The sequence below is a fragment of the Zonotrichia leucophrys genome, unplaced genomic scaffold, assembly GCF_028769735.1.
Source record: "Zonotrichia leucophrys gambelii isolate GWCS_2022_RI unplaced genomic scaffold, RI_Zleu_2.0 Scaffold_70_233381, whole genome shotgun sequence".
NCBI classification, from domain to species: domain Eukaryota; kingdom Metazoa; phylum Chordata; class Aves; order Passeriformes; family Passerellidae; genus Zonotrichia; species Zonotrichia leucophrys.
The window spans coordinates 10892-70012 of record NW_026992275.1 but is presented as its reverse complement, the minus strand read 5'-3'; the positions used below and the strand labels follow the sequence as shown (position 1 = coordinate 70012).

The following is a 59121-nucleotide window of genomic DNA, read 5'->3' as shown; positions in this document are numbered from 1 at the left end:
ATAAGCTATTTCAATCTTAAGGTAATCAAAACTTCCAAGAGGACAGAAATAGAAGAAGAAGACACAGAAAGAGAGAAAAATGTGTTTTAGAGAAGCACACACAGAGCTACTAATTCCTGGATTCCAGCACTGTTCAGATGGAAATTCCAAGAGGAAGTAGGGTCAAGATGTGTGCTTGCCTTGTGGTCAGCCTTCAATACCCCTTGGTTTCCCTGGGCCCTTCCCCCAGGTGGGACTTGGGCTGATTTGGTCTCTCAGGAGCTGGGCTGGGGCTGCAGAGGTGGCTGTGGAGCATTGCCTGTGCTGTGCCAGGGACTGGCAGACACTGCTGGGCTGGGATAGAGGCTCTGGGGGGATTAGGCTTCCAGGCAGGGCAGGGCTCTGGTTCCAGGGCAGGGAAAGGCTGGTCCTGCCCCTTCCTCCCCCCCACACAAAATGTTTTGAGCCAACAATCTCCTCCAGTTTGTAATAGTAAAGCAATGTTAGAGATGAAATCCCAATTCTGGCTATGTGCATCTGGCCGAGAAGGACAGTTCTTTTCCATAGGAAGGAAAGCACAGAGCCTCAGTGTTTGAAGAGCCTCACTAGGCTTAGGCCAGCCAGACTTGTCAGGAATGGAAGATTTTTTATCGGAGCAGTCTTTGGACATAAGTAATTTTGGAGGTGTGAGCCCAGTCTTGGCCATGAGTGCCTGGAGAAGCAGGACAGTTCTTTCCCATAGGAAGGAAAGCACACAGCATTCCCCGATGTTTTGGGGACATATGAGAGGTGACCCTTTTGAAACCATTGCCAGCCAGACTTGTCCCGGCAATATTCCTGTGGGAACAATCCCTGGATATAAGGAAATTTGAAGGTGAAATCCCAATGCTGGCCATGGCTACCTGGAAGACAAGGACAGTTCTTTTCCATAGCAAGGAAAGCACAGAGCCCCAGTGTTTCAGTAACAGTTGGGAAGAGACCTTCAACATGCCAAGGTCAGCTGGACCAGTCAGGCAGTCCATGGGAGGCCAAACTACCCAGATCTCTTTTGTGTCACTTTGGTTTTTTGGGGCCCCACAGGGTCACAATGGCCCCTTCATTACAAGAAGACCTGCAGTATCAAAATGGACCCTTGGTTCAATGGGATCCCAGATTTTCACAATGGTCCCTAGGTTCCATGAGGCCTTGTAGTGTCACAGTGGTCTCTGTGGTTCCCCAGGCCCCACAGTCTCATGTGACTCCTCTGTTCCATGAGCCCTGCAATGTCGAAATGGACCTTTGGACCTTGGGGGTTCGCGGTGTCACAATGGTCTCCTTTGGCTCCACAGTGTCACAATGGATGACTGGGCCCCCCTCTGTGTCACCCTGCACCTTTGGTTCCATGCAGCCCTGCAGTGTCAGAAAGGCCTCTTGGTTTCACCAGGCCCCACAGTATCACAATGGTCCTCTTGGTACTGTGGGGACCCCCAGGGTCACAATGGTCTCACAGGTTCCATGAAGCCTCACAGTGTCACAATGCTTTGCTTATTCCATGAGGCCTCATAGTTTCACTATGTCCATGATTCCACGAGTCATGAGTCTCCTCAGTGTCACAAGGGCCTCTTGGTTCCATGAGACTGTGAAGTGTCCTAATGATCTCTCCACAGTTCCATGAGGCCCTGCAATGTAACAAAGGAACTTTGGCTCCATTGAGTCGCATAGTGTAACAATGGCCCCATAGTTCCATGACATCTCAAAGTGTCATAATGGCATCCAGAGTTCCAGAAGGCCCCACAGTGTCACAATGGTCCCTTGGTGTCACAGGGCCCCACAGTGTCACAATGGTCCCTTGGTCTCACAGGGACCACAGTGTCACAATGCTCCCTTGGTTCCATGGGCCCTGTGCTTCTGCATTCCCCCCTCCCCTTCTCAGGCCGCCCTGCCAGCTGAGAAATGCTCCTTGGGCCTCGGCCTTGGCCAACAGCCCCTGGGCTCAGCTCCTCTGCAGCTCATCACAAACAATGTCTGCTCCAGGCACTGCTGCTGCCCAGACAGCTCCTGGCTTCTGCAGGAGCAGCCCTGGGAATTGTTTTTGCTTCCTCAGTGGCACAACATCCCTGTTCTCACACTGCCAAAGAAAGCTGTTGGTGCCAAGTGTGGCCAGGATGAATGGCTCTGACCATTGCTGGGACTGAAGCCCCTCTCGTGGGGCCCTGCAAACAGCGCTCCAAAAGGAGCCCGTGGAGCTCTCCTGGGCCAGTGACTCCCTCTGAGTGGGGCCTCTCCCAGCCGGGAACTCTCCCGTTTGTTGCACTCAGGGATCCTGAACAACGACGGAGCCTGGGCCAATCGCCCCACTCCTCCAGGCTCAACCCTTTACCCTTTGCTGGGGAGATGCCAAAGCATCCACAGGGAGCATTTCCGGCCCTCAGGGGAATTGCTCACAGGTGCCTTGCACTGACTCTTTGTGTCTGTGTGCACACAGGATTGCCTGTGCTGGGGAAATGTGGCAGAAATGCTGCTCTCTGAGGGGTTTGAGTGCCTTGGACAGCTGAGCCAGTCACACCTGTAAGTGAAGTTATGTCCTGAGGAATATTCTAAGGTTAATGTCTTTAAGAGTTGTTCTTTTGCTAAGTTGTTATGTTTAACATAAGTTATAAGCAGAGTTAGATACTGTTAAATGTTATGCCTCTGTTCAATTGCAAAGTCATGGGCTATAAGTTAGGTTAAATACTGTTAAGTGCTGTTCTTCCACTAAATTGTGAAATTAAAGGTATCAGTTAAGGTTAAGGTGTAAGTTCAGTCCTGTTAAGTTCGAGCTCTCTTAAGCTTTTAGGCCATATTCCTTTTATCCTTGTCCTCATTGTGCTTTTGTCACACACACACACACACACAGGGACAGTTCTCAGTTCATTTCTGGTTTGATTGCCTGGATTCTGTTTGGTTTTGTTGTTGCTTTGTTTCCTTGGTGTGCCTGAAGTGTCCAGTCAGGAGACGAGTGACTCTTGCCAAGGAACTTTGTGCTGCTGTCCCTTAATATTAAATCTGGTTTTTGCTGCTCCCTTGCTGAGGATTTTTTTAGCGCTCTCAAGACCTTGTTGGTAACAGGGTGAAGGAGCCCTGGCCCAGGCTCTGGTCCTGGGGGACACGGGGACGCTGCTGGGGGTCCCTGTCCCCCTGTGCCACCCCCAGGGCCCCGGCCCCCCATCTCCGTGTCAGGCTCTGGGGTTGATCTCATGGAACATCCTCTGGGGGAGGCTGCGGTGCCAGGGGCAGGGGGACCCGGGGGGACAGGGGACCCCGCTGTGCACAAGCAGCGTTGGACTGCTCTGGGGGGAACTGTGAGGGGCAGAGTGACATCCCCAGTGACCTCACACAGCCCCCTGTGATGTCATACAGCCCCTGTTATGTCACACGGCCCCTGTGATGTCACATAGCCACCTGTGATGTCACACAGCCACCTGTGATGTCACACAGCCCATTATGATGCCACACAGCTCTTTTGCAATGTCACATAGACACCAATGATGTCACAGCCCACTCTGGGATGTCACATATCACGCTTGTGATGCCACAGAACCAAATCTGGGATGTCACCCTGGAATTTCATGCAGCTGCTCTGTGATGTCACAGAAAACACTGTAATGTCAAAAAGGCACCCTGTGATGTCACTGTCTGTTCTGTGTTGTCACAGCCTGCTCTGTGATGTTACACAGCCACCCAGTGATGTCACAACCCACTCTCTGATGTCACAGAGACACCCTCTATGATGGCAGGATCTGCTCTATGGCCTCACACCCTACTCTTTATTGTCACAGGCAGCTGTGTGATTTCACAACAGTCTCAGTGATGTCACAAAACCCTCTCTGTGATGTCATACTGCCACTCTGTAATGCCACAGCACACACTCTGACCTCACAGCCTGCTCTATGATGTCATACAGCCATGCCATGATGTCACAACCTGCTCTGGTTGTCACACAATCCCCTCTGTGATGCTGTAGCTGCTCAGTGACCTCACACAACAAACTCTGTGATGTCATAGCCCAATGTGTGACCTCACACAGCCCACTCTGCACTGTCACACAGCCCCTTGCTGACATCACAACTGCTCTGTGCCTCTATGACACAGCCACAGAGGAGCTGCTGTGACACAGCCCCCTCTGGGCCATCCCACAGCCCCTTTCCAGTGCTGAGCCCCTGTGAGCTCTGTCTGTGCCCTGCTGGTGTCCCTGGGGGGTCCTGGCAGTGCCCCAGCCCTGCTGGGATGTGCACAGGAGCTGCTTCGGCCAGAGCTGTCTCTCTGCAGCGCTGCCCTTGCCAGGAGCTGCCTCTGGGCCAGGAGCCCGGCCCAGCTCAGCAGCACAGACACAGCACAAGAACTTTAATGAGCCTCTGGGGCTTTGGTGCTCTTCGCATCAGACTCAGTCCCTCACAGTGTGCTCAAAAACCTTAATACCATTTAACTGAACATATTTGTCATGATGTAACCTCACTTACAGGCCTGACTGACTCAGCTATCCAAGGCACTCCAAGCCCTCAGAGAGCAGCATTTCTGCCACATTTCCCCAGCACAGGCAATCCTGTGTGCACACAGACACAAAGAGTCAGTGCAAGACACCTGTAAGCAGTTTCCCTGAGGGCAGGAAATGCTCCCTGTGGATCCTTTGGCATCTCCCCAGCAAAGGGCAAAAGGTTGAGCCTGGAGGAGTGGGGGGATCGGCCCAGGCTCTGTGGTTGTTCAGGATCCCTGAGTGCAGCAAACGGGAGAGTTCCCGGCTGGGAGAGGCCCCACTCAGAGGGAGTCACTGGCCCAGGAGAGCTCCACGGGCTCCTTTTGGAGCGCTGTTTGCAGGGCCCCACGAGAGGGGCTTCAGTCCCAGCAATGGTTCATCCTGGCCGCACTTGGCACCAACAGCTTTCTTTGGCAGTGTGAGAACAGGGATGTTGTGCCACTGAGGGAGCAAAAACAATTCCCAGGGCTGCTGCTAAAGGAACCAGGAGCTGTCTGGGCAGCAGCAGTGCCTGGAGCAGACAGTGTTTGTGATGAGCTGCAGAGGAGCTGAGCCCAGGGGCTGCTGGCCAAGGCTGAGGCCCAAGGAGCATTTCTCAGCTGGCAGGGCAGCCTGAGAAGGGGAGGGGGGATTGCACCAGCAGAGGGCCATGGAACTAAAGGACCATTGTGACACTGTGGGGCCCTGTGAGACCAAGGGACCAGTGTGACACTGTGGGGCCTCATGGAATCATGGAGAGCACTGTGAAATTGCTGGGCCTCATGGAACCAAGGGGACTGTACTGACGCTGTGTGGCTCACAATGTAGGGATCATTGTGACACTGAGAGGCCCCATCAAACCAAGAGTCCATTGTGAAACCATGGGGCCTCATGGAACCATGGAGACCATTATGACACTTTGTGGTGTCATGGAACCAAGCGGCCATTGTGACACTGTGGGACTCCATGGAACCAAAGGTTCATTGTGACATTGTAAGGCCTCGTGGAACCATGCAAAGACAATTAAGGCACTTTACAGCCTCATGGAACCAAGGAGCCACTGTGACACTGAAGGTCACCATGGAATCACAGAGACCATTGTGACACTCAGGGCACTCATGGAGACCATTGTGACACTATGCGGCCCCATGGAATAAGCAAAGCGTTGTGATACTGTGAGGCCTCAAGGAACCAGTGAGATCATTGTGACCCTGGGAGGACCATTGTCATATTGTGGGGCCTCGTGAAACCAAGAGGCCTTTGTGACACTGCAGAGCCTCATGTCATCAGTGGTCTATTGTGACACTGGGCAACCAAAGGAGACCATTGTGACACTGCAGGGCTGCATGGAACCAAAGCTCCAGGGCGACACAGAGTGGTCTCCTGTCATCAATGGTCCATTGTGGCACTGTGGAGCCAAAGGAGACCATTGTGACACAGCAAACCCCCAGGGTCCAAAGGTCCATTGTGACATTGCGGACCTCATGGAACAGAGGAGTCCCATGACATTGTGGGGCCTGGGGAGCCACAGAGACCATTGTGATACTGCAAGGGCTCATGGAATCCTTGGGACCATTGTGACACTGTAGGGCCATCTGACACCTGGGGGCACTGTGACACTGTGGGACTCCATGGATCCAACGCAGCAGTGTGACACTATGGAGCCCCATAAAACCAAGGGAACACAGAACAGGTCTGACTGGTTTGGCCTCCCATGGACTGCCTGACTGGGCCAGGTGACCTTTGCACGTTGAGGTTCACTTCTCATGTGCTGCTGAAACACTGGGGCTCTGTGCTTTCCTTCCCAATGGAAAAGCACTGTCCTTCTACTCCAGGCACCCATGACCAGAACTGGGATTTCACCTCCAAAGTTCCTTATATCCAGGGATTCTTCCCATCGGAATATTGCCAGGACAAGTCTGGCTGGCAGTAGTTTCACAAGGGTCACCTCTCATCTGTCCCCAAAACACTGGGGGAGGCTCCATGCTCTCCTTCTCATGGGAAAGAACTGTCCTGCTTCTCCAGGTGCCCATGGCCCGAGATTGCGTTTTCACCTCCAAAATTCCCTAAATCCAAAATCTGCTAGTACCTACATGTCTAGCTGACCTTGGCCTAGTGAGGCTCTCACCTGCCTTCCAAACCTTGAGGCTCTGTGCTTTCCTTCCTATGGAAAAGAACTGTCCTTCTCAGCCAGGTGCCAATGTCCACAATTGGGATTTCACCTCCAGCATTGCCTGTTGTGACAGACCAGAGGAGATTGTTGGCTCTAAACATTTTGTGTGTGGGAGAGGAAGGGGCAGGTCCAGCCTTGCCCTGCCCTGTGAGCCCAGCCTTGCCCTGCCCTGTGACCCCAATCCCCCCAGGGGCCTCCAGTGAGTTTACGGTTTCTACCTGACCCGCGGCACACTGAGCCCCCAGCATCGCCGTCTCACCCTGGGCACTGGGGCCCTCTTGGGTGTACTCAGTGCTGCTGCTGTACTCGGGGCACCCTAAACCCTGGTAGGGACCCGTGTCCCCCCACTGCAGGGATTGTGTGCGACTCACACCACCCAATTCTCCACGCACCCGGAGCTCCGTTCGGGGTTTGCATGCCAACTCACCAATTCATCTGCCACCTTTAGTCGAGTTTGGTGCACAGGAAAAACACCAAGCAGATATTCGTAAGAGGTCAAAATGGTACAAAATTCTACTGGCAAAGTGCAAAAAATCAAGAACTTTGGAAGAGGATTTAATGCAACATCAAATTACACATAAAACACTTATCATATGTTGCCTTCTGATACAAGGCAGGCGGCCTGGTTTCAGGAAACAGCACGGCGACCCCCTTCCCCGGGGTCGCTCGGGCCTAAGAAACACGCGGACACCAATATGGTGGAGGATCAAAGGCCTTTATTCTCTCTTCCCGTGGGGTTTTATAGTCTAGGGGACTTCTACGTCAGGTGGGGGTCTGTCTTTACCATCTATGGTTAGTAGGGATGGAAAGTTACCTGGGCAAGTGGAAAATTACCGGAATCCGGTTCAGGGGGCTACATTCCTATGTTAATTTTCTTATCTAAGGGGGCAGGGGCCCTGTCTTCCCGTAACATCACGAGATCTTCCGAACGCCAGGCCCTATCTGCTACATCTCCCCCCCCTTTTTCACAAATGAATGAGGTAGTCATATACTGAAATGAGGTATAAGGTTGTAGTTCGATAAGGAAAATGGGGTTTGGTACATCTGAGTAAGTTTTTCGCCAGTCAAGGTTAGGACTTGTGGCTGGCAGTGTTCCCTGGTTGGATTCGCCGCCCGATGAACAGGATGTTGGCCCGTTCCAGGCGGGCCTGAACAAATGAGACCAGCTTGTTCAGCAGGCAAGGTCCGAAGGTAACCGCTAGAAGTAGCAATGCCAGTGGACCTATTAGGGTAGAAATCAGAGTGGTTAGCCATGGTGATTGATTGAACCAGGACTCGAACCAGCCCTGTTGGGCTTCCCTGTCCTTCTGCCTCTGAGCCAGTCTGTTTCGGAGTTCTGCCATGGAGTCTCTCACGACTCCTGTGTGGTCTGCATAGAAGCAGCACTCCTCTCTCAAGGCGGCACACAGGCCTCCTTGCTGCATGAACAGGAGGTCCAGACCTCGCCTGTTCTGCAAGACCACTTCCGAGAGAGAGGAGACTGACTTCTCCAGGAAGGAGATGGATTTCTCGATCCTTTGCAGGTCCTCATCGATGGTCATTTGCAGCTGGGACAGTCCTTGGTGCTATGTCGCTAGGGCTGAGACACCCGTTGCCGTTCCTGCCGCTCCTAAACCGAGCAACATCGCAATAGTTACACCTGTTAGTATTTCTCTTTTGTGGAGCCGGCTGGGTTCCTCAAAAAGGTGGTATACTTCTTCGTCTGAGTGGTACAGGACCCTAGGAACAATCAGAACTTGGACACAAAAGTCGTTAGAGTCATCAAATTTGGCGAGAGACACACAGGGACTCACTCCAGATCGCTGGCAAACCCACATCCCAGGTGCGGATGGGACTACCCACTTATTGTTTTTCCTGTTGGGCTTGACAACTTTGGTGCAGACGTTGCCTTTCTGCCTAGCTAGTGTTGCATTGCCAAAGCATCTGCCCTGGCCTGTGACCTGACTCAGGGTGATTCCTTTGCGAGGGGTTTCCCATCTGCACTGGTGAGGGGCATCGGCTGTGGAGTAACTGAAGGGAGTGTTTAAAGCGATTCCTTCATAAAAGGGAGGTTTGACATCGTAGCAAAGCCAGCAGGATTCGGTTAGGTTAGGGTTGGATTCATTCAGGGATATAAAGGTAGCTTCTAACATACGAAGGATTTGGTCTGAGTCCGAGCTGGCTGCGCGGTCTGTCTGAAAGACTTCTGCATGGCCGGTTGGGACTTTGCTGACTCTAGTGGGTAGGGTTTTAGGGTAGGTTGCCTTTTTTCTCTTTCGGCACGCTTTTAATCACTTTGTTTGGTCCGACTGCTCTGCCATTGCACCGTAAGCGGGGATGCAAAATTGACCGCTCCCTGTGAGGGCACAGGGCACGAGGGTCTCCTGCCCCCCTGGGGGTCGCCGTAGCTGGGCCGCTGCATCGGGGTGTCTTCCCGCAGCTCCTACAGATCCCTCTCGGGCGTGCCCGGAGCGAGGATGCTGCCAGGGAAAGCTGTGCCGGCTGGGGACAGCTCGCTGAGTTGCTGCCTTTCCCCAGAAGCCTGGGCTAACGCGGTCGTCCCGCCACCCCTGTTTAAATAGAATCCGCCCTGCCCCATCAAAAAGCATGCGGCTTATTTGCGTAATATCAAAAGTGAACAGATCATTATTGTTATAAAGGTCGTCCACAAACGTGGGTACTACAGCTGAATTGACTCCTCTTTCTGAAATCGCTTTGACTTCCCTTAGGTTAACTGGGGTGTATGCCCCCCGTTGGTTTCCGTGCGCTCCGGCAACCCCCACCGGGAAAGCGTACATGGGGGCTGCCGGTTCTCGGTCCCTACAAGCTGTCTTTGTTTTTCCCCAATCGGTGAGTTTGTGTTGCGACCGTTTCCCGATATTGTTTAAAGCTTTATTCGGTTTCGCTCAAAACCGTATTAATTCTGCTCTCTCGGTTTCCGAGTCCCAGCCGGGCTCGGTCAGCTCTCCCGAGCTGTCTGAGCAGCTGTTACTTGACTCTGAGGCGGAAGCTGAATGCGCTCCGTGCCGTTTTGTGCGGCTCCGACCCCGCTCCTCCCTTTGGGGGTGGTGCCGTTCCCTCCCCCTGGGCTCCCCCCGCCTGCTGCTGGGGGAGGTCCTTGCCCTATAAGGACCTAATTTGAATAGAGCGCTCTGATTGGTCCCACGCTCCACCGCGGGGGCCGCCCCTTCTCCCCCCTCGCCCGTGCATGCGTTGTCAAGCAGACTGACTGCATCTCCGCCCCCCGCCTCTTCCCTTCCGCCCTTGCCATGCAGTTCGGCGGTACCTTCAAACGCAAACGGCGGCGGCGAGTCCCCGCCGGTCCCGGCGGGGTTCGACAATCTGGCCGCACTCCGCGCCCCCTCTGCCTGTCCCCGGCAAAAGAACTGCGCGTGCCGCTCTGCCTGCCACACTGGGCTGGCGGCCGGCGGGGAAGGGACGCATAGAGAAACCGCGGATTTTTCGGAAGGTTCCGCAGGGGGGCTGGGACCCGGTGGGCTCCGCGAGAGGGTCGGGGGGTCCCATGGAGGCTCCGGGGGGTCCCCTGGGGGGTCTGGGCTCGGGCTCGGGAAGGGGTGGAACGCTTCCGGCCCCGGCATATTCCCGCATTCAATCCGATCACTCTCAGACACTGTGTGCGTCGCGGCCCCAGCCCCCCGCTTTACTGCGAGAAATAAACGTATATGCGCGACTTTCCACGTCTCCTGTTCTTCTAATGCCTTGTGTAGGGCCTCTTCTCCTTTCCCCCACGCTTTGAGGCTTTTACCACTGTCTGAGGACTTAGTATCCTCTGCTAAGGCGGCAGTGCGCTTCTCCCGCACTTCCGAATATAATATATTTACCGGACGTTCGATCGTCCCGAGCTCTAGGAGCCTTGCAATAGCAAGATTAGAATTCCTGAGCTCACACTTAATTTTACATTCTAACCCAAACTGTGCATGCATATCTGATACGACCTTTGCATAGGATTCCATGTTCCTTGCTGGTCCAGGGACGTCTCCCTCGCTGCAGTCAGAACCCGCCGCTGCAGCCGCTGCTTCCTGTCCAGGCGAATTCCCATTCCCCGGGCGCTGATCGGCTTCCCGGGTTTTCGGCACCAGAATGTTGCCTTCTGATACAAGGCAGGCGGCCTGGTTTCAGGAAACAGCACGGCGACCCCCTTCCCCGGGGTCGCTCAGGCCTAAGAAACACGCGGACACCAATATGGTGGAGGATCAAAGGCCTTTATTCTCTCTTCCCGTGGGGTTTTATAGTCTAGGGGACTTCTACGTCAGGTGGGGGTCTGTCTTTACCATCTATGGTTAGTAGGGATGGAAAGTTACCTGGGCAAGTGGAAAATTACCGGAATCCGGTTCAGGGGGCTACATTCCTATATTAATTTTCTTATCTAAGGGGGCAGGGGCCCTGTCTTCCCGTAACATCACGAGATCTTCCGAACGCCAGGCCCTATCTGCTACAATCATAGCAGTAACTTCATTAACTTAGCCCATTTATCCTGGAAACATTAAAACACGTAAGCTGTTAGGGTATCCAAAAATGTTCCATATAAAGAGCATTAGAAGGAGAAGAAGGAGAGAGAGACAGAAAGACAGAAGCTCTATAGAAAGACACACATATGACTAACAGCTCCTAGGGTTCCAGTGTGGGTGAGACACAAACCCCAGGAGAAGGCAGAGTCCATACCAGGGGCTCACCTTGTGCTCTGTGTTTTTAAGCCCCCGGGCCCTTGTGAGCCTCCCCCATGGGGGATTTCTGATCGCACAGGCAATCTGGGCTGGGTTAGTGCTGTCCCCACTGTGTGACTGAGTGACAGCTCATCCCACGGTGTCTCAGGACACTGATCTCATCCAGCCTCTGACAGTGACCATGGTGACACAGGGGAACCTCATGGAACCTTGGGTCAGTTGTGACAATGTAGGTCCAAGGACACCACGATGACATTAGGGAACCTCATGGAACCTTGGGCCAGTTGTGACAATGTGGGTCCAAGGACACCATGGGAGATGTCATAGACAGGTAGAATAATGATAAAAGAAAGGCCTTTTGAAATGAAGCCTTGTTCGGCCATATCAATAGCTGGCCTATCATCTCTTCTGAGTGCAACTAAGCAGTTACAAGTTCCCATGTGAAGCTATTTTGAGAATGAGACTTTGTGACCATTCTGTTCTGAAGGTGAAAAACAAATGCACCTGCAATAGCAAGTAATTTGTCCCATGAGAATCAGTGAAGAGGTAAACAATACAATAGAGAGATTTGATGCACAAGTAAAATCTATTTTATTAACCAATAATCGACTAACTGATAAGAAATCTATGAACGAACTAAAGATGCACACAAGGTCTGTTAAACTGTGTAAAATGAGTTGTATGAATAAAGAATAAAGAGTTCTTCCCCATCTTAGCTTAGTCCTTTGGGATTTCAGTTCCCCCCTTCTTGATGGCTTTGGGTTCCCCCTTCTTTGGGTCTTTGGCTTCCTTCTTCTCTGAGATTTTGGCTTCCTTCTTCTCTGGGATTTTGGTTTCCTTCCTCTCTGATGCTTTGGTGTCCTTCTTCTCTGATGCTTTCATTTTCTTCCCTTCTGATGCTTTGCTTTCCTTCTTCTCTGGGATTTTGATTTCCTTCCTCTCTGGGATTTTGGTTTCCTTTTTTGGGATTTTGGTTTCCTTATTCTCTCGGGTCTTGGTTTTCCCCTTTGCTGGTATTGGAGGTTGCTTCCCAACAGAGACACTCTTCTTTCCCTTCTTCTGCCTCTCTTCCTCCTTCCTCCTCTCTTCCTCCTCTAGGGCTTTTGCCTCCTCCTTGACCTTTTGAGCTGGCTCCTTCAGCTCCCTTCTGCAGACAAAATAGAAAACATGGCTGAGAGTCCCACCAGAACCTTGGGCTCTCTAGTCCTGGCTGGCCCTGCACTTCATTCCTTGACCCTGAGGCCATTTCCGTGAATTCTCCTCAACCTACAGAGGTTGGGAACATCCCAAGTGAGGGCATGGGTGGAAGGAGACCTCCAGGACCAGCCAAACCTGAGCTTTGCCATCATAAGGTGTTGGCTGTGAAAGCTCCCTCTGAAGGCACAGCCAGACCCCTCCAGCTCCTGCCAAAGGCTGATCTAGCAGCTCTGCTCTGGTGCCCGGAAACGCCCTTTGTCTCTTGGCTTCCCAGTTTAAAGCAGAGCACAGATTTCTGACATCTGCTTAGCTCTCCTGCAGTTCTTACTCAGCTCATTCAGCCCCCTTCTCCCTGGGCATAGCTGAGGCATGATTTTAAAGAGTTCAGATTTCAGCTGAGGGTTAGAAGCAATTCCCATTGATCAGGATGTAAGTTAGATAGGCAGACCATAGGTTAATGATTATGAGATGCTTAAGCTGGAGCTGATTGTTCTATTGTTTACCATTAGGAGCATCTTTCTAGAGGGAAGTGGAGGAAGTGAACTGTTATAAGAACATCTTGAAACCAGTAGAACAATGGTTAGCACCTGGGCTTGATGTCAATTAATCACTAAGTTGGGGACCTTGGATGGTGCCAGAGGGTCACAGAGACCTGATAAAGACCACTGACCCACTTCGAGACCATTGACCGAGTTCAAGGGAAGAATTGACACAGGAGTGAAGGACCAATGACCTCATTTGAATACAGAGCAGGGATGGGAGGTGCTGGGGTTGTGCAGATGTATTGTATGTAAGATCTTGGGAAATAAAGAGAGGGCAAAGAACCTTGGACAGCGCGGTCACGCCTTTTAGGGACGGCTCTGGTGCCACCCGCCGGTGTTAATAAACATCCCACAATCTAACTTTAATTAGTTAGAGAGTCTCTGTCCGTGATCTTCAGTTTTAACGACTCCTAGCCTGCTCCTTCATGAGAACAATCCTATCAGTCAGAAAGCAAAGGCTGCAGGAACTCCTCTCCTGCAAGACAGGCTCTTGTCAGGCAGATTTCCTGCTGGAACCCAGCTGGGACCAAGCAAACCAGTGCTGGCTGCCATGGAAACCATTGGAAGCAGCCTCATCCATCTCCTCCCCATGAAACCAACTTCAGCCTGGCCTGAAGAAGTCCTGCTGCACAGGCTGGCTTTAAGCAGCCTCCACTCCCAGCTCCACACTTGGCCTGTGTGTCCTGAGCTGGGCTGCCTTGCTGGAGCTGAGCTTCTCCTGTGCTTGCCTACGGCTGCAGCTGCAGGGGAGCCTAAAGGACAGGAGCCTTTCTGGCTGCTGTCCCACCATAAGGAGAACCCTGGCAGATCAGCATTGCAAGGACTTCATCTGTGGCAGGAGCAGGACCCAAAGCAAGGTTTGCTCTGTGCCCCACGCCTGCCCATACCACAATCCCACTGTTCTGGTGAAGAAGGCAGATGATGAAGAAGATGCCACTCAACACCATGGACTTTAAGACACCTCTAGAGGTGGTGCCAAGGCAAGCCCAGAGCCCAGCTCCCTGCAGGCAGCAGCTAAGCCAGCAGGGCTCAGCACTCAAATAGAGAAGAAGAGGTTCTGTCTCAACAGAAGAAGGTCCTTCCTCTCTTGGCAGCCAGGGAGCTCAGAGTGGCCATCCCTGTGTTGCTGCTGGCCTTTGCTCTGCTGCTCCTCTGAGCTCAGAGGCCTTGGAGCAGGGAAGCCCTGCAAGGACAATAACCCATGGCAGAGCAGGAACCCACAGAAGGGCTGACTCACCTGTCCCTGAGAGGGGCCTGAGAGCCACAGTTGATCTCCTGGGGGCTCAGGGAGGAGCTGACACGTGAGGCTGCCCTGGGCACCAGCACCTTGTAGGTGGAGCCTCCCTCCATGTGGCACAGCTCCGGGACATTGCAGGTGGTGGTGAGGTTGCCAGAGAAGGTGGAGGAGACCTGCTGGCTCTCTCCTGGCTGCAGCACACCTGGCAGTGGCAGGATACTGAAAGCCTGGACGGAAGACAGGAGAGATTGAGGTGTTGAGCATGGAAATGGAGGCAGAAGAGCATCTTGGAGCAAAGTGCAGCTGTAGCCAGAGGGGCCTATTCCCCAAACACTGCCAGAATCACCCTCACCTCATCCTGCATCCATGCCATTGACCAGTGCAGGGACCATGGGGAAAATCTTCTCCCATACTCACGGGTCAATGCATTAATTAGTACATGACATGAAAGTGAAATGGCATGGCTCCTGGCAGTAGAAATTCTCTCTGATGCACAACTTGCCTTTAAAAAGTTTCAAAACTTCCTGCTTTTAGAAAAGGAGGAGACTCAGAGTGAGAGCTCTTGGGGCTGAGGGAAGGAGTCCAGCCCAGCTCATCTGACTCCTGAGGCTCTTCCCCTCTCTCTCTGATTTAAATGCTTCTTTCTCAAGGTGCTACAGCAAAAGCTCCTGCAAAAATTTCCTGTGGAGCACCTGAGGAGTTCCAGGGGGAGCAGTGCCCTCCACAGGTGCTGCACAGCGTCCTTGGACAGCCCTACAATGTGTCCTGCACGGCCTCTCCAACAAGCAGCTGCTCCAGCAGCACTTTGTGATGGGCCTGCAGGGATGGGAGGCCCCTCTGTGGCCAATGCTGAGGGCCCCCAGTGGCACTGGCAGCTCCAGCCCTGCTTGCCACACTGACAATGGGCAAGGGAGACAGATTCCCTCTCCTTCTCCGCTCCCAGGGGAGTGTGAGCCACGTCCAGGGAGCACCTGAATCCCTCCAAGCCTCGAGGGAGGTGAGGGTGCTCAGGAGTTGGTGCTGGCACCCAAAAAACAAGCCATTTTCTATGCTGGGAAGAAGAGACAGCCCCCTGCAAAGTCTCCCTTTGTCAGACAGCTCCAGGGCCAGCAGTGCAATAGCAGCTCTGGGTGAAAGCAGAGCCCTGCAAACAGGGAGTCTGGCTGCCTTGGGAAGAGGCTCCATGGAGATCAGGATCATCCCAGCTTGCTCTGGGAGGGAAGCTGGAGGTGTTACCATGATGATGCAGAGAAAAGCCTCATCTTACATGGGGAAGGAAACAAGGCAAAAAATCCCACACTCAGCACAGGCCTGTAGGATCTGAGTCAGCTTCTCCAGGAAAACTCTCCTATTTCTCCCTCCCCTCAGCCCATGTCCAGCCACTGGCCCTGCTGCCCAGCCCACTGTCAGGGCACAGCACAGCAGGGCAGCAAAAAGGGAGCTCAGCATGAGCAGGACTTGGTGCTGGCAGGCTGGGGAGGCAAAGCAAGCAGTAGGTGTACAAGAAAATCTATCTCTGCTCCTGAAGAGTGGGTAAAATCCTGCACTTCTTTCAGGGCTCTGGCTGCCTCCACCTTTCCAGTCCTGAAGTGCCTCCATCGAGATGCCGGGGATTCCAGACTGGTTCTCCTCTCCTTCGGTGGCTGGGGTTTGAATTTAGGTGGGTGGAGCTCATCTCTGGAAAATAAATAACTATGAACAGGGACCTGCAGAGGGAGGGACACCTGCACGAGCAGCTCCTGGCCAGGATGCAGCCCCTGGCTGAGTGCTGGCACGTTGAACTGAGAAATGGTTTGATCCAGCCCTTCCCAATCCAGGCTGGGGCAGGTCTGTTCTAAAGGCAGCCCAGGGATGGCACTGAGGTGCTGCAGCAGCTGCAACTGCTTGCACTGAGCAACTACAGAGGACAGGCATTAACACCCAGTGGGGATGCAAAAAGCACAGTGGGAGAGGAAAAGACAGAGAAGGCAGCAAAAAGGTGACATTTGAGACACCGAGGGGCAGACCCAGCCAGTGCCCAGCCAGCACAGCCCACCAGTGCCCAAGGCCAGAAACTCTGCAGCTCCACCAGGGATTTATCAGGAATGTTCCCCTGACACCGCTGGGGGGTTGGTTGACATTTTCCAACACTCCCAGGTGACTCAGGTCGCATTCCCCATCCATCCATCCTTCCATCCATACATACACAGGCTGTGGTGCTGGGATCCTGCCAAGCTCTGCCAGCCTTGGGCTTGGGGAGATTTCTGCCAGCCGTCCTGAGCTCCGTAATTGTGCTCTCTGTTCCAGGAAGCAAGCAAGAAAGATTTTAAAATCCCCAAAACAAACCACAACAGACAAACCTAAAAAACCTTCAACAGCTCAACCCTGCTCAAGTTATTGCTTTAGGGACAGCTACCACTCTCCAACTGAAATGCTGGGCTTTTGGGGAAAAAGAAAATTACATGTTTACCTCCAAATCGAAAAGGATTAAGGTTAGAGAACCTTTCAAACTAAAAATTACTGGCCCAAAGCTTTTATCTTTGCAAGAAATCTCTAGGTAAGACCTGCCTGACAGTTAAACAACTGGTTCTTCTGGTGGGGAGAAACCCTCCTCTTTAAGGGAAGCAGCCTGATAGTTAAAAGCAACTGTTTGGTCAAACTTCAGGCTCCCTGGCACAGCCTGCATTGCCTTTCCTTCCTGTTCACTGATTTACAGGCAGTGCCACGATGGCCCGGGTTCAGATGTTTGGTACCATCCAAGGAATTTGGCATTGCCATTTCCATATGTTTTAATCGAAGTTTCAGTCCTTTCAACCAGTCTTCAAATGCCAGCTTTCCTTTCTTTTACAGAAAGCTCAAGGTTCCTAGAAGACTTCTGACATCCTCTTTTGTGCTCAGAGAGATGACATTTCCAAACAGATGTTCCCAAAGTTAACAGCATTTGAAAGAATAATGTACTCAAATGCCCCTGGATTCCAGCTTAGCCCAGCTCCATTCTGTGTCAGACACTGAGATTCCCACCTCTGAGGCAGGAGCTGTTTGTGCCCCCCATCCCTCCTGTCCTTCTCCCCAGCAGCCTGTGCCTGTTGTCCCCGGCAGAATCCCTGTCCCTGTGCACCCTGCCAGGAGCAGCTGCACACAGGCTCACATCTCCCCTTGCCCTCACCAGAGGGTTTCTCTCATCCCCGAACACGCTGATGAGAACGTCGGTGCGATGAGTGCCCAGGGCCTGCACAGCCACCACAATTGGGATCTCTGCTGTGCTCTGGGGCTGCACAATCCCACAGGGCTTGGGGCTGGAGTAGAGCACAGCAGAGTCCTCCTTGCGTTTCTGGAAGGGACACAATGAAATGCAGATTCAGAGGGACCTCTCAAGAAACTTTAGGCTCCTTAACATCCACCACAACAGCAACTTACACACACCTTTAAAACTCCCCAGGACAAAGGTCAAAGGCACAAACAAGATGCAGGAATTGTAGGTTTAGCACTCCCAGGGCATCCTGCAAGGAGGCTGCCAGCACAGGCACTGGTGTCTGTGGGTGCAGCAGCTTTTCACAACCCTCTAAGATCTCCCACAGGAAAACACCCTGAGGACTAGAACATCAACTGTTTCCTCAGGAGCTTCAACTGCCTCCTAAAGTTTACAGTTGGGTAGGATCCTGTTCTCAGCAGATCTTTAAGACTAAATAGAAACCAGCAAGGTCTTATCCAAACCCTTTTTTCCCCTAATAATCTCCTCAGGAATATTTGACAGGAGGAGGTGGATGTGATGCCAAACCTGGGGAATAAGCCCGTAGCAGCCAGGAAGGTGGCTGGGATTCCTAATGAGGATCTTCCTCTCATAGGGCACCTTCAGGTGGCACTCATCACACAGCAGCACTGGGGAGGACACTTGGAGCTCAGGAACGAGACATCTGGGCAAAGAGATGACCCCAGGACAATCAGAGATACTGAGAGAATGGAGAATGCCTACCCCCACAGATTGTGAAATGGAGCAGAACACATTGGTCACTGTCAAATGCACATTGAAGAGCCCTACAGGAATAAATTGCCTTCTACCTCTTCCCACTCCAACATGTCTTGTCAAGGAGGGGCAAACCCTGAGAGGCAGCACCCAGAGGCTGCCAAGTGCCCCAGGCAGAGCACTTTGCCCCACAGCTGCCTCAGCCCCTCCTTTGCCCAAGAAGGCTTGCAAGGACTCCTGGAACAGTCCCAGTGACCCATGAGCTCTGGGGGAGCCTTCCCAACAAGGATCAGTGCTTGCTATGGCTCAAGGAACACACAGCTCCAGTGTCTCAGTAAAAATGACTCAACAAGGATCAGTTCTCCCTAAGGCTCAAGGAACACACAGCTCCAGGGTCTCAGTAAAAATGACTCCCTTCTCTGCCATGGTGCTGTTGCCCTGCCTGAGAACTCAGCTCTTTGCCCCAGCCCTGGAGGGCACGAGACAGCAGCTGCCCCACAGAGGGGCTGATCAGCCCCTGCCAGGCCCTGCAGCTCCCTGGCTCCTTCACTGCACAGCTCCAGGCACTGCCTGGCCCCAGCTCCACCTGCTGTACACAATGGCAGCCCAGGCACTGCCTGGATGGCTCTGCCTGCACAGGGAACAGCACCAGGGAGCTGCATCCCTCTGGGCATCACACTGACACCCACAGCAGCACAGCACCATGGAATTCTGCTGCAGCAACAACCACTTTTGCTCTCAACTCTGACAACATTAAAGCTCAAAATGGGAAGCACAGGGAAGGACAAAAACTGGAGCTGACCTGCCACATCAAGGGCTGCTTTCCCCTTGTCAGACCTTGCCCTCCCCACTCTTGCTGGGAGCCACTTCCCCCTGCCATGTGCCCTCATGGACAGAGCCAGAGCCTGACTCTCAGCAGCTGCTTGGTGTGGCCCAAACCAGTGCACGGTGCTCACAGCCAGAACAACTCCACCTCTTGCAGCCAGAAGGAGAGGAGGCCCTCGGGAAATTTGTTCCACCTCAAGCACCAAAAACAAGGCCAATCAATGATATCTTTCCTGGTGCCTTTAGAAGAGGGCCCAGGACCGTGCTGGGCTGTGAGCATACGTGCTTTTCACCACGGGCCGCTGCCCAAGCACTGCTGTTCTCGTGTCCAGCTGGCTCAACATGAGGGCATTCAGCAGCACTTCTCCTTGGCAGCTGCAGCCAGCACAGCCTGGGCAAGACAGTGCCTGGGGGAGGCCAGGCAAGGGCTGCTACCTGGCTGTGATGATCAGGGCTGCCACTCCCTTGCCAATACCCTCCAGGTCCACCAGCAATCTCCGATAGAACTCCATCACCGTGTTGGAGCACAGGGTCACCTGGTGGAAGAGAAGAACAGTCAATTCTTCCTTACAAAAGCTCATTACCCACGGGTGATACCCTCTAGTTCCTGAGGGAGGATTTGGCCTTAATTCTTCTGCTGCTCCATGTGTAGAGCACAGTCTCAGAGTAACAAAAGCCTTCTGGCAATACCAGATTTGTTAAACACACCTTGCTTTCAGGGCACAGGTCAGCTACATTAAAACATTAGACTACAGCTCCATGCACCACTGCATTCAAATTAAGGGGCCAATTTCTCATCTGACTACAAAGACATCCATGCAGAGGAAATCTGACTTGACCACAATGAGTTCAGCTTTACAGCAGGAGGCTGAGGGCAAAGTGTGGCCCAGCAGGTGCTGGGCAGTTCATGGCTGCCCTGGGAGCCTGAGCCCGGGCTGGCTCTGAGAACTCCAGCCCCACACCAGGAGTGGGGAACTGCCCCAGGGTGGGCATTGACCACAGGCAGAACCCTCAGAACTGCCCCAGGGTGGGCACTGACCAGAGGCAGAACCCTCAGAACTGCCCCAGGGTGGGCATTGACCACAGGCAGAACCCTCAGAACTGCCCCAGGGTGGGCACTGACCAGAGGCAGAACCCTCAGAGCCTCTTGCTCTACACTGCAAGAGACAAGCCACCACAGGGACCAGGCAGAGGAGAAAGGAGAAGGATCTCTGTCTTGAAGTTCCACAAGAAAGGGTTTATTCCAAGCAAAAGGATCAGAGCCAAAAGAGCCCTGCACACTCCTGTGCAAGCAATTTTGTACAGACACAAAGCAGGGGGTGGATACAAACAGCAAACCAAAAGGGAATCCTCAGGGGAGCACTGAGGGGACTACATCAAGTGTCTGGAGCCACTTTGGGTAAGAAGGTGGGGAGGATGGCTCACATGGGCCAATGGGGCCTCCAGGAATAGGGGAATTCCAAAGGGGTGTTGCAGACACGGATTGGCTCCAGGTTAAATTGGCAAAAAAGGTTGGGGAACAAAAGGGGCTGGGTTTGACAGCAGGGAAAGAGCTGGAACAAGGGGCAGGGAATGGCATGAGGGACAGCTTTGAGGGAGGGTAAAACCCAAGGGTAAACCAACTCAGGAAGAACACGGGGTACCACAGAACAAACCACTTAAAAAGGAATCAATACAATAAATTTGAACCGCTACACATGGCTGCAGATGTTTTGTCTCCACTGGAGCTTCCTGCAGTGAACACAAATCATTCTGCTCCCCAGGATGGGGGAAATGAGACCAAGAAGAAAAGCTCACTGCTTGATACAATTACATCTTTCTAACAGCCACCTTCTGCCCTCATCCTTGCTCTGCCCCATTGCAATCAAATCAATCGCTCTCAAAAACACAAGAATGGCTTCAGGCCTTGACCATAAGGTCTGTGAGCTCAGCATATGATTTTGGAAAGCAAACAGTGCTCCTTGAGGAACATCCCGAGTAAGCCAGCTAGCAGAGGCCTCCCAGCAGTGCAGACCTCTCAGTGCCAGGATGCTCCAAGCTGGCACCAGAGCTAAAGCCCTCCCACCCTGCAGTGCAGCTCCAGCCCTGGTGCTGCAGCGGCTGTGGCCGGGCTCTTGCCGTACCTCGATGTCCTGGTGTCCCTGGGGGAGGATGGTGCCTTGGCTGGGATTGATGGTGAACTCCCTGGGCTCCACATGGAAATGGATTCCCTTGCTCCAGGCCGGGTCGGTGTCCCTGCGGATCTGATCCACGCTGTCCACAGCCGGCTGTGTGCCATCGTCTGACATGCGGAGCTGGAACGTCAGGGGCACCGCGGAGCTGTTGGTGAGGCGGCAGCACTGCGTGTAGGGAAAGCCTGGGCAAGGACACAAATATCCATTCAGGCACCCAGCAGGGCATGATCCTGGGGGCAAGATCCTGGCAGGATCAAAGTGGGATTGGAGCTGAGCTCTTTATTATCTGAACTACAGCTCACCTAGGAGCTGCGTGAGGAATTAATCGTCACTTAGTTCCCTTTGACACAGATTGACTGCAGCCTTGAAAATGCCCACTCCTAGCCCTGCTGAACACTGCAAGCTTCTCCCTTTGTGATGGGGACGAGCTCCCTCACCTGCCCCAAACCAGCACAGTTCTCTCTCAGTGATGAGTGTGCACCCAGACCCAGCATTTACTCTGAGAATTCAAGCTGTCCAATTCCCTGCTCAGCCTGCCAACACTCCCACCTTTTTCAAGACATATAAAGAGTGAGATGTCAGTGAGAAGAAGCTACAGCAAAAGAAAGTGAGGATGGAATCAGGAACTAAAACGTGATGCAAAGCACCCTAATGCAGCTTCTCTCTGCAGGATCCTTAAGGCATCTCTTGCTTTGGGCCAAACAGACTGAGCACATGACAGCTCAGAGCCCACTCAACTGGGGCACAGCCAAGCCTTGCTTTGAGATTAGCAATTAGGAACCAGGTCCCACCTCACCCAACAAACAGGGACATCACAGCCATGCTGCTCACTGAGAGTGCTGCCTGCAAGGGTTTACCCCACTTTGGCTCTGAGATTTGCTTTCCATCCTGCAAAGCCAGAGATACAGCCACTCATGGTGGGGATGTCCTGCAGAGCGCACAGAGCAGCCACAGCCTGCTCTGCACTGCACATCTGGCTGGGCTGGCCAGCTCTGTGGGGAGGAGACTTCTCCCCAGGCCTGCTCACCAAGAGCATCTGGGACACAGATGGGGAGAAAAAACAACTGCAGCTGCAGCCCAGAGCTTCTCTGTGCCCATCCAAGTGACCACTGCCAGCTCCAGCAGGGACTCCAGCAGGGAGGCAAGAGAGGCACAAAAAGGACAAACCCAGATGTCAAAACCTCCAACGAGACTGAGGCCAGCACATGCAGACAACAGTCAACAGGTACAAAGAAGCAAAGATACAACAGCTGCCTTCAGCCTAAGAGCCCTTAGGAATGAAATTGGATTCAGCAGGATCAATCTCCTGCTTCAGAACCATATTTCCATCTGTTGCCTTTTGTGTTTCATTCCTTCCAAAGTCAACTTGACAAGCGCCTCCGTGGTGATGCAGGCTGGGGAAGAAGCAGCTCAAAAAAGGCAATTAATTTCTTTCAGAAGTTCATGAACTTCATTGCTCTGGGTTTAGGCTTGGCCATGAATGTTGCCCTTGGTCTGGAAAGGGGGATTGGGGTTCTGGGGGGTTTTGGGGCGTTTTGGCCCTGGACTGGGCTTTTCCCTTGGGGGTTTTTGGGAGTTGTGGCGTGATGCCGTGGGCGGCTGTGCAGTGGGAGCTGAGGCTGGGCAGGGAGCGGAGCTTCCCTTCCTCCCGCTCTGGGATCGCAGTTCGGCCGCTGCAGCTGCGGGAGGTTTGTGCTTGGCCGGGGCTGCCCTGGCTGCAGCTCAGCGCTGGCACCGACCCTGCCTGCCTGCCCCGCTGCTGCTGCTGGGCACTGCCCACATCCCCTGTCCTCTGGGGCTCTGCAAAAGGAGCATTTCCTCCTTCCCTTCCCGCACCGGCTGGGGGGGATCACTGCCCTGCCAGAGCCCACAGCTCCTCCTGCTGTGACCAGAACTCCACCAAAGGGGAAAAACAGGACTTGGCATCTGGGAAATGTCTGTTCTTGCCTTCTTGTCTGTGCTCTCCTGAGATAGTCTAGCAAAGAACTGTTATTTCTTTTCCCACAGTTTTGCCTGGGACCCCTGTACTTTCAAAGGGATAATCATTTGGAGGGAGGGGCTCATCTTTCCATTGCAGCAAGATTCCCACCTTCCTTGGCAGACATCTGTCTTTTAAAGCAGCACAGAGACACCAGAAAATACTGCCTTTCTATTCCTTGCTTCCATTGGATCTCACAATGGCAAAATGCCCCCTGAGGCAGCAGCAGCAGCAGCCCTGCAGTTCACAGCCTGAAGAGGCTGCTGGGGCAGGCAGGAGTGAGGGATGCTTTTCTGTTGGAAGGCACAGATCCCTGAGGCTGTGTCCCAGCCCAGGGAACACTCACCAAAGGAGATGTCCCCGAAGTCGAGCTCAGCGAGGTCGAAGTGTAAACTCGGTGCAGTGACGCTGCCCCTGCAGGCCGAGGACAGAGCAGGCAATGGCTCGGTTAAAGGCATTGCAAAGGTCCGGCTGTCGTGGCTCGGGGGCACAAAACCTGGGCTCAGGGCACCCTGGGTTTCCAACCAACACAGCCCCGTGTGCTCAGCACAGGGCCCTGGGCACAGGAGGCAGCTCAAGCCAAGGGGCAGCAGCCAACAGCCCCTGATGGGCTCTGGGCACAGGGCAGGCAGGAGAAGCCCCTGGGTTGCTGGGGGTCCCATGAAGGACCCTGAACACACACCCAGACATGGCTCCGTGCCTCAGTTTCCCCATCTGCAATGGCATGGACATCAAGGTGTCCCCACAAACTTCTGTAAGCAGCCCTTCCAGCCACAGCTTCCCTGCTTTGCTCCTTCTGAGCAGCAACTGCTGTTCCCATGGAGGAGCTTTCTCAAGAGAGTTTGACCCACACAATCATTACAGACACTTTTCTGAGACACGAATCCAGGGCATTCCCAAACATCCTCTGAAAAGAGCAGCAACAATTCTACCCAGGGCACAGATGAATCCTAAAGGAAAGGACCAGCTTGTCAGCAGTGCACCAGCTGGCACAGCCAAGAGCAAGAGTTTCAACAACCAAACTTGGCTGTCCTGAATCAAGCACAGCACCTCACCTGTCCTTGAACTCAGCAGACACACTCCAAAAGCCACCAACATCCACTGAAATCAGCACTTGAAGCTGCACAACATTCACCAGTTGATTTCATGGTTGATGCCAATCAGTGCCCACTCTGCCTTTTGGTTCAAAATCAAGAACCAGTGAACTGTGTCCTCTATTGTATTCACAGGACTGACCCTGGCTCTGCTCTGCACATCTCAACAAGAGACACCTGCCCCTGCTCAAGGAGAAAGCTGCTGATGCAGAAACAGCCCATGGCCACTTTGGGGGAGGGACAGAGGAGAATCAATTATTTGATGGTGAAAGGTTCCCTCTTGATTTCCAAATGAAAAAAGCAGCACTTTTTCTCCAAAAACAAAGGCAGCGTCATTGTTTCTCCACTATGGGCACACCTGCTCACCACTTTTCTCTTGCTAAGGAATAACTTCCTTGTTCTTCTTTACCCATCTCCCTTATCTCATTGGCATCATCCAGTGCAGATTGCTTTCATTTCTTCACTGCCTTGAGCCAGTGCCTCCCAAGAGCAGCAGCCCAGCTCCAAAGCTGCAGAGCAGCCAGCACCAGCTCTCCTGCTTCCACTCCATTATCCTGCAGCACATGGCTCAGGCTGGCAGGGACAAGGCCTCACGCTGCTGTGGTGCTGAGCACTGAGCTCTGCCTCCCCTATGATCAGCCCTTCTCCCTTTGGCTGGGCCAGGATTGTCTCCTGCCATGGCATTAGCCCACGGGATGGTGCCCCAGTCCTTGGCACAGCTCCTGCTGCACAGTTCCTGACTCCCACATCAGCCCTTTGCTGGCTGTGCAAAGGAGGCACCAGAGCCCTCTGTGCACAGGAGCTGGGGGCACAGCTTGTGCCCCACAGCATGGCCATGAGAGGTGAGCTGAGGCTGCTGCTGCCCATCTGGCATGGATTATTCACACAAGGTTTTACAAACACTGCTAGTACTGCAGAATCAGCCAGGCTGGCCCATCTGCAAAGCCCTGGGGGCCTTGCTGGGTGTTCAGGTGGGACATCCCAGAGCAGCTGCTGCCCAAAGCTGATCCATCCCACTGCCTGCCATGGCCCAAGGCACAGGGAGATCCCTGCAGGGAGGAGTCATTCCAGCTCCCAGCTACCACACAGGGCAGGAGGCAGCCTCACACTAAAGCAATGCCAGCAGCAGAGCAGAGATTCAGACCTCAGGAAACACCTTTTTCCTCTGCTCCACCCCAAAAGGAGGTAGGTGGGGGATGTCCCAGAGACAGCTACAGATGTGCCCACCCAGCTCCCAGGGTCCTTACTTGATGGTCAGGATGGCAGGCACAGGAGATCCAGCCACACTGAACTGGAACTGCTCCTCAAAGCTCCCCAGCACGGTGGCACTGAAGGAGATCTGCACACTCTGGCTCCCACCTGCTGCAATGATGCCCTCCTCGGGGGCAAACTTGAAACACAAGCCCAGGTTGGTGGCTGAAGGGAGACAGGTGAAGGGAGCATCAATAGCTCCTTGGTTCATCAGTTTCACCTGCAGCAGCAAGAAAGCAAAATGGAAATACATGTGGAATCTTCCCTTCTTGTGAGTTACTGTCTAATGATGCAATGAACACCCAGAAAAGGCAGAAGATGCTTTGTGCTGCTGAATGGCAGAAGTCCAAAGATACAACAGGACAAGTTCTGCCTTTGGGTTTTCATGCAGAGCAGTGGCAACTCCACAGAACTGCAGTCACCCTGGCTTATCCCATGGACACAGAGCAGTGCCCCTCTGCTCAGCAGCACCAAGCGCATTGAGAGCTGGCACTGAGAGCAACGTGGGCTGATTGCAGCTGCCTAGGGAATCACCCCGGAGCTGCTGCTGCCCCAGTGAGCACAGCTCCAACAGCAACATCTGCTCATTCACCTTTTCCCAGACCATGAAAACAATACATTGAGAATGAGGCATCAGCATCAAAACGTACAGACAGCACCATCTTTTGGTGAGAAAACTAAGCATGTCTTTCCCTTCCACAGCCAAGATTTTGAAAGTGTCTGCCAGGACGCAGTGCCTCATGAAGTTTTTGCAAGCTTGACTCTACTGGGGAGGAGGCAAATAGGTAGAAAAACCCTTTGCTTTATTCCCAGGAACACTTCTCTCTTTCTAGAGCCAGAGATGCACCGAGGCTGAAGTGTGGTGAGGGACTGGTCAGCAAGGGAGAGAACTCCCAAGGATTTCCTGTGATTGCAGCAATAAGCAGAAGACACTTGGCTGGGAGCTGTTGGCAGTGGGCTGAAGCTCAAAGGCAGCCAGTTTGTTGCAGCTGCTTCTGCAGAGCCCAGTGCAAAGGTGCCTTGTGTCTGGCACTGCCACAAAAGCCTCTGAACATGCAGCTTTTTGACCCAGGCTTGGTTTCATGTGCCAAGGGGTGTTTTTGCAGGAAGCCTCCCAGCTGATCCCTAAGGAAGGCTGCCCAAAAGCAGGGACTGGGGCTTCAGGAACAACAGACACACCTTTGTGACCCCCCAGATTTCAGCAGTCCATCAAATATTCCCTGCTCACAGCTGCCCAGGTTGGCAGCAAGTCCACAGCTGCACCAGGCTTGCTGCTGCCTCAGGAGCCATCAGGATCCATCCCAAGCCCTGCTGCTCACCTCATAGACATGGGGGGTGTTGACAAAAACATTCCCAAGGTTCAGAGTCTGAGAGCTGAATACAACCAAGGGTCCTTGGCCTTCCCCTCTGAGCTGCAGGGGCAGCCTGCTCTCACGGCCTGGGGAGAGATGTCCATTGCAGTACAATCATTCCCTCTGCTCCACTGCATTTTCCAGGCTGCCTCAGTGCTAGTCCCCGACTCTGAGCTGGACGCAACCAGCTCCTGATGCTGCAGGAGAAGATATGGACCCTTCTCTTCCCTCAGGACATATCCCCTGAGGCTGACTTGCAATTTCTAACCCATTCCCTGGGCTGCTTTCCAATTTGAGCCACCAGTTTGCTGAGTTTAAAACCTCTGGTGCCTGTAGTGACAGGTCAAAGAGTAATGGGTAGAAATTGAAAGAAAGGAGATTTCGGTGAGATATTAGGGAAGAAATTTTTCCTGTGAGGGTGGTGAGGCACTGGAGCAGGTTCCCCAGGGATGTTGTGGAGCTTCCAGCCCTGCAAGTGTTCCAAGCCAGGCTGGATGGGGCTTGGAGCTCCCTGCTCTAGGGGGAGGTGTCCCTGCCCATGGCAGGGGCCTTGGGACTAGATGATCTTTAAGGTCCATTCCATCCTTACCATACTGTTATTCTGTGGTTTCCTTCCCATGCACCTAGAGGAGCTTTGAAATCCATTCAGTGCAGGCACAAAGCTCCTACAGAGTTTGGCAATTCCCAAACTCCCTGGCCCAGGAGCACAGGACTTTGTTGCCCAAGTGCTCCCCTTGTGACACTCAGCACTGTGTTCTGTTTCCACAGACTGAGAGCTGCAAGGTGACAACTGCCACACAGGGAGAGCAGCAGCTGCTGGCCAAGGCTGCTCCCTCTACCAACAGCCCGGGCTCAGTGGGGCTCAGCCCCCTCTGCTCTGCTGCTGTCTGGGCACTGGGAGGTGGTCCAGGCTCAGGGAGACCCATTTCTAACTCAGCTCCTGCTTCCTGATGATGGATCCATGGCAAATGGAGCCATCCTGGAGGCCAGGGGCCTGCAGGGGCTGAGTGCTTGTTCACTGAAGCTGTTCTGCTCTGGAGCTCTCTGGCCTTTGAGGGAATGCTGGCAAAGCCATGGCATGAAAACCTCTCCCTGCACTGCCTGGGCTGTTCTGGGATCAGTCAGGCACACACAGCATTCTGAGCCCTGGCCTGGCACGGGAGACTCCCTGGCAGCTGCAGGGCCAGGGGGGATGTGCCAGCACTGCCCTGCTGACCAGGGACCCTTCCCAGCACTTCCATGGGAGCCCAGTGGGCTCAGGCTGGCACCATGGCTTCACTGAGGGGGAGAGAGGCAGGGCAAAGGAGCTGCACCTGAGATGCTGCAGTAAGCCACACTTCCATACTCCAGTGCTTCCAGGGGTTTGAAGGTCACCTTGATTTCAGCCGAACAATTCGGCCCGATTTCTCCCTCCTACAGCAGAAAGAGACACCAAAACATTGCTCTGCAAACTTCACATTGCTTGTTTTCAACACCCTCCTGTAAGCCTTTGTTTGGAGCATCAGTGATGAGTGAACAACACAAGGAGCCAAGGAAACACTCCAAACCCAGCCCAACACAGCTCTCAGTGCTCAGCTGATCAGCTCCCACTCTCCACAATATTCCTGCTGCTCTGACACAAGCTCTTGGGCACATCATGCTGCTGTCAGCTACAGTGGGATGCAACTGCCACTGTGCCCTGCTGGCTCTTGGCCTTAGATGGGCCATAGGAGTAACCAAGAAGAGAACATGATCCCCTTCCTTGGAAATAAAAATATTAGTTTAACCTGTACTGAAAGAAAGCAGAGGCTGGCATTATTCTAGGGTTTACTCCAAGATGAGAAGGGATGTTGCACTGTGCACACACCAGGCATTCATCATCTCTCACAATGCCAGTACTCAGAATCAAGGCTCTGGTTGATGGGAGCATGTGGCAGTTTGCTTGCATCACCAGAAAAGGAAAAGGTTTTCTGTCCCTGTGTGCAGGACAACTCCAAAGGTCCATTTCAACCTTCCACCCTTGTGTCCAGGCTCACAGATGACGCGGGAAGGGACACTCAGAAATAGTGCAAGGCATGGTTACAGGAGGGGATTGGCATTTCTGTCATTAACCTTGGGCTGAATTTGGCCTCCTTTTGCCAGGGAACAATTGCAAGCTTCAGGTCAGTGTGTGAGCTGGCAGTGCTCCAACAGCCTCTGCTGAGCCCCACGTGTGGGGGGAGCCCCTGCCTACAAGAACTGCTCCCTGGGACACTGACAGGACACGTAGACACTGTCTTGAGCCTGGCAGCAGAGCTGGGCTTTGTCAGGCCCCCAGCCCTGCCTGGAGCCTGCACGGCACAAATGCTTTCAGCAGCGAGCCCTGCAGCCTCACAGAAACTCCATGTCCTCCCTGCCAGCACATGGAGCCAGCTGAGGATCTCCCAGTGACCGCAGCCGGGGAAGGGGTGGGTGTAGGGAGTAGGGTGGGTGGGAGGAGAAGGAGGAGGAGGAAGAGTAGGAAGAGAATGTTCTCAGCTATCACTTACCATTGGCTCAATGAAAAAAATGTCATCAGAGAACAGCATGGGGTCTTCATGCACCTTTGCCATCTTCTCCTGGACCATGCTGCTCAGGAGGGCACTGTGATCTCCCTTCACCTTCTCTGTTTCTTTCTCCTCTGGGAAGTTTTCCTGGGACAGCTCTTTGGGCAGCCACAGCAAACACTGCCTGCAGCCCCAGGGAGAGACAAGGCCAGCAGATGGTTTCATGAGCCACAGATTTGCAGAGAGAAGTGTGAGCGCAGGAGAGCAAAGCACTTGGGGGGGAGCAGCAGCAGCTCCCCAGCAAAGGCTGAGCCCAAGCCACGAGGGTCCCACAGGGATCAGAGGACAACTTGCTGTTCCCTGGCCCAGCAGGGAGTTTCACTCCACACTTGCAAGCTCAGCAGAGGTTTCCAAAGCCAGCATCCCTCCAGAGAACCTCCTGCCTCAAAGCCTCTGCCACAGCTGAGGGAGAATCAACCAGCCATTTCAAGTGGCTTTTCCTCCCACTGAGCTGCTCGGGGGGGCACAGAAAGATCACAGAGCACCCACTGCAGCATTTCCCTGGCAAGGGGAGACAAAGCTGGCTTACAGCTACATGTTAACAGCATCACTCTTTGTTCCTTCCATTTTGGACCTACCCGGTTCCCTACTCTGCCTTTCACAAGAGCATCCCAGAGCACTTCCACAGGAAATTGATGAATTCAGGCACCAAATCCCTTCAGGGACATTCAAGTTTTTATATGCAATATGCATGAAAACAGAGGCTCTGAGAGGGGAAGGAACTTTGTTGTGCAGGAGGAAGACAGCAAACTCCTGGGGAGACCTTTTCATGAGCCAGAGCTTTTTGGCTCCCATCCCAGTGCATGGCACTAGAATGTCCTGAGAGGGAAAGGATCCTGCACTATCTTCTCTCACAAAAAATCCTCTCTGCTCTGAGAGCTCAAAACCTCTCTGACAGCAGCACAGGGACACACAACCAGCCCGCATGGGCAAGGAGCTGTTGAAGGAACTAAAGGGAATAAAGAGGGTGTATCACCTTTGGAAAGAGGGACTGGCAACTCAGGTAATGCTTAAGGATGTTGCCAGGTCATGTAGAAAGAAGATTAGAGAGACAAGAGCCCAATTAGGACCTGAGCAAATCCAGTCATCACAATCAACCTTTCCTTCCCAAAATGCCATCCCTGGTTCGAGTATAAATGACCTGGAATGCTGAGTGCTGAGCTCCTGAAGCCCAGGGACACACACCCCAGTGCCGGGCATGGTTTACTTGGCCTAAACCATTCAAAAGCACCAACATTCCCTGAGGCCACATGTTAGCTCAGTCGTGGGCCTGTATCTCACTGAAATGCATCTTTCAAACCAACCTCCTCTTCTCTTCATTCTCTTCTTCCTCAGCAGCAAAAGCCTTCCACTGGAAGTGGGCTGTGATGTTACTCCTGTTTTCAATGAACAGGGTTCTGTGGCTTGACATGGTGGTGAAAGTCTTGTCAAGCTCCACGGAATTTGTGCTCAGCCCAACGTTGACGTCTACAGCTTCTCCCTGGAGCTTTGTGTGGATTCTTTCCTCACCTGGAACAAAGCAAAGGGGAGTCTTTGCTCAGCTCACTGGCTGATGGAAGCACAAGGAACAGAGCAAAGCACAGGGCACACAAGAAAGTGTCCCAGTTTTGCACTGAAGGAGCAGTTCTGTGGACCACTCCATTGATCACATCCTTCAGCTCTGTGTGTACAGCGTGAGGACGTCCTGGGCACCTCCTAAAACACCTTATTTCTGAGGGTGTTTGCAGAGATTTGGCCCAAAGGTGACAGGATGGACAGGGAGATTGGTCCATGTGCTCCGGCGACCCACTCAGATCACCGCGATTTCGGCATCCAAGTCCTTCAGGTGACAGGGCTGAGGAGCCCTGCTCAGTCCTGCCTTGCCCAGGCTCTCCCCGGGCATCCCAGGAGACTCCTGTCTCTCCTGATCCCTTGCATCCCTCCTTGCTGACCAGTAAATATGCCTGGGGGCAGGTGGGCAGCAAAAGGAGGCCCAGAGGAACAAGTGAAGTGACAGCCCACAGCAGGAGGGGACACAGGTGAGGAAACACAACCGGCCTGGCTCTGCAATGTGACAAACCACTACAGAATGAGCACCATGAAAATCATCTCCCTGTCCAAACCCACAGCCACATCAGTCTTTAAATATTTTATACTGTTCGGATCTGAAAAACCAAGCTGGAGCATTGCAAATCAAATAAGAAAGGGACAAAGGAAAGATTAGTGAGTACAGAGCAGTTTCTACATTAAGACTGAATGGGATCCCTCAGTCTAGAAATCAAATGGGAGATAGATGTGAGAGGTTTGCAACAGCGTGAACAGCCTGGGAAATGGGGAAAACACGGAAAAAATTGTTTTGATTTGTCACAAAAAAGGAACTTGAGGGCCTGAAAATGTTGTTAGACAGAAACTACATCTATGTGTAAGGGCCACATAGAAAAAGGGTCTGTGGCAAGCCAGTGGAGAAGCAGCATATGGGACAGAGGTGTGCAAGAAATCCATTGCATTGGAGAGAGTCTGATGGAGACCTCACCTACAGCACTGCCCAGGAATCAAATACAACTTCACCCAGGCATAGCCACACCGTAGTGGAGAATCAGAGTTCCTCCTTCCTCCACTCAGCAAGTCCCAGCAAAACAGCAGTCAAAAATCTTTGCCTTTCTCAAGCCCCTAAACACCAAGGAGTTCTCAGTTTGCTTTGGGGTAAGGCTGAACAGGGGAGGCACCTCTGGAGGGAATGCAGGGATGGCACAGAGGGAGCCATGTGCAGAACTGTCCTGTGCCCTGCAGGGCCCAGCACTCACCTGAGCTGCAGCACACGGCCAGGGAGCCGCAATGGGCACCGCTGGCCAGCGGGTGAAATGCCACTGTCACCTGCACGGTGTCACCAGCGCCCAGAGCTCCTGTGGCCGGCACCACGGAGAAAGGACTGCAACACAGAGAGAGGGGTCAGGCCTGGGGACACCTGGCCATGAGATTCCTGCTGCACTGCAGCTCCCTGCAGCTCCCTTGGGCAAGCAGGGACAATCCAAGCACAGGCAGCACAAGAGACAGAACAGACAGGATCACAAACAGCCACTGAGCCACTGCTGACAAGATCCAGCCCTCACAAGATCCTGGGGGGGAAAATGACCTCAGCTCCCCATACTCTGCATCCAGCTGTCTGCAATGAGGCTCAAGGCTCCCACTGCCAGCAATCCCATCAGAGAATGCTTTGTGAAAAGCACAGAGAGGCTTCAGAGCTATTTGCATGCACAGCTTGACACTGATTGCCTCAGGAATTTCTCTTTTCCTGCTGCCTATAAACCTCATCTCAAGAGATGCAAAGGTTAGGGCACTCCCTGTCCCGGGAGATTACAGCCTAGGAATCAGACAGGGAGAAGGAACTTTTCCCTGAAGACCAAGGAATAGTTCCTGTTGAATTGGCAGTGTGCTTCTTTGGTTTATTTTACCTTGGAAACATCGTGATTTAGCCTAAAAAGGGCAACTTTTCTAAGCATTTCAATGAAAGCTGCTCTAAGAAAAGGAGCAATCAAAACTCTGAAAGAGTGCAAATGCAGATTAGAGCAATGCAGTGACATGGAAACCCAAAAGGACGATGCCATTTACAGTCTGAAGGGTCCAATCCCAGCTAAATGAAGCACCATGAGCAGGAGCACATCAAGGAAGCAGAACCGGAGGTTTCTGTGTGTTTACCAGCAATGCAGTCTGGGACTCTGGGCTGTCATGAAGGCTGGTAACTGTTTGCTTGGCCCAGCAGAGAAACTCTGTGCAATGTGTTGGAAATAATGATGCAGATGCGTTGGTGCACTTTGGATTTAACAGGAACAATCAGGATTTAGTCACCAGGTAAACAGCTCTTGCCTGACAAACACAAGACTCTGTGCTTTGATGCTCAGGGACAGCTCAGGGGAAATGTGCTTCTGCCCAGCAGCTGCTGGGCTTTGTGCCCTTCTACAGCCCCAGTGAGGAAACAAAATTTCCTGCTCTTGGTGCTTTGTTGCCGGTCAATCTGTCACTTCAAATGTGTGCTGGGGACTTTGCTGATGAATGCATCACACACAAAAACAAAGAGAACATCTGGCAAGCTGAACTTTGTTCATGTCAGTAGTAACAGCTGATGAACTTGCTTCAGGTTCTGCTCATTCAGGACCTCTTGCTGTAATTATGGGCTGACCTGTTCCCATTGCCACTGGTGAGAACATCACTGCTGGCTGATGGAGAAGCCTTGGGCCAGCAATGTTCGTGTGCTGGACGTGAGACTTTGGAGGGAGGGGAGGAAGGACAAGGCCCCAGCAGCCAGAGCCAGATCAGTGCTCGTGCTCCTGCATCTGCCCCGGGGCTGATGCCAGCACTGCTGCAGCTCTGCTGGGGCTGGGGGGATCAGGGCCTGCTGGGGGCAAGGCACAGCATTCTGTTCTTAGGCTTTGGCCAGAAATTTCACCGCAATAGAGAAGCTGCCAGTTAGGGGAATCCCTGGCCAGGCTTCAGCACTACCTTCCATTCCCTTCCCTTCCCACTCCTGCCCCATGTTACATGCTCCTGCCTTCAGGTGGCACGATGGGAATAACATTCCACGGATGACTTCAGGCCTTGCCTGAGAAAGAAGGTGTCCTCTTCTTTTCAAATTACTAAGAGAAGAGTATCCAGCCAAGTTCAGGACTCAGCTGTCAGGACTGAAAAACTGAGTGCAAATCAGCCCCCGCATCTCCTCCATCCCTGGGCTGTACCCACCAGACTCCTCTGTTCCTGCTGCAGCACTCATCTCTCACACACACCTGGCTCCCCAAGACCCAAAGACACAAGCTCCACAGCTAAACTTAACTCCTCTGAATTTCACCCAACACCACTAAACTGTTCCCTGAGCCCACAGCTAGAAGAGCTGTCAAGGAGACATCCCTGAAACTGACATAACCAAAGGAAAATTACTCCTAAGAGATAGGCCTGGAAAGCTAAATTTTGGGCTTTTCTCTGTTAATTGTGAGCTGCTCCTTAAGACACTTCTCATCCTGTTAGATCCATCCTCTCAATGAATCACTACTGCACCTGACAGGCAGAAAAGATAAGGTATGGAGGGGGTTTTAAAAGGTTGTTTTCTTCTGCTTTTATAACTAGGTCCATTGACATGTTTGTTTCCTTGTATGGCATCTAAAGACAGGTCCATGTCTCCCAATGGCACCTTGCAACCCCCAGACACTGCTCTTGCTTTGAGCAGTGTGTTTGCTCAGATGATTTCCACAGGTCCCCTCCAGGACCACTGCAAAGACACATGCCTGTGGCCTCCCAGAGAATGGCTCTGCTTGGCTGACAGTGCTGAGGAAGCATTTCAGAAGCTGCTTGTGCTCAGCAGGGTGCAAGCCAGCTCCCAACATGTTCCAGCAGCCTCCAGGAAATCTGGGACAGAGAAAGCTGCAAGGCCACTGAAAGCAAGAGCAGATGCCTTCCATCCTGCTCACTCCCAGCCAGGCTGCAGGGCAGCAGATCCGATGCTTGGTTCCTTCTGTAGCTCTTTCCCAACTCCGCTCTCACCCAAAGGTGTTTGCACAGGGACAGATGAGCTGCCTCACCTCTGGGTGCTCAGCTGGTACCGAGCTGCCCGGGCACCGACATTGCGCACCAGCAGAGTCTGCTGGGTGCTGACCTTGACTGGACACTTGGAGAAGTCCAGCTGGGCAGGGAAGTCCAGCACAGCTCGGGCACCAATGGCCCGAATTGGCACAACGATCCTTTCCCTGGCAGTGAGGCACACCAGCTCGTGGCAATAATCCTGCAGGAAAAGAAACTGGCTCAGCACAGGACATTTAGTGCCATCCCCATGGCAGAAGAAAAACCATTTCCTATACCCCTTCAAGGGCATCAATTTACCTATTGCACCCTCAAATGAACACTAAGTTCTACTACTATGTCACATTTTAAAGGCACCAGTGCACTTTGCAAAATCTGTCTCAGTGGCATTCAGCTCTTGTGTCACTTGGGTCATACAGATAACAGCCCTAGGCCACCATCATTTTTACTCTAAACTTTATTGATGTTAAAGAATTCCTAAGCCTCTTCTAAGCAACATGGAGCTGGGGAACACAGGACATTGCTCTTTAGGCTTCTATATTCCCACTGTCTGAGAATAGGACAAAGTGTTCCACTGACTCTAAGCAGCAAAAGGAAGAGGAGAAAACAGCTGCACCCAAAGACATCCTGCACCTCTGGCCTGGTGCAGAAACATCAGTTGGCTCACAACTCCCCTCTAACTTTGCCTGTCCAACCAAGTCAGGAGAAGAACAGTGCTAAGAGGTAGCAGGATGCTGTTGGAAAGGGCCTCTCTTTGTTTCCCTGCAAGGCTTCCTCCCTTCCATGCCATGCCCTCAACCCTTCTGTATGAACAAGCCTCCAGATCAGAACATGAACCCTCCAGATCCCAGCACTGAGATCAGACTTGCCAGGGCCTCAGCACTGCTGTGCAAACCTCCCCACAAAAGCACCTTTGGCACGGAATGGGTGCCAGCTGACAGAGCAAGCACAGGGACAGGCATGAAGACAGAGCCCCAGCAGTGTCACTGCCATGGGCTCTGGGCTCACAGCTCTGCCTGCAGCTTGTACCTGCCCTGCACCAGCTCCTCCAGGCAGGTGTCCAAGTGCCCTGCAGCTCAGCAACCTCCTGCTGACCAAGGCACCCAGAGCATGTGAAACATGAGGACTGGTTCTAAGCACAGCACACTCATTGCACATGTAGCTTCTAAGCATTGTACTTTAAACAAGCTTGTGCCACCCTAAAAGCACAGCTTCTAGCCAAGTGCCAGATTGTTATTTGTCACGTCCACTGTGGGAAACTTTTCTGCTCTTGTACCTCTTTTCTCCTGAAAGAACTCCCCACCTGAGGCCTAAATGCCTCAACATTTCCAAAGCCCTCTATATCCTTTTCTGGATTTCCCTCAATGTGGAATGTGCATTAGGATAGAGGAGCCTGTCACCTGGCTTATTGTTAGATGCCGAGTTATTGCTGCGGGACTTGACCAGGGACATACAATCATGGCTACCACTGCAGCCAAAACAATGTGTGGAATCTTTAGTTGCCTTGGCCCTATCACAATGCATCGGGGAATCAACGATGGCACTGGGCAAAGCACGGGGAAAACGGTAGCTCTACTGGTGTTACACTTTTAACTGTGGATTTACAAAATAGACCAAAGCAAAAGGTTGAAATTACTTATGGGCATCAGAGCATAACCCTTTATGGATTATTGGATACAGGAGCAGATACCAGCATTATTTCTCCAGAAGCATGGCCACAACATTGGCCTCTATTCCCATCAGCAAACATGCTCACAGGAGTAGGAGGATTTACATTGGCAAGCAGGTCACCTTCTTTGTCTGTGTGCATTGAGGATCAACAAATATCTGCTGTGTTTTCAATTGTGCAACTGCCTCCTACAGTCTCCTGTTTAATTGGAAGGGACATTTTAACACAATTGGGAGTGGTGTTAACTAATCAGCACCCTTTGGGGTAATTGCCATTGCTTGGACTTTCCCCATTCCACTCACCTGGAAAACAGATACACCGGTGATGGTTAAGCAATGGCCACTAAAAGGGGAAAGCCTTATGCATGCTCATGAATTAGTGGAGGAACAATATTCAAAGGGACATTTACAACTTTCCACGAGCCCTTGGAATACACCTATTTTTGTGATCAAAAAGAAATCAGGGAAATATCGTTTAATACATGATTTGCGGGCTGTAAATTACCAAATGGAACCTATGGGGGCCTTACAGCCTGGTCTTCCAAATCCAGCTATGATTCCACAACACTGGCCACTCTTAATTATTGACCTAAAGGATTGTTTCTTCACCATTGCCCTGCATCCTAATGATACGAAGAGATTTGCTTTTACTTTACCAGCAATAAATCATGGAGAACCAGATAAAAGATTTGAATGGATATCTCTTCCACAGGGCATGTGGAATTCTCCCACTTTATGTCAGCTTTATGTTGATGCAGCATTACAGCCACTACGTCGCAGATGGCCAGCAACTATAATATATCATTACATGGACAATATTTTGTTTGCACAGCAACAACCATTTTCCTCTTTGCAGATTGACATTATTAAAAACACTCTTGCTGCATATTCACTTGTTATTGCTTCAGAGAAAATTCAAACTACAAAGCCCTGGAAATATTTGGGATGGACTTTGATGGATCAAATAGTGATACCTCAAAAATTGGAATTACAATTGGACATTAAGACTCTACATGATGCACAGAAGTTGCTGGGGGACTTACAGTGGCTAAAACCTATTGTGGGAATACCAAATTATTTGTTAGAAGCCCTACGGCCTTTGTTAAAGGGTGTTGACCCTACTACTCCTGTATGCCTGACAAAGGAGCATCGTCTTGCCTTGCAGCGAATCAGTAACTGTGTACAACAGGGGTACGTGTCTCGTCCACAACTCGACCACCCTATTGACCTTACTATCTGGAATAGCCCTTGCCACCTGCTTGGTGCTCTCTCTCAACAACAAAAGAAAACGGGGGAGATACGGGTGTTGGAATGGTTGTCTCCACCATTACAGCATAAGAAAACAATATGTTCAAAAATTGAACAATTGGCTGCATTAATCAAAAAGGGGCGTCTCAGAATTCTTGAAGTGGATGGTAGAGAACCTGCTACCATTAGATTGCCTATGGAAAAAGAAACCTTGGACTGGTACCTGATTAATTCAAAGGATTTACAGGAAGCATTATTGACATCGTCTGCAAAAGTAGATACCAGCAAATTAGTGCCTAAAGTTTTGCAATGGATGACAGAATGGAACTGGATTACTCGACCCTTGAGAGAAGAACGCCCTATAGAAGGAGCTATTACAGCCTTTACAGATGCAGGAAAGAAATCAAGGCGTGCTGCTGTCACTTGGCAAGAAAAAGGACTATGGAAACATCAACTCCTCACAGCAGACCCTATGGATAGTTTACAAACTTTGGAATTGTTAGCAGTAGTATGGGCAGTATCCAACTTACAGGAGCCTTTAAATGTGGTTACAGACTCTATGTATGTTGCAGGAGTAGTCAAACAAATAGAGGAAGCAGCAATTAAGGAAGTGAATAATAAACGATTGTATGAGTTGTTGGTACAATTAAGGAAAGCTCTACGGGAGAGAAATGCAGCGTATTCTGTGATTCATATCAGGAGCCATAAATGGTCTGAAGGTTTAGGAGAAGGAAATGAACGTGCAGATAAACTGGTTACCCTACCCATTGATAACTCTTGTCCTATTGATAAGCATACATTGGCCAGAGAAGCACATAGTAGATATCATCAAAATGCAAAAGGATTAGCAAAGCAATTTGAATTGAGTTTGTCAGAAGCTAAAGCTATTGTTAGAGCATGTCCAACATGTAGTTATCATAATGGTGGAATAGGTTTAGGCATTGGAGTTAATCCTCGGGGTTTAGAAATAAATGAGAAATGGCAAATGGATGTTACACATATCGCTAGATTTGGTAAAGTCAAGTGTGTGCACGTCACTATAGACACGTATAGTCATTACATATGGGCTACGGCTCAGGCAGGAGAGAAAGCTATACATGTTATCAGACACCTGTTAAGTTGCTTCGCTGTCATGGGAGTTCCAAAAAGTATCAAAACGGATAATGCTCCAGCTTACGTGAGTGCTAGGGTTCAAAAATTTTTGAATCAGTGGTCAGTTAAGCATGTGACAGGTATTCCACACTCCCCTACTGGACAGGCAATAGTGGAAAGAGCAAACGGTACCCTTAAGCAATATATTGAAAAACATCAAGATTTGAGAGATCCACAAGCATGTTTGGCTAAGGTGTTGTATGTAATTAATCATTTATGTATTTTTGGGGAAGATGATACCCCTCCTGCAATTAAACATCATCCAAGGTCAGGTCAGGAAAATACTAAGGAAACAGAGGTCTGGGTTAGGTATAAGAACCCCAGTACAGGATTATGGGAAAAATCTGCGAAAGTATTATATTGGGGTCGGGGGTATCTTTGTGTTTCCTCACCTACAGGGCCTCTGTGGGTGCCTGCTAAGTGGACTAAACCTGCTTTTAATGCAGCCTTTGGTGGACCGCCTCACGGAGGAGGACAAGGAGCGACTGGGAAAGAAACTGCTTCTGGTCCTACAACCGCTATTGCTACAGCTGAAGGGATACTCGAAAGCGGTGGACAGAGCACTGACACACTATTGTCGGACAACCCAGGAGCTGATTGGTTTTATTGACTCATTATCAACTTTTCGTTTAACAAATCCAGCAAAGGAACATTGCCTTGACTGTCACGATCCACATTGTGCTGCCTGGATAGCCCTACGTTGTGGGGGTTGTGATAGAACTTTTTGGTTAGAACAATCATTATTATGGGATTTGTGGTGTCACACTTGTGAACACGAGCACCGGTGGGGTAAAAGTTGGCAAGATGAATTAAGGAGACAAACAGGGCAAAATGCGTATATAGCTCTAAGTCTTTATGAGTCTCCTGAACAGAAAATTCTTGCTTATTATCGATGGGAATTACAATGTGTCGTGAATAGAATTAAAGTTCAAAGTAAATCACGCATAGTCTCTGTAAGGTGTAGGAAAGTAGTACCTTTAACACAGCGCTCAATTGTAGGGCCCTTCAAGGGAAATCCTGAAAGGGCACTAGACTGCTGCATTGAAAAGTTGCAGAAATTGAGTTTGCAAGTGACAGGACCAGTAGAAGTAGGAACAGCAAGATTGAAGACAGATAAGAAAAGGAAGGCAAAAAAGGGAACGACCTCGTCTAAATAAGGCTATTGGTGATTGCTAATTAACTTTCTATGATTAGGACACTTTTACAGTTGTGGGATCCTCGAGAGGATATAGTTGTTGAGGAAAATAACGAACAAGAACTACGATTGCAAAATAAAATACGTCTTGTGTTAAAGAAAGACCTTGAGCTATTAGCCTCATATAGTAAAAAAGCTAAAGAGGCTTTGCAATCACCACCATTGAATTGGTTGCATTGGATTGAAGAGACAGACTTTTATACTGGTCCTTACTTACATTCGCTTCCTTGTTATGTTTGCAAAAGGGATAATGATAAGTGCTATGCATGGGTAGCTTTGCATTGTGCAGATTGTAATCAGGTTTGTTGGTATTCACAAAGGTCAGTAGGATATTTATGGTGTCCCCCTTGTTGTGGAAAGTGGATTCGAAATTTTATTTAGGTTAGAGCTCTTGAACAAAGTACTGGCCTGCCAGGACGGACAGGATTACAGCTTTTTGAGAGTGCAGAACAAGTAATTATAGCATATCTTAGGTGGAAGTTGCAGGGAACACTTAGAATATTTGAAATTAATAAAGCCTCACGCATCACAGCAGCTTGCTGTAAAGCTGATTTACCTTCAAACTTATCTCATGCTATACCTGTAATCAAAGATGCTGATTTAGCATTAGATCAGTGTATTCAAAAATTGATTCAGCCTTACAATAGACAATCTAGCAAACCAGGGAAAAGACAGCAAAGAAAGGAAAAACAAAGCAAGCAGAAGGAAAAATGAGGTTTGTTCTTGTTATATTGCTCAATGTTGTAGCAAGTGAAGCAGTAGAAATAACACGTTTTAGTCAGCCAAGAGAAAATTTATGGGTGACGTTTGCTAATCAAATTAACCAGTCATCACTTAGTCTTGGAGGAGTCACTAACCCATTTCGAACATGCCTAGTGGGACTTCCGGTGTGGTCTCCTGGAGAATTTTGCAGTTTGATAAAAAATCAAACCTTATGGATGTCTAACATGTCAAACATCAAATTGCCAGGGCAACAAGGATATACTGCAGGTCAGAGTGATGGCTATCGTCAATGTTTACTGATCCAATCACTCAACACCTCTTTACATTCTCCTCCTGAGGAATTGGACCTTTTTGGCAGTACAAACGCCAGTTTGTCTAACACTACAACTGGTGGATGGTTTAGCTTTGAATTTTCAAACCGACCAAAAGAAACATGGGCCACCCTAGATTCATTCCTGAATGTGAGTGGAATCTCTCCGCAGCATTACAGTAAATGTAACAGCACAAAAATCACGGCACCAATGAAATTACCCACAGGAATATTTTTAATTTGTGGAGACAGAGCGTGGAATGGTATACCAGCTAGACCACACGGTGGACCCTGTTATTTGGGAAAATTGTCATTGTTTCACCCTAATGTGTCCTTGCTAATGCAGCTGAGTCAAAATTCAAACAGAAAGAGACGTAGCATACATGACTTAGACTGCAGCTTGATAGGAGATCCACAGTTTTGGGGCACATTCAAACAGGTGGTTGTTTCAACTATCTTGCCGGGAGGATCTGCCAATAAGGCCATGAATTTAGCAAAGCAATTAGGGTGCTGGGCAAAGGATGAGCTGAACAAGACATCACAAATTCTAGACATGCTAACCGCAGATGTGCAGAGTGTTAACCATGCTGTTTTGCAAAATAGAGCTGCTGTAGATTTTTTGCTCTTAGCACAAGGACATGGATGTGAAGAGTTTGAAGGAATGTGTTGCATGAATCTGTCTGATCATTCGGTGTCCATTCACACTAAGATAAAAGAACTGCAACTGGGACTTCACAATCTCAAGGAAGAAGGTGGTTTAGGAATTGACGAATGGCTTAAAAGCTTAGGGCTTGAGCCATGGCTGAGGAACCTTGTGATCTATGCTATAGGATTGCTGGGTGTAATTTTACTGTTTTTGCTTATTTTGCCTTGTATCTTTAATTGTATTCAAAACATGGTCAGCCATACAATAGCAAAAACCTGGCAAACTAATCTCCTTGCTCAAGAAGAAAACGGGGGAAATGTGGAGAGCTTTATTAATAGTTGGTTGGCTGAGAAAGGCCATACTGACATATTGCCGCTGGTTAAGCTGAAAGAGGGAAGTCAGCAGTCAGCAAGCTGAAAGGAAATGTCAGCAATTAGCAATCAGTGACCTCGCTGCAACATGAGGAGAGGGAGTAGAGATTATTCCTGAATATCTCCTGAGAATATGTAGAAAGTATCAAAAGTAGAACCATAGGAATGTAAAAGTAGGTGTAGCTGCTGATATGTAACTAACCAATCCTGAGCTCAACTTTTGCAATATGCATAAAGTTCATTATGAACTGTATTTAACCCGCCGTACTGATCAATAAAATTTGGCCTGTGATGATCAATTGATGTCCTGGTCTCCTTCCTTCGTCATGTGCAGGCACAGGCACAGCATTCACAAGGCTGGACTTGAATCCCTTCTCTCTGGCTCCAGCATTTTGGCCAGGGGCAGTAGGGCAGCCCCTGCTGGGAAGGAAGGGCCGAGCAGGTCAGCACCAGCAGGATGGAGACAGAGCACCTGAACCAAGTCACCTGCATATTCAACACGGCCAAAAAACCTGCTGGCTTCTGCCTCCACACAGCCATGAAGTTGTCATGTTCTAGAGGGGGAATGTGCTACCTAAAAGCAAACCAGCACATTACTGTGGGGGAAGGAAGAAACTCCCTTCTAGCAGATCAGGTTTGGGTAGGGACGATCTGGGGATACAGTCAGGCAGGCAGAGCAGCAAGACAGGAGACCAAACACTGTGGTCTTACTGGGAATAAAAGCAAACCTGAAAAGCAAAAGAAGGAATGAACACAGCAAGACAATCCCTAAAACAAGGAGATGGCAAAGAGAATTTAAATGGGCAGTAAAGCAGCAAGGAAGAATCATAAAACCATGAGAACAAGCAGCTTGCCAAAAGTGACAGACAAAAAACAGGTGGTGTCTATTGACCATGGGGCTTCAGAGGCATTTTCTGCCTGGAGAAACAGGACCAGCACTGACTGACAGTCAGTGGTTCCAGTATGCAAAGCCAATCTTGGCACTCCAGGGCTTCCTGCTGCCCCTGCAGGCAAGCTGGGCTGCTGGGAATTCCTGCCTGCAGCCAGCAGGCCAGGTTCTGCCCTCTGGGTACACATGCACAGCACACATGCATTTTCTAGCACACTGATATCATCAACCCCTGAGCACCAAAATGCTCTCCAAAAGTCTAAACCAGATGATTTGGACTCCCTCCTGTCTCCTCCCACCAGCCCACTCTTGGCACAAGCCTCACTTGAGAAAATGTTTCCCTGACTGAAATTCAAATGGTCTCAAGTTTTCCTCTTTACAGTGGAACACAACTGACATTTTTCAACTTTTTCCCTCTCAGCTCTCTTGGGAAACTGCAAAACAATCCCAATTTCTTCAGGTGAAGGTGGAAACCTCCAGGAGCACATGGCTTTGGATGTGCTGTGCTTCTGCAAAGGGAAAGCAGAGCACCGTGTTGCTTTTGGAAAAGCTGAGCAGAGCTGGATGAAGCTGAGCAGGAGCCTCAAGTGGCACCTAAAGGCCTCTCACTGCTTCTGCTCCATCACTCTGATTGCAGGGCTCTTTCAGAACACGGCTCCTGCAGGGCCAATGCCATTAATGAGAAGTGATTCCAGCATAAAGTGCAGAAGGCTCAGCCCCTGAGCTTTGCCTGTGAGCTGCACAAAGGGAGCCAAACTGGCTGAGAGAGGCAGAGATTCCTACCAGGAGCCAAGATTAACCAAGGACACACAGGGTGTGCTATAGACCCAAGGCAAAGACTGAGAGCAGGTAAGAACTGTACAGCCCTCAACATTCCTGTCAATCCAGAGCTTTCAAGAGAAGGAAACTCCTTTGGGATAGACACCATCAATGCCTGGCCAAAACCAGGGGACAATTCCCAGCACAGGAAGATTTCCACCATCTTGCAGAAGAAGGTGCTGAGACATTTTCTTCTGCATGTGCTGCAGCAGATAACTTGCTTTGCTGTACACTGAGGGAATGACAGCACTCTCCTCTTCCAGCACAGCGTTAAAGCTCTGGGTGCCAGCACTTACCTTGTCCTTATTCATGAGAGACAGCACCATTTCAGACACCTCCCGAGCGACGAAGTTCTGAAATACCAGCTCTGGTGGGGAAACCCCAAACCAGCTCTGTTTCGGGGCAGCTGACGGCAGCTGGAGAGGAGAGAGAGCAGGGAGAGCTTCAGCTGCTGGGAGGAAGGTTCATGCAGGAGAATCTTCCACTGATCCCCAGTGAAGTACAGACTCTGGGGGAGCACATCTGCCCAGCCCACACTGGGCAAACAGTGGCTCCCCCACCTCTGCTCTGAGCTGATCCACAGCTGCTGGGCCACACAGAGCAGGCTCAAGCCAAGCTGCTCTTTTGGCATGGATTTCTCCAGGTTTCTTTCTCCAGAATGCCAGGCAGCACTTTCCTAAAACACAGCCCTGTGCCCATGTGGTCACAGAGCTCTGGGGCACTGACTGAGCACTCATGGAGTAAGTAAAACCCATGGATTTACAGGAGACTCCATGGGAAAGGATTTGGGATGTCTTTTACTCTGAGACAGGGAAACCGAGGCCCACACAACTGCAAATATCTTTTTTGCTCTAGAACTTAGACATCAGTAAGAAGAGAGCAGGACCAGAGGAGGTGTGAGAGATGAGGTGACATTTGGCTGAAGCCAAAAGGTTATGAAGCAAAAGAATGGAATTTGTTGGTTCTCTGTGTTGTTTGTGGTTTGGATTTGTTCAGGTTGGTTTGTTGAGTGTCACAGTGAGAGGGACAGGGTTGAAGACCTGACCAAAAGGAAGGAGGATGAGAAGGGAGGGCACAGAAAAGTTGGTGCTCAGTAGAGAATGGAAGCTCCAGAGAACACATCCAATGGCAAAGGGCACAGGGACCGCCCCAGCCGGGTACAAAGGGGATACAAAGATTGCCATTTTCTCAGAGGGTGTGTGTGTGTGCTTGGCTCTCAGGGAGGGAGACATCCCCAGCTCAGCTGAATCCTTACTAAGAAACACTTTTCTTTTGCTTTGATGATTTTGTTCCTTTTCATTGTACTTAAAAGTTAGTGTGTTCCAAAGAGAGGAAAAGGCAAAAATAAAAAGACAAATGAGCTGAAAATAAAAAGACAAGTGAGGTGAATGCTGAATGAGGATAAGTTTCAGTTATTTTCTCAGCAACTTGGGTAAAAATAGAGTTGGTATCTCCTTGTTCAATGGCCTTTAAAAGGGTGCTTTCTTGTCATTACTGCGATCTTATTTCATGCCATTGTAGAGGCACGTCTGGAATGACACAACAACAGCAAATGCTTCTGCAGCAGAGACATTGCTTGGAGAAAACTCTGCCCTGCTTTGTCTGCCTTCTCCAGCCACACTGCTGTCACTGCAGAGACGCAAGCAGGTCTCCTCTGTGACTTCACAGCAGACACATTCTGCTGAAGGGAGTGGCTGCAGCACACTGTCCCTTAGCTGTGCCCTTCCCTGAGGTGTTCCCAAGGCTCCTCTCCAGGACAATCCTTTACCTGGATTGTGTTCCGTGTCTCTTGCTTCCAATTTCCTGCTCAACAGCCCACCTCAGTCACCTACCCCTTTGGACTGTGCTTTATACCGAGCTAGTCCTGCCAGAAAAGCAGCTTTAAACACACCTCTGAGTAGGCACTGATCCAGATAAAGCACATCCATTCCCCTCTGCCCAGGGCCAGTCCCCTGTACATCTGGCAGCCTGCAAAATCTAATGCCCCGTCAGGGTCCAACACATTGTTCCAGCCCAAAGCAGTAATGCAATTTGTTTTGTTCAATCTGAAGGAATTCCTGCAGACCCTTGGCCTTCAAAGGCCAACGCTGCCACTCTGCAGGGAATCCTGTGGCCCCGAGCATTTGATGGTGACCACACCAAAGCAAGAGGTGGCTCCTTCAGCAGGAGAATGGCAAAGGGCAATTTTGGGCCTCTGTGTCCCCAGCCTTCCTCCCATGGTTTTAGCAATGGCAGCTGCACTCCAGCACACCCCAGCAGCTTCAGCAGAGGGTATTTGTGTTGGCTTAGTGCACATCAGGACTCCCAGTCCACCACTCCCAGCACCTTGCAATGACAGCACGACCTGGACACTGAGGTATTTTGCTGGAGGCAAGCCTGTCACAAACACACACCCTCTTCAAACTTCATGTGAAACAGAAAGGAAAAGAGCAGGAAAAGGCTACCTTTGGGCGAGTCTCACTCCTCTCTGGAAATGGGCCAATTCTGGGCAGAATACTCCCCCCAGTGCTGGCCTCCTTCTTCCTGCTGAGAAACTTCTCCCTCTGGAACTTAGAGGGAAGCAGCTGAAAGGCAAAAGTAAACCAGCTAGAGCCTCAGAGTTGTGCTTGTTCAGAAAGGCTTTTCTTGAAAAAGTGGCACTGGTGAATAACTTGTGATCACAGCCACTAGGACATTCCTGGAAGTCCTGGGAGTTTCCTGCTGAAATACTTAGCATCAGTGAATTAATAATACAGAGTGGAACACACACACTCCAGCCATATGGCTCTGTCCCATTGGCTTCTCCATGATTGGATGGGACATGGTTGGGGATTTCTGCTCTTTGGGCATTTGTTTCCTCTCAGGTTTCATTGGATTGAGGCAGTGACCTTTCCAGAGAATGGGGAGGAGCTCTCAGAAGTGCCTGAACTCCATCCCTGCACAACACTCAGAACTCACAGCAAGGAGATATCGCTGCTGGATGAGTCCAAGAGATGCAAGAAAGGAACACTTTACCAAGAGTGAGGTGCACAGGAATGTGTCCAGGTTTTAGTTCTCCCTGTTAATTGTTTTCTCTGTCTGGGCTGACAGAGCCCTCCACAGAAGAAATCAGAGGCATCTCCTTGACAGAGCCTCAGCAGTGGGGCATCTTCAGCCAAGTGAGCTGCAGACAGCAAGGGACCTTTGTGGCCCTGGCTCCAGCGCTGCCTGCAGGGCTGCATCTGTGCCCACACAGGAGCTGGGAGAGAACAGCTGCTTTGGGAGCTCTTCCAGCTGGGACCAGCCGTGGCTCTCGAGGCTTTGGGCAGAGTTTGAGCTTCCCCGCCCACATGCCCAGGTGCCCAAGGGCAGGATGGTCAGAGCAGCACAGGTGAGTGCCCAGCCTGACAGAAGGAATTCCTGTGGCAAAGGGAAAGGGACAGAACACATGCTCAGGGCTTCAGCTGTACATTGGTTTCACTTGGCTCTGCTGGCACAGCCAGGCAAGACACAGCTGAAGCATCCCACAGTGTTCCCTATTGCACCAGGACAGCCCCAGCAACAGCAGCACGGCACAAAGGGCTGGGCAGGGGCTCTGCAGCTTCACAGCACTGCTGGACAACAGGGGCAGGGAGAGCAGGGACACCAGGGCAGTGCCAGCCCTAACACAGCCCCAGTGGGTACTCACAGAATTCGGCTTCAGCCCTTCCCTGGACAAAAGGCAAGGTGTTGGTGTCTTCTTTGGCAATCCAGACGCCATTTCCAAGGGACGGTGTCGCAGGTGAGCGACAATGCCTCAACAAAACTGGAAGGAGCAACAATGGAACTCTAAAATCCACAGCCCAATTCATGGCAGATTCAAGGCATATTCTGGTGCTAAAAATGTTACATTACTTGAAAGTAGCTAAGTGCTTGTTTGGTGTAAGTAGCTAGTATAGTTAGGCCTCTAGTTGGACTTTATTTGAACTATATGGCTACCTTGTGCAATTCAAAGTTAGATCATACTGAAACCTGGAGCTAAAAATCTGAACATTAACACCAGTTTGAACAGACAAAGCTGTAGCTTAAATATTACTCAAAAATAGCTAGAGTGGGCCTCCTCTTCTTTAGGCTAGAGCACCCTTGCTCTCTCAGCTGCTCCTCACAGCTGAGAGACTAATGAGAGACTGGAATGTTATGGCTAATGGATTAAATATCATTATAAAGGACTTTCTGCCCATTGTGACAAAACTGTATAAAGAAGCTGCTGCACCCAAGCCCACCCTTCCCTGAAAATGTCTCCTGACTGGAACTTGGCACTGTGAGTTAAACTGCCTAAGGGAACTTGAGACAAGATCAAGGAGACACTATTGTCCCATTAGCTCAGGTCTGGGGAGAAGTAAACAAGGCTGAGGAGAAAAACCTATCCACAACAAAGCCAAGTCCAGCAGTTGTCCTGAAAATCAGCTCTGTCTGCGTTCAGGCTGGGGAAGTCATAGCCACAGACTCTTCTGCCGAGGCCAGGTTTGCACACAAACCTCCCAGCAAAGACCTCCACAGTGCCTCCAGACCCATTCCTGAGGCCTCGCACCAGACGACTGCAGGGCATGCAAAGTAACACAACAAATCTGAAAATCCAGAACCCAACTCATGGCAGACTCAAAGGATATACGGGCGCTAAAGATTTTATATTATTTGAAAGTAGCAAGAGACAGATTCCAACTTGCCCCACTCCTGGGAGGTACCTGGGCAAGGTATCACCTTGCCCAAATCTGCATTAATCCATTGGAGTCTTACATTTTGCCAGACCTCACCACAGAGAAGACCAGAAGAGGATTTAATAACAGGCCAATGGGATCCATGGAATGGTGATATTTTCTACTAAATCTCTCTCTGTCACTCTCTTTCACCTCCCCCCCCTTCCCAACCTCCATCCCCCACCCACTTTTTCTTTTCTTTCTCTCTCTTTCTCCCTCACATTTATTGTTCCATAAAATCCAGACCATTGACTTTGGCATATGGTCTCGTTTGCACCTCAATACAGAGGCATCTCCCTAAAAATTTTAAAACCCAAATGATAAAAACCCACTGAAACTTGAACAGAACTCATTCCCCTTTAAGCAGTTTAAGCAGTTACTGTAGGAAAAAATGTATAGACTACTATCTTTAGAAAATGTTGCATTTCTTCAGTAAAAAAAGCACAATCAGTAGTCCATTTATTGTTCATCCTCTCAGGTGTACATGTCACTGAACTATTGCGCCAGAAGACTGGCATGATCCTATCCTCTGTTTCCCTTTGGCATTATCTTTCAGAGCACAGATGAAACAAAACCAAAAAGTTCAACTTTAGGGGGTCTTTACCTTCAAATGAAATTCAGGACTCCCTAGCAGACACCAGTGTTCTGCATGCTGCAGAGGTTTTCGCAGAGGCCAATGCTCTGCACCTTCAGCACTTCTCTACGCCGACAATTCCCCTGGCCAATGGCCCGGTGCAGCCGCCTGCAGGAGCCCAGGCTGCGCACACCCAGCCAGGGCCGCGCTCTCAGGCAACTGAGGCCGCGCCGCTGTCACAGACGCTGAGGGCCCGGGCGCGGTTACCGGGCAACCGCGGCGCCGAGTGCGGGGCCGGGCCGGGCCGGGCCGGGCCGCGGGGATTTGCAAAGGAGATTGGCACTGCAGCGACTGACTGCAGTTTGGGGCTTCCCAAGAGTCTTTCTGTAGCTAATGAAAGGTTAAAGTGTGGTGACAAAGGCACCTATGCCAGGTCTGTACATTGCTCTTTGCAGCACTAGTATTCGACCCTGGCCGGAACAGCAGGAGGGGCTGAGGCAGCAGGGAAGAGGGCTCAGCCTGGAGAAAAGGAGGCTCAGGGGGGACCTTCTGGCTCTGCACAACTCCCTGACAGGAGGGGACAAGGGGCTGCTGCAAGTTCAGGCAGCGCCGCAGCCGCGTGGCTCCCCCTCTTCTTCCCCGCTCCGCCTCTTCCTCCCTCCCTCCTCCTCCTCCGCTCCCGCAGCCCTCGCAGCCCCCGGGAGGGGCGGGGATGGAGCCCGGACAGGTTGGAACATAGAGAGGCCTGGGGGGATGCCAGGACTGGGAGTGACTGGGCTGTACTGGGATCATCCTGGGAGCAGCTCCTGGGTGACTGAGTTCTACTGGGATCATCCTGGGATCACACTGGCAGTGAGGAGGAGCAGCGCGATGGCTCCAGCACTGCGGCTGTTGGCGCTCCTGGGGGGCCAGGGGGGAGTGGGACCCCCGGCACTGGGATCCTGAACCGCCACTGCCAGCACCGGGACCCCCCCTGCTTCCCTGCAAAGGGGCCCCCTGAATCCCCCTGTTCTGGACATCAGGACCCCCTGCTCCCTTTTTCCTGGCCATCCCATGGCTCCCAGCCTCCAGACTTGGCGTAGGCTTGACTCCGGGACCACCTGGAACGCCTTGGTCTCCCATTCCTGCCTTTCCCAGACACACCTTTCTGCAAAACCAGAGACCCCCTGAACTCCCCCTTTCCGAACATCCCAGCTGTCCCCACCCTGGTACCCCCTTTTTGGGAAACCCTGGACTCCCCTTTCCTGGGCTCAAGAACCCCCTGGAACTCCCTTCTACCTCTCCACGTCCCTGCCCCCCCCCCCCCCCATTGCCATGACCCTGAGACCCCCCTGGCAGCCCCATTCCTGAGAGCCCAGACCCCCCTGCATCTCTTCATCGAGCACCAACACAACCTTTTCCTGGCCCCATGCCTCTCCCAGCCCCACCCTTTTCTCTGGCCTGGGACCAGAAGTGCAACTGACTGAAAACAAATGTGACGGAAAGAAATAATTTTGCACCTTTTATTTACTATTGAAATACAATTTCCTCCCTTTCTCACAAATCTCCTCCCCGTGTCATTCAGCAGGGCTGTCAGAAAGTCCTTAGTCAGAAAGTCAGAAACACCCACCTGGGTGGGTGTTCCAAGTTGCAGCCACAAAGAAACAGGGAATGGGGATTTTCCTGCTCTTGGGAAGTTTGACATCCTCAGCTGAGGAGAGGAGGACGCACCAGAAGGAAAGGGCAGCCGGGCTTCATCTTTCCACAGGGAAAAGGGGGTAAAATCTTTCATCCTATCTGCAACTTCTCCCACAGGGATATGAGGGCTGATCCCAGAGGCCTAAGCGTCACAGTCAGGGCTGCCCTCAGGGAATGCTCGCCTGGTATGGAGGGGCAGCGTGGGAGCGCCTGGATCTTGGGGCATCCAGCTGCCCCCCATGTTTGGAGGTGCCTGAGGAGGGCTGGGACGATGCCAGGGACATCCTGCAGTGACATCCCCTCTGTTCCGCTTTGGGTGAGCTCAGTCCCAAACCTGACCCTGATCCTGGTCTCAGTCTCACTCCATGTTTAGACACACTCACAGTTCTGTATTTAATCACATCCCAATTCCAAACTTGTCTAGCCCCAGACCACAACCCAACCCCAGCCCAAAGCCAATCCCATGTCTAGCCTTAACCCCAATCCCAGCTCTAATCCAAATCTCAGCCCCAACTCCAACCCAGCCCCAATTCCAGCCCCTTCCTAAATCCTCAGCCCCAAACCAAATCCCAGGTTCTGCCGTTCTGGGGGTTTGCGGGTGTCTCTGTCCCTCTGACCCCGACGGTGTTTGGGCGGGGTCACAGCAGGGCTGAGAGGGACAGAGACTGCCCCGACCTCCGCAGGTGTGAGAAGGTCAGAGAGCCCCCCAAGCACCCTCATCCGTGAGCAGCATCCCAGCCGTGTCCTTTCTCCGGTGACAGCACAGACATTCCTCTGTGCCTGGGTCTGTGCCAGCCCCGCACACGGCGCTGCTCTGCGGCAATGGAGACATGGGAAACGGTGCCCGTCGTGTGTCCCCTTTGTGTTGCTGTGTCCCCCCATGTCCGGCTGTGTTCCCCCGGCCAAGGAGCTGCTCTGGCCCGGGATGGCCGGGCCCAGCCGCCGGGCCTCGCCGGCAGCGGGCAGGAGCTGGCCTGGGCTGCGGGACACGGCAGAGCTGCCCGGCTGGAAAGCAGTTCTGGCTCCCGCCAGGGAGCTGTGGGCAAGGGGCTGCCGGCTGTGCGGGAGGAAAGCCGCTGGGCCGGCCCCTAACGCTGCCCCGCAGAAAGGGGAGGAGGGAGCTGACAAATGAGCTCGGAATGTGGCAGTGCAGAGATGAAGGGACAAGTGCTGTTGGGGGCCGGGGGTCGGGGCCAGCCGTCGGGCACGGCTCCGAGCGGCTCCTGAGCCGGCATGAGGGCTGCCTGTAAGGATTGCAGGCGGCAGCCAAGAGCAGCAGCGCCTGCAGTGCCAGCTGGGCCCCATGGCCATCTGCTCGTGCCTTCGCAGCCCGTGAGGGCCGCGGGCTCTGCAGCGCGGCTCCTGCTCCCACAGCCGGCCCGGAGCCTCAGGGCTACCCCCCAGGCGCCGCAGGAGCAGCAGCGGCCTCAGGGCCTGGCCCGGGGCTCGATCTGCTCAGCCCGGGGGCAGAGCCACAGCAGGGGAGAAGTAGCTGAAGGAGCACCAAGGAGCCCGGGGAGAGACAGGCTGTGAGACAAGGCTCTGCCCGTAATTTTAACAGTTTTTATTAACATAATAACTATATACAACTAACTTAGTTATTATATACAAGTAAAAAGTCAAGTTCCTTAGGACAGTTGTCACAGGCGTTTCTCGCTTCAGACAAGATGTCCCAGGTCGAGCATTGGGCGCTGAGTCCTTTCCAGCTGGCCAGGGGCTGTTGATGTCTGGCAGGGCTAGAGAGGCTGCTCGAGCCCTAGGGCCCATGACACCTGCGGAGGAGCTGTGCCTGGCCGGTGCTGTCCTGAGGCGGCAGGGCCTGGGTGGTGAAGGACAAGGGTGAGCCGCCACAGGTGCTGGCCCCAGCGCACCAGGACTCAAGGTCTTGTCCCACACTGGGCATGGCCATTCTCCCACGTTACTCCAGCTCCAAGCTCAGTTGCCCCATGTGCTAGTGCTCCTGCTCCATTCTGCCCCTTCCTTCTTACTCCTGACGCAAAATACCCATGCCACATTACCCAGCTCTTTACACAGAGCCCTACTCATCTCCCAGCTAGCACCCTGAAGATAATCAGCCCCCTGTCGTCACTGACCCCCTTGCCCTGACAGGGCCATATCTGACCCATCCTGTGTCCTGATCGCCGTGCAATGCTGGTCATTACAGTCCCTCGAGATGTGTCCATCACCGTGCAGCAGAGTCACACTGGGCTGAGGAGGAGGGGGCAGCTGGCTGCAATGCAGGACCCAATCCAGCACCCCCAATAATCCTCCCAACCCAGGTCTCCCTGGGGACTGAAGGCACAGATTCCCCCTGGATAGTCAGCAATGCTTAAAGCCTCAGTCACCATTCTGTGTCTCTACCTTCATCACACCTACCTTGTTGTGGTGTACCAGGAGACGCTGCAGCTGTGCACTTGTATGTGGGGAAGCCTTGATGTTCTGCATCGTGAAACTGCTGCTTTGATGGTCCCCAGAGATCTGAGGCATACGGGGGACACTGGCACAGACCAGCGGCCTCCTGTGGGATGGGACAGAGGAGGCTCAGTGCCCAGCCCTGTGGCATGCAGGGCATCACCCTGCTGTGCCAGGGAGGGCACTAGCAGTGCTGCCTGCAGGGGCATGTCCCTGCCAGCTCCTGTCCACCTGCTGCAGGAGCCCCAAGCCCATCCCACCAGGCTTGATCTGCTGGCTCTGTCCCCACAGCAAGGTGTGCTGGCCATGGCAGGTCCCTGTGCACAGGACACCAGCTGGCAGGAGCTGCGCTGTCCCAGCTGCAGGGATTGGTTTTGGGAACTCCTTTCACAGGAGGCACGCAACTCCCCACCAAGCCTGAGCTCAGACTGAAAACAGACACAGCTCATCAGATGTGTTTTCAGCAACCTTGGGACAGAGAGGTGTATTGGAATATGAACCCCAATATTACCAGTTAGATTGTGCCTGGGCCAGTCTGACCCTTGCTGCTGGGCCAAAGGCGGCATCTGTGGGTGTATCACCCCAGAGATACCTTTAGCTTGCTGGTGACTGCTGCTGGGCAGCTGAACAAGTTCAGGCTTGATAGGAACTCCGTTTACCTCAGGAAGAAGGCTTCAGGCAATGGTGAAGAGGAAAAGGAGATGGATTCTGCTGGAGGGTTATATCCAGAGTTTTATTCCATGGTCACACAGGTCTGAATCTTGGCAACAGCTCCAACAGAATCATGACCGCATGCTCTGATTCACCTTTTAAGCTCCCGGGGCAGGGGGAGGGGAGGGGACAGGTGAGCCACCAACCAGGTGGGAGGGGCGGGATCTCAGGGGAGGATGACACCCAGACAGGCCAATGACCTCTGGGCCTGAGGGGCATCCTTTGAAAGTGACGAACCACACGACGCCTTGCTGGAATGTTAAAACTGATTGACAGCCCAGCAGGGGGCGAGGGGGGAAGGGGAAGAGGGGTATTGGCACACCTGGGGAGGGGACCCGGAAGTTTAAAACAGGCTATTACAGCACACTGCAACAGAGGTGGGCCAGACAGGGCAGTGCAAGGCAAGGAATGCAAAAGCCCCCAGCCCTGGGGCAAGCACTGGCCCTCCACAGCTGCCTTCTGCTCCCCTACCCTGCCCCGTCCCCCCAGGCTCCTCTGCCCCAACCCAGGTGCAGAGCCCTCCTTGCTGTGTCAGGGCTACCCAGCACCCCAGGCACGGGGAACGTGTCCTCAGGGCCCTTACCTTTGGCTGGGCGGTGACTCCTTGCTAGGGGGCATCGGCTGCAAATACGGGAGTTTTTCGGGGTACCTGGGGAAGGCAGGAGTCACAGGTGTGTGGCAGGGGACAACGAACCTGTTCCTGTTGGAGGCAGCACCCCCAAAGCCATGGGATTGCAGCACATGGCATCTTGCTGCCTGTAGCCCTTGGGATGAGCCCCCACAGGCCCTGCTGATGGGCAGGGCTGCAGAGGGGGCTCCCCACATCAGCCCCTCCTGAGCAGACACTGTCACCGCTGTGCCCAGCACAGTGGGTCACTGCTGGCACCCATCTCCCCCCATGCCAGCCCTTCTGCCTCCTATGCACTGGTGCTACTCAAGGAACCAGTACGCTGAGCATGCGGTCACAGGACAGGCACGTGAAAGGGACTGGCAGCTGCCTAAGGAGGGTGAGGGAAGAGGGCCAGCTGAACTCCTGGGGCCACAGGCCTGCAGCACACAGGCAGCAGCTCCCTGCAGCAGCCAGCTGCTGGGCAGGTCACTGCACAGGGTCACGGCCATTGCAGGGACCGTGGGCTGTTGAGCCTGTTTCTCCCCATCCCCAAGGCGCTGGCTCATGCCAGGTGAAGGGCACAGGCACCCATGCCACCATCTCAAGCAGCCCCTGCACTGCTTTCAGCCCCTCTCTGGCACCAAAGTCCCCCCGTGTGCACAGCCAGGAGGGCAGGGCACGGCCCAGCTCAGGGACATAGTGTATGAGAGCCCTGCCTGGGAGGAGCAGTTGCCATCTCTGTTCCCAAAGCCATCAGAATCTCCATCGCACTCACTTCTTAATCCCAGCTGCGTTTTCACGCAACAGCCTGTCCTCGAGTTCCTCCATGTTCCTGTTCCAGGAGTCCTCCAGGTGTTTAAGGAAAGTCTTCAGCTCCAGGCGATCCAGCTGTGAACAGGTGCACAGCCTCAGCCAGCTGCTCCAGGATGTGACATGGAGGTCTCCAGGGAAAAGCCTGGAGGGGGATCCTCAGAGGGATGCTGCCGCAGGCTGTCAAGTCCCAAAGGTGCCAGTTCCTCATGGTGGGGACGAAATACCCCTCTCCTTGTCTTCAATTGCATTGCTGAACTGCTGCTGCATATTGTTCCAGTGCTGCTCCTGGCCTGAAATCTGGCTCTGCAACTCCTGCATCCTCTCATCCAGCTCCTCCATGTTCTCTTCAAACTGGCTGCAATCGACTTTGCTGTCCAAGGCAGCTTTGTCCGCCTTCTAGCAGAGGGGAACAGCAGGAGAGCGGCGGGGAAAGGGATGAGGAATGCCAGGCAGGGCCAGCGTGTGAGGGGCAGAGGGAGGGGTGCTTCCTCCAGGCCATCATGCCCCTTTTAGGCTGCTGTGGCCCCATTTGCCCCATCACCCTGGTGAGCTTGGTCCCACCATGTGAAGGGTGAGGGACCCCATGAGCTCAGGAAATTCCCCCTCCCAAGGGGACAATTTCTGCCACCCAGCCCCCAAGGGACAAGGGGCATTTGCCAGCCTGCCCGGGAAGCCCTGGGCTGGCACAGAGGCCCCTTAGACTGTACCATGTCCATTGCAGCCATCATGTCCTGCTGATCTGCTTTCTCCTTCTGCAGCTTCTCCAGAGACTGGGACAGCATCTTTCAGCACAGAAAGGAACCCATGAAACCACAGCAAGGTTGGGGCACACCCCAGGGTGTAGGAGCACACTCCTCTCCCCCTGTCTGCACACACTCTCTCCCTGATTTGTCACAAGCCTTCTGCCCAGTTGGGTCTGTCAGAGACGAGCAAAATGGACGACAAACAGGGTGAACAAAAGGGTTGATAGAAGCAATGAGCAAAGCAATGATAAAAAGGATGAGCAGCCAGCAGGCTCCTTCTCCTTCCAAATCCCTTGCAGGACTGAGGCCCCTGCTCAACATAGCTCCTGTTGCCAGGCAACGCACCCCACTCCACTCCTGGGAGCCAGTGGGTCCCATGAAGTCATAGACTAATGGAGTCTTGGAATGGCATGGGCTGGAAGGGACCTAAAAGATCATCTCGTTTCACCCCCTGTCAGGGACAGGTAAAGGAACATTTTCCACTAAACCTGGTTGCAGCAAGATCCCATCTAAGCTGGTCTTGGACACTTCCGGGAATGGGGCAGGCTCTGTTAAGGCATCACCATGCTCACAGGGAAGAATTTCTTCCCAATATCCCACCTATCTCTCCCCTCTGTCATTGTGACACCATTTCCATGCCAAGCCCTTGTACAAAGTCCACCTCCAGCCCTTTTACAGTCCTTTTAATTCCCATAAAGTGCTCAAAGTTCTCCCAGGAGAGTAAGGCCTCATTGTTTTTCTTTTGATCAGTTTAAGATGTGTGTCACATCTGAGCCAGTTCCCCCACTGCTGCAAACCCTCATCCTGGTTTGGAGCATCCATTGGGATCAGCCTTTGCCAGGGGGGCTGTGCATGAGCCCCTGGCTGAGCTATGGGGTTGTTGGGGCACAGAATCCTTTCTTCTCAGGAGTTCGGCAAAAAGTCTCTGTGGGTGAAGCCTTTGGACATTTTCCTCCAAGTCAGGTTTTATGTCAGGTTGACAGCCCATAAAGAAGACAATGACATTATTTCTCCTGCCAATGTCCCCAAGACTGTTGGGGAAGACAAATCAAATTCTTCCCTTCAATACCTGCCATTTACTATACGTTCTACTTTAAGTGTCCACAGAGCCCCATAATTACCTTGGGCCGCCTTGATTTGTTACTGAGCTCTCAAGGTAGCACTGACTGTTCCATTAACTGCCACTTTTGCAAAATTTGCTACACTTTCAGCAAGGTTTTATTGTCCCCTGGGGAATGGCCTGGGGTGACAGGGACAGGAAAACCCTCTAAAGCCCCTCCCAAGCATCCCCCAGGGCGAGAGGCACAGAGACCCCTTGAGCATCTCCTGGGCACTGGACAAAATAAACTTGGCAGAAATCAAACTTAACTCTGCATAAATCACTTTGAAGAATAATTGCTCTTCCCACAAGTAACTTGTGATGGAAATGCAAACAAATCCCAAATATGAATAAACCGACAATCCAAGCAGTGATGTGGCAATTCTAAGTTTCATTGGTTCCTGCACAGCTCCAGCTCAGCTACTGGCAGGTTCTGATAGAAGAAAAGAGAAAATTTGGCCCAATACAGATTATTAAAAGGAAGGGGAAGCTCTGTGTAGCTGTCACAAAGGTGACAGGGATCAAGAGAAAAATGATTTTCACATTTGGCAAAGAACCCAAGCCTGGGAATTCAGGAGATATTCAGGAATTTAGGTACTTGAGCTGGGCTTCTTGTAGGACTTTCAGCAGCCTTATATTCCTCACCGTGGAGTGAATGAACCTTGTCAGTCTCGCTGGTAACATTTGCTTCCTTTCCTCCAATGACTTTAACACACTTTTCAAGGAAGGACAACAAAATATTTTCTTTTCATTGGCCACCCACAACAGCCATTTTCCTCATCAGTTCTCCCGTAAGTTGCTCAGAGGAAGCTGTGTCCAAGTTTCCAAGAGCTCCTTCAGAATGAACCACAACCTCCTCAGAGGAGGGAACCATGCTGTTGTCAAAGGCACTTGGGGACAGACAACAGTGCCCTGAACTCACTGTGCCAAAATCATGTCGCAATCTGGTTAAGAAAATTGTTAGAGAGATGCTTCAGCCCCAATTAAGGTGCTAACGAGACCAAATCCAAAGTGGATTTTATTGAACAGTAAATATGAGGTAGAGAGAGAGATGGAAAGAAAGAGAAAAGGGGGGGAGAGCAAGGGAGTGACAAGGACCGAGACCTACCCTTGAGCAGGTGTAAGAGTCTGTCTGAATTTTCCCTCATCTGCCTCATGATCGTCATTTGAGAACCACTGAAGAGAAGATCCCCCTGTCTCCTCTGTAGGAGAAAGTCACATGCCACAAGGCCCTGAGACCTGAGAGCATTGCTAAGCTACTGTTTCCACAGGTGGTGTTTGCTGTATGCTTCACTGAGCCCAATGAGAAGAAGGGGGCACCGTGCCCTTTGTGCAACAACAGCCTTGGAAGCTGCCCCACCTCTCGGTCTGGCTGGACTTCTCCTGAGTGGTGGAACCCTGCAGAAGACCCCTCTCACTCATTTGCAACCACTGTGACACACAGACTGAGATGTAAGAAACCTCTTCATCAAGAGACCGAGATATCAAACTCCCATGTGAGAAGGCCCCCTCTTATCCTTTCCAAGGACTGGGACTGAGACCCCCAACCCAGGGGAGGTGTGTGGGGAGAGGCAAGCTGACCAAAGCGAGATGGATGTTGCAGGTGTGAGCATTGGACCACAAAAACAATGGCTCACGCCCACTGCCGAACATGGACTGTGTGTACCCTTTCGAAACACCATTCTTTCCCCAAAACTACCTTTGATTCGGTTGCAAAATTCATTCTCCCTTCCCCCATTGAAAAAGAGTATAATCGGGGTCCAGATGAACTGCGCCTCT

At 51.9% G+C, this 59121-nt stretch overlaps 1 protein-coding gene across 6 annotated transcripts; it reads right to left on the bottom strand.

Moving 5' to 3' along the window:
* Positions 1 to 11872: 11872 nt before the first annotated feature.
* On the bottom strand, positions 11873 to 25628 carry LOC135460637 (hydrocephalus-inducing protein-like). 6 transcript variants are annotated; one of them, XM_064737540.1, is made up of 10 exons: positions 24239 to 24703; positions 23530 to 23597; positions 21155 to 21387; positions 19467 to 19567; positions 18021 to 18156; positions 17409 to 17573; positions 16449 to 16540; positions 15838 to 15940; positions 14264 to 14490; positions 11873 to 12434 (listed from the first exon to the last, which is right to left on the bottom strand). In XM_064737540.1, exons 3-10 carry the CDS (start codon positions 21317 to 21319, stop codon positions 12005 to 12007), a joined length of 1419 nt encoding a protein of 472 aa, XP_064593610.1. In that variant the 5' UTR covers positions 21320 to 21387; positions 23530 to 23597; positions 24239 to 24703; the 3' UTR covers positions 11873 to 12004. The 6 variants fall into 6 exon arrangements, with proteins under 6 accessions (XP_064593610.1, XP_064593607.1, XP_064593611.1 ...); XM_064737537.1 differs by lacking the exon at positions 24239 to 24703 and adding an exon at positions 23866 to 24210; XM_064737541.1 differs by lacking the exons at positions 23530 to 23597; positions 24239 to 24703 and adding an exon at positions 25525 to 25628.
* Positions 25629 to 59121: the final 33493 nt, after the last annotated feature.

What these genes read in the sequence shown, in the direction of transcription:
- LOC135460637 (XM_064737537.1), bottom strand. Translation starts at nt 23,915, where the DNA reads ATGTCCATGCCATTGCAGATGGGGAAACTGAGGCACGGAGCCATGTCT. An exon ending in AGGCACGGAGCCATGTCTGG is followed by an intron (nt 23,598 to 23,865) that starts GTGTGTGTTCAG and finishes CTCGGCCTGCAG; the next exon opens with GGGCAGCGTCACTGCACCGA. An exon ending in GGGATGAGAGAAACCCTCTG is followed by an intron (nt 16,541 to 17,408) that starts GTGAGGGCAAGG and finishes TTCCTGGAACAG; the next exon opens with AGAGCACAATTACGGAGCTC.